Below are 70,305 nucleotides of genomic sequence, written 5' to 3'. Positions count from 1 at the left end.
CTATATTTGACTGTGTTTCTCAGGTTGTAAGATGCTTCTTCCACTATGAATAGTAGTTATCACCCACTGGGCTTCTTCGTTTATAAATATTCATATATTTTTATTGTGCAACTAGTTTTCTTTGCAAGGACTGGAGTCAATTTGCAGTAGAGGAACACAAAGAAGATTCCCAGAGCAATCCTATGCATGTTTGCTCAGAAGTGGTTCCTACTGTGTCCATTGGGACGTATTCCCAGGAAGTGCACACAAATTTGAACCAAAGGCATGCATCCTATGCACAGTTATGAGAGTAAGTCCTACTGGCAAGAGTAGGACATTCTTCTGAGTAAACATGCATAGTGTTGTCATGTTTTATAGATTTCATTTATTATAATATTGAACACTATAAAGTAATAGTATGCAATAGAGAAACAAAGAAAAAAGTGCTGCCATAGAACTAAGCACCAAATTAAAATGCCTAGATAAATAAAAAGCTTTTGACAGCGTGCTGGTTAAAATTTTGATATTCCCTATTTAGCACCACAGCTGCATGTTTTTATCTCCCAGGAGTTTTCTATAAGGAGTTTTTTAAAAGGCGTAAAAGCCCTCGAATTGACAACTTAGAAGTAAGACAGGCACTTTAAAAAAATACTTTTTGAACTAGACCAGCAGTTGAATCTATAAGCTATACATAAGTTTTATAAACTATTTTCAAGGCTCTCACCCTCAAAATCTTATTCTGCGTAAGTGCTTATTGCAGCTGTATTTGATACTTTTACTCCATGCTGAGTGCGGCCCTGAAGCCCGAAGAGATTTACCAGCTGATGACCTGTATGTAAATCGCCATGGAACAATTTCCACACCAGGAGCTGGTGAAAGATTAGAGTCATTAGCGGAAAGAAGAGCAGAGCTTTAGCAGCCCAGCTGAATATGGCTCGCATCTGAGGGGAACAGTAGCAAATCCACAGCTATCCAAGGTATGTGCTAATCTTAAACCTTTATATATGCTTCACATCAATAGCCATGCATCCCCTGTTCCTTTCCAGCATGTCATTTCTCAATGGATGCCTATGCAGGTGTGCTACTTTTGAGAAGAGAGTGAAGAAGCACTGAAACGACCTTTAGCTTGTTGGAGCTCACACTGGTTTGTGGCTCATTCCCGTGGTTATTTGCCTGCTACTGTCGTGTGTTTATGCCACTGGTTTGATGGGTATTGGTCTATTCTATCTATCTTTTTAAGCACTTGAGGAAGGTGGCTAATTTCCCATCACTGTTCAAAGATTATTTATCATCAGTAAGGAAAAGACCTTATGAAGGTGCCTTGTCATTTTTACCCTTTCAGGTTGTTATGACTATTAGAGGCACAATCCATCCATAAATCCCTTCTGCTTAAATCAATGGGATGTAAACATGCTTAATTTTCACTGGATTATGTCCTAGGAAAAGATAAGAATTTCGGAGGTATAAATCACATACTACAAAGTACCAGGGGGTATAATTTAACCTCTTGTTTTATTTTATTTTTTATTAGTGCCATATACTTGGCAAGATGTCAAAAGACAGTTCAGTGGCATGTGATTGTGGCACATCCCTTGTATCTGCAATGTTTCAGGTTCAGACACCAGCATATCTAGTTAGAAGAATATTGAATAGGACTAGGAAAGGCTCTTTCCTGAGACTTTGGGGAGTTGCCATGAACTGGAGTCAACAAGATTGGGTCAGACAAACCAAAACTTTGTATATAGCACTTCCTGTACTAAATTCTTTCTAAAAAATACTAATGGTTTGCAAAGGATTGCAAGGTTATTGGTGGATTTATGATATTGCTGGACTTCTGTGGTTGCACAACCTGAGTTGCAAAGTGATTTTGAGCACGCACGCTAAATCCCTACAGTTCTCATTCTGTTGAGGGAAGGAGGACAGCTTCCACCAGCTACAGATGAAGGCTAGCAGACACCTGTTGAGACTAAACAGTGACCTCAGTGGGAGTTCAGTCCGTGGTGATTACGTTAAATCAATTATAAATACATCTGGGCACGGGCTGTGCCAAGACAATGCCACAGTGAAATCCCAAGAGCTGAAATGTCACACCAGGGCATGAGGTGTTGCCCTTCAGAGACTTTTTTTCAGCTTTACCCTATGCCTCATAATTTTAACAACATGTATGAATGAAGTTAAGGTTCTTCTAGCCTTAGGCTTTTTCAAACCTTGTGTTCTAGGGAAGTTTTCTCAGCAGCTTATCACGGGTTCCTCAATGACAACATCAGTAATGCGAATTTCATCTCCCCCTGAAAGATAGTTTGCAAAACACTGCAAATTTTTCCGCTCATTTAGAGAAGCCCTATATCAGGAGGATTAATAGATTTGTCCACTTTAGTAGTAATATGAAATGTTTTTGAAGTAATTGTATGTGTGTGTTTTATGTTTTCCTAGCTTTAAAAAAAACTGATGAAAATGCTAAAACTACCCTGGATGTCATAAAGACCACTAAATAATCTTCTGGATTTGCGTTACTTTGTAAGTTGGACCTCCTGCCCCCCTGGATCTCTCTGGTGTTGCCTATTCTGCTTCCCTGGACCCATCAGGCCTTGAGTCTTTGACCTCCTTGGAATTTGCATCCAAATTTGTCTTTTCAGATTCCCTCGACCTCAGCCCCAGCTCATCAGAGTCTTGGGACTGCTCCAGCGATAGTGCTTCATCCTCCCCAGGCCTCTCTGGTTGTGCCTCCTTGCCTTCTCCAGAGCTCTCGAGTCCCTCCCCTTCATCCTCTCTGGACTTCTCCAGTATTTCCTCATCAGTTTCCGTGGACCTCTCCAGTCCTGCATCCTCTGGTTCATGGGCACGCTCCAGTCTCAGCTCTTCAATTTCATTGGACGTTTCTAGCATTGCCTCTTCCGGCTCTCCACACTTTTCTAGTCTCAGCTCTTCAGTCTCCTTAGACTTCTCCAGTCTTACTTCTTCAGCATCGCTGGACCTTTCTGATCCCACATCACCATCCTCTCTGGAACACTCCGGTCGCACCTTTTCAGACTTGCAGGCTCTCCATTATATAGCCTCTTCACCCCCACTGGATGTTTCTGACCTAGACTCTTCATCCTCCTCTGGTTCATTAGACCTCACAAACGTTAATGCATTAACATTTCAGTATTCCTCTGATTCCTCTTCTTCAAGCTCCTTAGATGTTTCTGATTTTGTATTTCCTTCATTTTTGGACACCTCAAATCTCTCTATTGAAGATGCTCCCTTGTGCACCTCTTCAGCATCCCTGGAGATTTCAAACTTCAATTCTTTAACTGAACAGGAGCAATCAAATCTCCCTTTTCCGGATTTTTTCAACTACACTTCCTCAACAACTTTCAGTCACTGCAATAATCTAACCCTGCCATCACCTCCAATTTAGCCTTTCTAGCCTCTGTAGGATAAAGCTCCATAAATTGTTTTTGTTTTGGAGTTTGTTTATATAACTATTGCTTTTTGTGTCAATGTTTTCTGAACAACTTCAGGAGTATTTATTTGTGCATTTTATCTATAGGGAAACTTGAACTATAACATTTACACTGACATAGGTGTGAAATAATAGCAGGCATGTCAACTTTTTTTCAGGCAAGGCTCCTGTGTCTTTAACAGCCACATTTGCCAGGCAGAAATTCAACATCTGAATTTTAATAGCTGCTGACAAGAGTTCTGCCAGAAGAAAAGTTAGCAAACCAAACAACAAATCTATAAAGGTGCCTTGTTACAGGTACCTTAGGTCATTATAAAACCTATTTATGTTTTGGTAGGCTATTAATTTTTTCTCTCTCAGCCTTTTTATCTTTCACCATTTTAATCAGTGCTACTTGAAAAATGCAATATAATCCTGAGCTATTTCCCTGAAATACCAATATTACTTGGAATTAATTATAGTAGTTTTTCAGTATGATTGTGCTGTATTCAATGACATGTGGTATGTCCCTTGTTACCTCTTACAAGTCTTGTTGTAAAAAAAGAGCTGTGATTTACTGAACACTTGTTAATTCAATGAGTCATAATTCCATTGGACCAACTTCTGAGGCACTGCATCTGAAATCTTGTGTGGGCCAGAAAAATAATTTGTATTTGTATAATACATTTTTCATGTGCTGGAAAATATTGTTCCAATATACCGTATATGCCTCATAAAAAATAAAAATGACAACTTGGCTTTTACTTTATGACTGAAGATTTATAAAGATCCAAGGTTTTATTTAACATTATAAGAATACTAGTGTAAAGCCCATGTCTCCATGAATGCTAGAAGTCTTGCTCCTTCCCTGCTTTTTGCGCCTCAGTCCCCTCACCACAAAGGGGCTCATGAATAATGCCAATGTGGCTCATGCATAGTGAATCCCCCCGCTCTGAAATGTGCATGCAGCCCTGCCCTGCCACCTCCCTCGCACCCCCAACTGCCAACTTTTGTCCCCTTTTCCCCTCCCCACTGGCGGTGACAGCCTAACTGCATGGCTGTATCTGGGGCCAGTCTACACACCACACTGATTGGCCGAGCAGGGCTGTCTGTTATCCTGCTAGCAGAGGGGCTGCCTTGTCTTTTTGGCATGGAGGAAATGAATTGCTATTAAAGCCTGAGCTTTGAACTTTTTCAAACTTTTCTGCATGTCTATATTGTTCAAACTTCGGTTTAAAACAAAAACGAACAAAATTGGTCAGATAGATTTCGAGTAATAAGCCTTAGACTACCGTATTATATAAGAAGATTCATAATTAGATACTGACACAGACTAAGGCTTGGCTCAGGAAGAGATCTCTGTGCTCCCAGATATCTAGAGCTCACTTAGATCCACAGTATGTGCAGCTATCATGATTTGCTGCAGTGCTGTTACAACAGTGTTTGCTAAAATTAACATATAAAATGTGAACGGGAGATGCTTGTCTCTAAACACTTGGGGACATATTCCAGGCACTGCAATCCACTGGCATGCTTGGAGACACATGTATCCCTTTCACATTTCATGTGTTTATTGTTGCAAATATTAAAGGAATTCTTAGTTTAGTCACAATAAACATAATTACCGAACAAAGTGTAAAGCACTCCCCAGGTACTTCTCATTTGGAAGATCGGGCCTGTTTCTGTACCTGTAGAAATACATGCACCTACTTATATCTCGCCTACTCACAGGGGCTTAAGCCTGCACTGGTTCCTGCCAGTCCACAAAACTTACAAGTACTGCTAGGCAACCAGTGTGGGCAATACTCAGCATGGAAAACCCCCAACGTGATTGTTCCCAGGGAATCACCTGCCTTCTCTTTAACCCCTAAATTTGTTTTTGCAGTACAGTCCCAAATCATCCAAGTGGTAACACTTCTAGTTCTTACAAAGGACGAGTCCTTTCAGATCTAGAAGCAGAAGCCTTACAGGCTACCCACAGCTCTCATATTTCTTATGCAGAAAGCACTTGTGTGAAAGAAAAGGTGTAAAACTCAGTAACACGCTTTGTGATATTACAATCACAGGCATTTCACTAGGAGTACACACTGTGGGAGGTCACTGCCAACTGCAGCTATCCAGTGAGTATGTGTCTGTGCAGTGAAATGTGTTTACTAATTTTTCCTACATAGGTTGAAGTGCTTTCTGTACAGGAAACATGCAGTGTGTGAAGTGGCCTGAGATAGGCCTCCTTTGGCAGCAAGTATGATGTGGCAATGGAAAACCCTACAGTAATACTGCTGCAGCCGCCAATCTGCAGAGTGCACCATAGACCCTTCACATACAGTATAGACAAGCACGGTAACAGCACAGACTGAAAATGGGTACAGCCTAGAGAGGTAGCACATGTGGTGTGGTTAGATGCACATCAGAATCCAGATACAGGGGTCTGTACGTTAACCCCTGGACATGTCCTCCCTCAAGCTTTCCTAACAACCATTTGAAAATTCCTCTTGCAAACTAAGCCTGCCACCCTGTGGAGCTGGCAGGACAGGATGAGTCTCTTCCAGGACTAAGGCCTTCTTCAACATGTCTAGAATTGCCACATGCAGTTAACACCACTCTCACCGGGCTCTTGTGCTAATGACAGCTGCGTGGCAGGAAGAAATTCAACAGGTGCAGCTACCACAGGCCTCGCGACAAAACAGTTCCTTGCCACCCAAACACAGAGTTGTATCTAATATTAGTTTAACTTAAGGCCCATCCATTTCAACAGGTCTACTCTGAGTAGGACTAACATTGGATACAACCTACAGGAGCCCTGATTTGGGGTGGGGAAGATAAATTGCGGGACCATCCCCTTTGCCTGCTTGTCTCCCTGCTGAATTTTGCAAGACCCTCCGTTAGCCTCAGGTAACCAGCGTGGAACCAACCCAAGTCAGCGCCCCGCAGCCAATGGGAACGTCCGACGTAACAGCGCCCCGTGCTCTGATTGGTTGCCCTCTTTCGGCAGCGATTGGAGGGAGTCGGCCTGTTTACTGAAGGTGCTTCTGATTGGCAGACGGGCATCGGGCCGCCGTGATTGGTCGGCTTCGCTTCTGTTTCCGGGTCTTGGAGCGCTTCCGGGGTGAGCCCGGCTCGAGCTGTTCGACTGACCGACCTTGCGGCCTGAGCTGAGGGGAGACTGAGTCGTGGTCGTCCAGCCGCTTCGCAGCCATGGTGGCGTATTGGAGACAAGCTGGGCTCAGGTACGGGGGGCTGGAGCGGCCGGGCCTCGGCTTTCCCATCCCTTTGTGGCTCACCCGGGCCCGAGTTCGTATCTGCCCCCCTAAAGGCAGGAGGCTCTCGCCCTCCACTCTCCCTCTTCCAGTTCGGCTGCTCCGGAGAGGGAGCTCCAGCCCTAAGACAGCTGGGCGACTTCGGTGGCAAACCCAGATATTTATTTATTTATTGCATTTCTATACCGCCCAATAGCCGGAGCTCTCTGGGCGGTTCACAAAAATTAAAAACATTCAATGTATGAAACAACAGCATAAAACCGTAATATAAAATGCAATATAAAAGCGCAACCAGATAAAAACAGCAGCAATGCAAAATTACAAATTTAAAACACCAAGTTAAAATTTATTTATAGACTGTTAAAATGCTGGGAGAATAAAAAGGTCTTCACCTGGCGTCTAAAGGCATTTAATGTAAGTGCCAAGTGAACCTCCTTAGAGAGCTCATTCCACAGCCGGGGTGCCACAGCAGAGAAGGCCCTCCACCTGGTAGCCACCTGCCTCCCTTCCTTTGGCAGGGGCTCTTGAAGAATCATAGAATAGCAGAGCTGGAAGGGGCCTACAAGGCCATCGAGTCCAACCCCCTGCTCAATGCAGGAATCCACCCTAAAGCATCCCTGACAGATGGTTGTCCAGCTGCCTCTTGAAGGTCTCTAGTGTGGGAGAGCCCACAACCTCCCTAGGTAACTGATTCCATCGTCGTACTGCTCTAACAGTCAGGAAGTGTTTCCTGATGTCCAGCTGGAATCTGGCTTCCTTTAACTTGAGCCCGTTATTCCGTGTTCTGCACTCTGGGAGGATCGAGAAGAGATCCTGGCCCTCCTCTGAGTGACACCCTTTTAAGTATTTGAAGAGTGCTATCATGTCTCCCCTCAATCTTCTCTTCTCCAGGCTAAACATGCCCAGTTCTTTCAGTCTCTCTTCATAGAGCTTTGTTTCCAGACCCCTGAGGATGACCTTAGGGTCCAGGTAGGTACATAGATAGTGCCCTTCCCCGCAGGAAAGGAAAGGACGATGTGTGTGGGAGGCTTGTGTTCTTTTGTACAGCAGGAATTTCCCAGGGGATTGTGTTTTGTTTGCTTTAGTTGTAACCCCAACGCCTCCTGAACAAACACCATTAAGGGCACAATTATATGCATGCTTAGACAGAGAAGAAGAAAAAAGCCCTCTGCTGGGAGTTGGAGGGCTTTTTTCCTGTCTAAAAATGCACAGGATTGCACCCTTAATGGTGTTTGACACAAAGGAGAAAGAAACACTTTTTCAGGATGCAGAATATTTTACTCACAACAAGCCTGATGCGTTTTGGCTTGTCTCTTATTCTGAGGCCTTCTTCAGGGGGCTGCAACATTAAAAAATAAAACACATCTGATAAAATAGATTTTAAAAATAGATTAAACAAACACATTGCCACAGGGGCTTATGTCTGTATATTAATGTTTAAAAAAACAACAACTTGTGATTCTGATTCAGTGCTATCAGGGCCTCTGCATATGTATTAATATTAGATATCTTATAAATCTGGCATATTGTAGAGGCTTAACAAGCAAATTCCTTATTACTAGTAAGAAGTGCCTGCAGGGTTTCTTCTAGCAAAGACAGTGTCTCCTGTATTCGGCTACTGGTGACTAGAAAGTGTGCTTTTCAGAATCATTCTCATATTGTTAATCTATTTTTCTTTTCTTTTCTGGGTTCTGCCAGATGTTCCCACATGATTTGTAACTGTGTTGTCACTGCATTGTGTTTGGATCAGGTAGAATAAAGGTCAGGTAGAGCTGTTCCCTGTGGCTTGGCCTTAACTACAGCCTCCATATTTTTTAAGTCTGTAAAGAAGGCAAACTCCATGTTGGGCATTATAAGAAAAGGAATTGAGAATTAAACGGCCAGTATCATACCATCTTTATACAAATCTATGGTGCAACCATACTTAGAATACTGTGTACAGTTCTGGTCACCACACCTAAAAAAGAATATTATGGAGTTGGAAAAAGTGCAGAAAAGGGCAACTAAAATGATTTAACAGGCTGGAGCATCTCCCCTATGAGCGAAGGTTACATCAACTGGGATTGTTTAGCTTGGGGAAAAAAGAGGCTGTGGGGAGACATGATAGAGGTGTACAAAATTATGCATGGTATGGAGAGTGGGGATAGGGAGACATTTCTCTCCCTCTCTCAAAATACTAGAACCCAGGGTCATCCCAAGAAGCTGATTGGTGGGAGATCCTGGACAAATAAAAGAAAGTACTTCTTCACAGAGCGCATAGTTAAATTATGGAATTCACTACCACAGGATGTAGTGATGGCTTTAAAAGGGGTTTGGATAAATTCCTGGAGCCAAAGGCTATCAGTGGCTACTAGCCCTGATGGTTGTGTGCTATCTCCAGTATTCGAGGCAGTAAGCCTGTGTGCATCAGTTGCTGGTGAACATGGGTGGGAGGGTGCTGTTGCACCATCTCCTGCCTTGTTCATCCCCAGCCGATGGCTGGTTGGCCACTGTGTGAACAGAGTGCTGGACTCGATGGACCCTTGGTCTGATCCAGTATGGCTCTTCTTATGTTCTTAAGTCCTGCTTTCAAAAGGGTTGAAGTGCTATAGCCTAGGCACAGCTTTACCAACTCAGCAGGAACTATGTTTACTCCCTTGTGGTATATTACAGCTGAGACTTTCTATCAGGTGCATCAGAGCATTCTGTGCTTGCCTGAGTTTATTCAGGAAGAGAAGTGAGTGGTTCATGGGATATAATAAATGCACCTCCTCCTTATTTTTGACAAGTGCCTTTTCTCTTCCCTCTTACTTCTGTTAACTTGGCTAGTTCTTTTAAGAGAACCGCAACTACTTGCTTTATGGGTATCCATTTCTAAAAGTGGATAATAAAATAGAAAATCCTTGTAAATAAGATGACGATGACTGATTCACCAGAAACTTTACTTAGACCATTTACTGAAACATATTTCTGTGTTAGCTATTTGTCACACATCAGTGAGAGAACTCTATTTCACAAAAACATGCTTTGCATGTTGACCTGTAGTCAATTCTAACTTACAACAGCTGACCAAGTGAGAAGTTATCGACAGTCATATAGTAGACTGTCACAAGATGTGATGATGGCCTTCAGGTTTGATGGCTTTTATATCTAAGGCAAATTCACAGAGATTGGAACTATCAATGGCTAGTTGTCATGGTGGTGATATGTTATCTCAAGTATCAGAGGCAGTATGCCTCTTAACACCAGTCTCCAAGGACCAACAAGCCTCTGATTGGCCACTGTGGAAAACAGGATGCTAGACCTTTGATCTAATCAAGCAAGACTGTTCTTTATATTCTTACATTAGAATATGTGAACATGTCCACTTCTTGTAAGTGCCTTCATGCCGCTTGTTAGGATAGAGACAGAATTAGGTTTGCTGGTGTCTATAGAAATGGTGTTCATACCTGTTGCACACATGCTTAAAGCTTTAGAACTTCTCAGTATTGCAGATAAGGAAAGAGTTCTCTACTGCTTCTGTGGGCCTGTTCAGACAGCAGGCTAAGCCATGGTTAGGCCACTAACCCTTTTACAGCAAATGTTTAAACCGTGTTTATGTAGCCACCATGGTTATGTATGGTTCACACGACACACTAAGCCATATGGTTTAGCATGTTGTCTGAACACAGCATCCATGGGTTGTGATCCTAGATTGGTTTCAGAAGATTGTAGGGACTAATAGTGAGGGGAAGATTGGAATAGAATGGGAAGAAACGGCTATGTTGAGTAGGACTTCTAGAAGCCAGCCATAGCTTTCCTAAATTAGCCAGCAAAGCAGCTAATAACAACAAGCAGTCAGATAACATACATGTATGCAGAACAGCTGATGAAACAGACCTCTAGGCTTTTCCTCCCTGTGTTGAATTGTTTCTCAGTAGCCTAGGGCTAGGGTTGGACTAATAATTAAGTTTAATAATGATCTTTACTTCTCTTTTCCTCCTTTTTTTAAGCTACATCCGGTATTCCCAGATCTGCGCCAAGGCAGTAAGAGAAGCACTAAAACCGCAATTTAAAGCAGAGGCAGAAAAAACAGCTGGAGCCAATATAAAAATACTGAAACCCAAAAAGGAGTGACATGCAAGTAGGTGAGAAAATCCATGGGATTTTTTTAAAAAAAATTCTTTTGGCAACAAAGCTACACACAATTTAACAGCATCAACATTTGTAGTATCTTGTTCAATTTTCTGTTAAGTGCTGGAGATTGCTAATACAATCTTCAAAAACAGAAATTCAGGGTTTAATGAGAAATTGCAGCGTCCTCTCAGAACTGGATTGTACAAGGTTAGAAAATAGTTTAGCCCATTTTACTAGGCTAATGAGATTTTGTATAAACACATGCAAGAGTTGTGGTTATGGCAACATTAGGGGCTGGGTGTGTGTGTTCAGTTCTATGGATAAGAGTCAAGTGTGCGGGTACAGTTCTGTTTCTTCTCCAGCAGTTGGAGAGATTAGAGACTTAAGGCACAATCCGATGCACGTTTAGATAAAAAAAAAAGTCCTACAGTTCTCAGCATGCCTTAGCCAGCTAGCTGGGAAATGCTCAGAGTTGGACTTTTTTCTGTCTAAACGTGCATCGGATTGCATCTTTAGTTTTAAGAGTGGATTACTACTTCTGCAGTGGGAACTTCTGTAGCAAATTCAGTAAACAAAGGATGTGCATGTTTTCCTGCTCACGCTCCTCCTTTGTATTGTGGTCATTCTCTGCACTTATCTAATGTCAGAATTGAATATGTGAAACATAGGAAGTTGCCTTATACAGTTCAGACCATTGATCCATCTTCTGCTATCTGCCAGTAGCTCTCCTAGATCTTAGAGGTCCTTCTCGGGCTTGCTCCCAAGAGCCTTTTTTACTGCAAGACCTTATTTATTTATTTATTGCATTTATATACCGCCCCATAACCGAAGCTCTCTGGGCGGTTTACAAAAGTTAAAAACAATGAACATTAAAAACAGATATACAGATATACCACCAAAAGTTTAAAAAACAACAATATCCAATTAAAACAACTTTTTTAGTACTGCATTTCCTCTTTTTTGATGATTTATAAGTGGCCAACCTAAGGGTCACTGCAGAAGCCAGAGCCAGAAAAAGAGCTGGCAGGAGGACCTTGTGATGTTGACCCTTTTATTTGTTTTCATACCAGTGCCTTGCTGGAAATTTCTTTTCTGGCTGTTTAACAAGAAGCCAGTTTTTGTAGTGTCACATACTTACAGCATGGCTGAAACAAGGCTAGATAGGTCCTTGGATTACTGTGGAACATGGGTGGAAACTGAGTTAGAATTTTTAGCTTTTCTAGTTTGGCACGGCCATTTGCTGACTCATTGGAATAATTCACTGGATTTGCTGTAGACCTCAAAAATATGAGGAATATTTACTGAAATTAGTCCTTGGGCTGTCCATTTTGATCCACATTCTGTGTTTTAACATTTATTTCATATCTTAATTGTCTTACAGGGTCTGATCTGTAATGGGCAAAATGACGACTTTGGGGCATGCTTGTACACAACGTAACTGCTTCTTCCTCAGTAAAAATTCTCTGCGTTTGTGTAAATCAGCATCAATAAATGGAACTTCATGAAAATACGGTTAATGAATCTTCTTTTATTGAGCAAGAGTAATGCAATATTTTGGGGGATTATACAGTAAAACGGGTTTTATAAGCTTGTGTCTTATCTATCTAGTTCTATAACAATAAAAGAGGATGTGTGTCTGTTGGCGCCACAGTCTCAGGTTTGTGAAACTAGAAACCTGAAATTTGGCATGCATAGCAAGAGGATCCTAGAGGTTATTTGGTTTTTAAAAAGCCACCTTAATTTGTTCTAATTTGTTATTTAAATGTGCCGGTGTGTTTGAAGCTTGCAGTACCATCCTTAGTCACCAGGTGTCAGACATCCCAACCAGTGCTCAGCTTTGCAGTGGAGAGTTTAAAACCATGTGGGGAGGGGGAGAACTCTGAGGGATAGAGTCACAGTGCTGCCCCCCTTCTGCTATGGGGCAGCTTCCCCTCAGAGAAATGGAGTGGACAGACCCATCCCTCTGGGGGCTATAAGAGTGTGTTATGGCAGAGGCTGTCCCTTGCAGTGCCAGGCTTCACTTAGGCCAAGCAGACACAGTGTGTCCACAGGTCAGCTGCATAACATTTCTTGAAGGCTTTGCTGTATCAAATCAAAGGCCATTCCAGCCTGTGCAAAACAGTATCCATTCAGTGGTTTCCATGAGTATAATAAATCCTTCCTTTTTGTTTCAAATAACCTAATGTGATCACAAGTATTCTAGGTTCTTTTTTTTCTTTTTTCAGTCTAACAAAAAATACACTTGAGAATATAATTAAAGTGATATCTAAATATAACTCAACAGACAATGTCCATATTAAGAGAATGTAAATTAGAACTTGTTTCATCACTGATAGTGCAATCCTATGCTTGTTTACTTGGAAGTAACTCCAATTGTGGGCATTACTTTCAGGTAAGTGGGTAAAAGATTGCACTCTTGTTCACCTAGTTAGCTTCAAATGTTTATAAGGCTTTGGTTCTGCAAAGAATGAGTCTTTATGGCTTGTGGGGGGGAAAAGCATTGAGGTTGAATCCAATGTCATATGAGCAAGCATCTGCTCATGCAGTAATACATCCCCATCCTCTCCTCCCGCTGCAGCCAACCACGTGTGCCCCAAATCTGCTCTGGAGGGTCCTCCAATCCTCCCAAGCAGACTGGGGGGTGTGGGGGGGTGTTGTAGGGGTAGGTAGAAAATCGGTTATACAAGCAGTTTCTCTTCCTCTGGCAGAACATTACCATTGGATCCAGCCCATAGTTAGGAAGTCTTTTTCTAAAGTGTAATGTTTTCTGAACGTCTTAAGTATCTAAAACTTGGAGTATACCCAATTCACTCCAGAAGATGCTATCTTCGCATTGGCAAGTCTGGGCATAATTCAAACCAAGCACTTTTTAATAACTCCATCAATTTCAATAGGAGAATTCAGCATGTATTAAAGCCTTTTCCATTGGAACTGGTAATATTTAAAAGTGCTTGACATTGGCTAGATTGTGTCCCTTATTAAGGAAAGGTTCCCTACATTCTGACCTTCTGTGACACAACCGTTGTCTTCCCCTGGCCTAAAGAAGCACAACAAGAAATTGGGGGAGTGTGCTGTTAATTGTGGTCCTTGTGAGGGGGTTTGAGGATGAGTGGAAGTGGCCAAGCATGTTCAGGGTTGCATTTCTTTCCACTTTTTCTCTTGTTGCAGTAGTATAAGTGAATAATTCAATGAAGATATATCCAGTCCTATGTCATGTTGCATAGCTTTGAGAGCCTGTTTAAGCCCCGCACAGGAAACTATTGTAAAATAATTTGATTACTACTTTTCGAGGTTAAGGATACATGAGCATTAGAGAATTAATTTCCCCCTTTAATTCATAGAAAGGTTTAGGAATGGATAAAATTCACCAAGTTTCATCTCACTTTTTATTAAGTATTATATTGCATTCACAGTGAAAGACAGCTTAAATATATATAGTCAGAATTATAGAGTAAGTATGATAAATGGCAGTTGAGATAAATACTTGTTCTCTATTACAGAGCAAGGTAATGCTGATGGTTTTGTCTTTTCCCTGCAAAATCAGTTTTACAATAACGGAAACAGTAATAAATATTTCGCATAAGCATTCAAGAGAAACTTGCACCAGAAAACTAAAAATAATGCTTTAAATACACCCAAACTTTGAATTAAAAAGCAAAGACTGTGCTGCATGAAAGGTCCTTCATAATGTGGACTGAAAATAAAGGTATGTTAATAGCTGGCGCCCTTTGTATTGTCTGCTGGGGGTGAAGAGTGTGCGTCATGGCAAAGCTTCATTTAGTGCTGTTTTGTCGTAGCAATGCAGGTTCACTACTAGAAAGCATTCTTGAAGAGTAGTTGTCTTAAGTCTTCATTAGTGAAAGCAGCACAGTCCTATGGCACCTTTAAGACTAACAGATTTATTATAGGATTAGCTGTTGTCCGTGTACATAAAATCATTGTCCTGTAAGTGTCAATACTGTCCATACTAAGGTCATGCTGACTGACTTATACACATTTGTTCTTTGCATATAGATGTGATAATCTACTGCTACCCTTCGCATTTCTTCGCTCACACTATTTGAAACACCCTCTTACACAGGTGTATGTACATTTGACAACCTGCAGCATGACCCCTAGACATTTTTACTCAGAAGTAAATTGCAATGTGTTCAGTAGGGCTTATGCCCATGTAAGAACGAGAGATGTAAAATTTCTCGAAATTTCGAAGCCATGGGGAAAAAAAGTTTTTTTCCAGGTGGGGTGGGGTCCAGAAAAAAAGGATTTTTTTTGGAAAAATTTAAATAATATTACCACTTTTTACAGATTGAAAGTCACTTTGTTACTTTAGGAACATAAAATGTAATTATGTCCAAGTTGGTTTGGCATAAAATTATTACATTTGGTATATTAAAAGTACAGTGTATTCAAACAATTATTACAAATTGAATTTTTTACTTTTTTAAAAAAAAATTGGTAACAAATGGAGCTACAAGCTCCTGAACTGTTAGGAACACCTGAACTGTAAGGAACCTCTTTGGTTTTGCCAGTTTATGAGGAGCAGGCAAAAAACAATAAAAAAAACAGCAGTAGAAACCATCAGCATTAGTAACAAAGAAAGTTATGTCTCCGCTAGTCCTCCATAGTATCAAGCAGACATAAAGCACCCATTCCCATAAAAAGAACTGAGAGAAAAAAGTGGGGACCAAGATTCAATGAATATGCATGAAATTTCATCAGACTCATTTTCTGAACTATAGCTGTCACTCAGTTTCAGTCTCTGCTTCAATGGCAGTGCCCCCTAGAGGCAGAAATGCATCTTGCTCTTGCATTTGAGAGTTATAGTCTCAGTTTGGAACCTAGGACTTTGCTTGTCCTTGGTGCACAGAAGTTGTAATAATATGATACTGTACATAGTTTTTAGAAAATATTTGGAGAAGTAAATATCTGAACACCTTGCCTTAAACATTTTATTCATCATGCTAAAATAAAACATCCCATAATCCATTTTTTCTTCATTTTTTTCAATTTTTCAGGGGAAAAAAAGGCTTTGGAAAAACCAGAAAAAACGGGTTTATTCCTAATTTTTCTGGGTTTTTTCCGGGCCTTCACATCTCTAGTAAGAACTGCATAGGATTGCTTTCAGATACCGTTTCATGCATCTGCTGTGCTCTACACCCCAATTAAAAAGTTTATTCTTTAAGGTATAATGGGATTCTCAACTGGTTTTATTTAAAAGTAAGGCTGCATTTAAAAATAAGCATTAAATTACTATTAAAATATATGCAGACAAACAGTGATTCTCAAACTATGCTACTATGCTGCTAATTTTTTTTTTTTGGAATCCAGTACCATCCTGCAATTATGCTCCAGTTGTGTTCAGTTAGTTCCTTAGTCACTTGGCTGCTTATCAGAAAACTCCCAACTGCGTAGCAATGTTATGCCAAAGCTAACTGGTGTAGGAAAACCATAGAGGTTAAAGCACAATGAGAACAACGTATATAGATTTGAATTAACTTCTTTGGCGATTAACCTTCTATGGCCAATGTATCTAAGAGTATGTTTGGACAAGAAAGGTAATAAGTTTTCTTGCCTAGGTACAGTCACCCTGATGCAGCAAGGAGCTGTTCATGTTGAACATTCACATCCTCTTGTCCTGGCTGGATACATCGCATGATGTAGGTAGAGATGTGCAACTCCAACCTGATAGTTGCATATGATTAAAGCTGAAAAGGAACATTTATGCTTTGCTTCTGTCAGCCCTCACACCATCTCATGTAATCTCTTGGATTTGCCTTTTCAATCCAGCAGGCTGATACGTTCATAACTTCTTCTGATTTGAAATACCTTTATTAATAGTTAAAAGCACTAATTCAGAAGAAAGGCTGACTGTTTTGTTCAGTTGAAGACACTAAACTTAAGCAAAGCTGTAAATAGGGGGATTTGTTCTGGTATATACATCCTTGTAGTCAATAATGTGGTTGGTTTAATGCTCAAAAAATGTTGTTTCTGTATTCAGTATAATAAGATTACACGTTCCTTCAGAAATGTAGGTGAGTCCAGCCACCTTATTAGTGATAATCAGTTTGCATTTGGGGGCAAAGTTCAATCAGTGGTTTCATTTTCTTTTTGACTGTCTTCTGCTTCTACCTCCACATATTCTTCCACATCTGCTGTGGCATCTTGATACTGCTGATATTCGGACACTAAGTCATTAGTGTTACCTTCTGCTTCAGAAAATTCCATCTCATCCATCCCTTCACCAGTATACCAGTGGAGAAATGCTTTCCTCCTGAACATTGCTGAGAACTGCTCAGAGATCCTGCTGAAGAGCTGTTGTATGGCTGTGTTGTTCCCTATGAAGGTGGCAGACATCTTTAGCCCACGGGGTGGAATATCACACACGGCCACTTTGACGTTGTTGGGGATCCACTCCACAAAGTGGCTACTGTGCTTGGTCTGCACAGACAACAGCTCTTCATCCACCTCCCTGGTAGACATCTGGCCTCTGAAGATGCAAGCTACGGTCAAATACCGCCCATGACGCGGGTCGCAGGCTGCCATCATGTTCCGTGCATCAAACATCTGTTGGGTGAGCTCTGGAACAGAGAGTGCTCTGTACTGCTGACTTCCCCGAGAAGTTAGAGGAGCAAAGCCCGGCATGAAGAAGTGGAGTCGGGGGAAAGGCACCATGTTGACCGCCAACTTCCTCAGATCGGCATTGAGCTGGCCAGGAAAGCGTAGCGAGGTGGTGACGCCACTCATGGTGAGGGACACCAAGTGGTTTAGGTCTCCGTAGGTTGGCGTGCGGAGCTTCAGCGTTCGAAAACAGATGTCGTACAAAGCTTCGTTATCAATGCAGAAGGTTTCGTCTGTGTTCTCGATCAGCTGGTGCATAGATAAGATGGCGTTGTACGGCTCAACGACAGTGTCCGAGACCTTCGGTGACGGCACCACGCTGAAGGTGTTCATGATCCTGTCGGGGTATTCTTCTTTGATCTTGTTGATCAGGAGAGTGCCCATGCCAGACCCTGTTCCGCCGCCAAGGGAGTGGGTGAGCTGAAAGCCCTGAAGGCAGTCACAGCCCTCGCACTCATTCCTCACGATATCCATCACATTTTCAATCAACTCGGCCCCTTCGGTGTAATGACCTTTTGCCCAGTTGTTGCCAGCGCCTGAATTTCCTGAAAGCACAGTTAGAGGGGAAAGTGGCTAAATGTAAGGGAGACATCTGCATCACTAATCAAAGGAGTAATTCAACAAACTTATCTTAAAAAGTGAACCATCTGTCAGGTATGCTTTAGGGTGGATTCCTGCATTGAGCAGGGGGTTGGGCTCGATGGCCTTATAGGCCCCTTCCAACTCTACTATTCTATGATTCTATGAACATAACTATGCCCAGATGCATAAAGAAATGAGGTCTAAAACAAGACAGGTACTGAAGTAGTTCCCATTAGATCAGCCTTCCATAACCTGTGGTCTTCCAGATGTGTTGGACTGCAACTCCTGTAATTCCCAGCCAGCATGGCCATGATGGAGGTTGCAGTCCTAACACATCTAGGGAGCATCAGGTTGGGAAAGGCAAACAAGTATCCTCTTAAGAGGATTGGTGACAGCAGGAAGGCATGCACTGAATAGGTGGTGCAAGATGGGTTCTGTTTAAGGTGCACACTTACTTGGGCCCTTTCTACACCTAAGGATTATTCCAGGAAAATGGAGGGATCCCCTGTGTGTCATTTGGATGCACAGGGATGATCCTGGAATAAAAGGCAGGTGTAGAAATGGCCTTGGTCTCAAACTCAGTTGGACTTACTTCTGAGTAAATATGCATAGGCCTGCATTGTTAGTAAATATATATCATATTTTAAAAAAGATCGTCCAATTTAGCATGTAAGAAATATTCAGCAAGCTGAGTTCTAGGTTTGTCTGCCTTTACTGGCCTCCTTTCTATCAAGACCTGGAAAATGTAGGCTAAACAGTTACAAACTGTACAACCCCAAAACCCTGATTTTCTGATTGGAACCAGGTTTAGAATTCTTGTGGAAACAACTGGAGTAGAGGTCAGAAGATGTATATGTTGGAATGAGATGGGTTGTAGCAGGGACTTGGACTCAATGGCCTTATAGGCCCCTTCCAACTCTACTATGCTATGATTCTATGATATAAGAGATAAAGAAAGAGAGTTGTGGTTTATGGAGACATTCCACCTGTGTTTAATACAAGTTCTTAATAACTCTTCTGCCTTCAAATATTTTAACAAAACATTCTCAGACCATGTTTTCTCCATAACCATGAGGACTAGAAACATTTTTTTAAAAAAGCAAGTTCTAAATGTTCTGAAATAACTAATGAAGAGCCACCACTTTATACACATCAGCCGTGCTGCTTTTGTAAATATTTCTCTACTAAAGTCTATTCATCACACATACCATGAATAAAGTTATCCGGGCGAAAAAGTGGACCTATTTTGCTGGATCGCACACTGTCCATAGTTCCAGGCTCCAGATCTACTAGGACAGCACGAGGAACATATTTATGGGCTGCAGCAGAAGGAAAACAATTCAGTTTTGATTAGTGCGAGAAATATTAAATACAAGCTTTCCCTAAGCAATGTATTTCCTCAGTCTACAGACTTCATTTAGAACACTAGCAGAAGTCACGCGGACAATGGAACAAATGTTGATGGATTAATTAGAACGTTAACTAGAAGATAAGGCTTGCAGTTTAAGAGGGCCTATATGGCTCAGTTTTGGGGCTTAGACATGCAACAGCTTAGGGATTTTATTATATTAAGTGGTATATAAGTATTAATAAAAAACCAGCTGCAATCAAAAGTTCCATGGGACTTGGATACTCACAGAGGTCTGAGCTAGGAGATGGTGACCCCGTCCTCTGTTGGGTAAGGCTCAGTCCTATTGGCACCCCAAGGTGTTGCCAGTCAGGGCTAGCACCAGTTTTGAGGATGGCCTGGGCAGGACGCCTTCCAGTGCTGCCCAACATCCCCTGAGTTTACCTCTATCAGCCCAGGCTATGAGTTTACTGAGGGGTGAGGGGTGGTGCCACAGTGGGCAGCCATGGGAGCAACCAGTACTGAGCAGCCTGGTGCTGATAAGGAAAATGTGAGATTACTTACTTTTTGCATTTTTATACCACCCTATAGCCGAAGCTCTCTGGGTGGTTTACAAAAATTAAAACCATAAAAACCATTCAAAATATAAGACAAACAGTATAAAAGCATAATACAAAATACAGTGTAAAAATACAACCAGGATAAAATCGAGCACTAACGCAGAAATTAATACAAATTTAAAATATAAATTAAGACAGCAAAGTTCAAATTAAATTGCTAGACTATTAAAATGCTTAGAAAATAAAAAGGCCTTAACCTGGCATCTGAAAGAATATAATGCAGGTGCCAGGCGAAACTCTTTAGGGAGCTCATTCCACAGCCAGGGTGCCACAGCAGAGAAAGCCCTCCTCATGGTAGATACCTGCCTCACTTCCTTTGGCAGGGGCTCGCGGAGAAGGACCTGTGAGGATGACCTTAGGGTCCAGGCAGGTACATATGGGAGGAGGCGTTCCTTCAGATAGACTGGCCCAAGCCATTTAGGACTTTGAATGTTAATACCAGCACTTTGAATCAGGCCCGGACCTGGACTGGCAGCCAATGAAGCTGGAAAAGGATTGGTGTGATGTGGTCTCGTTGGCCACTCTGCCACCATCTTAATTTCCCCAGAATGCGTCTGAGCTTGACATGTTCCTGTAGACCAGCCTGTGTTGGACTACAAGTACTATCATTCCCAGCCAACATAGCCTGGTTGGGGGTGATGGAAGTTACAGTTCAAGACATCTGGAGGGCACCAAGCTGGGGAAAGCTGCCATCTCTTTCCTAACCATTCTGGGTTTCTTAGCTATCGATTTGTTAACCAAAGATGTGGCTGGCCCAGCGTGGACACTGACCATTAGGGAATGCGAAGCAGTCAATCGGGTTACTGAACTGTCTTTTGTCCAACCCCTGTCCTCTTCTGCCAGCAGTTTTGTTTCTGTGTTTCACCTCCCTCCACTTTTTTGTTTTTTCCCCATGAAAACAGCAACATGGTGAGTGCTGATTTCAACGGAATTGGCTTCATCATATCCCGGAGGACTGAGCGCTGCTCCTATTCTTGCCTATGAGTTGGAAAAGCACCACAAATACACAGGAATCTCTTTCCATACATAGCAAAAGAAAAACACCAGATGCTTATGCAGTTGCCCTCCACCTCCACTAGATGATTGTCAGTATATTTAAAATGTGTAAATTTTATAGATGGGAGAAATACACAATTATTACACACATACATAAATTGACCCTTTTTTCTTGTTTTTCCTTTTGTTTTTGCTGTCTTGGGACTTTTATCTCTGAAAGTCCTTCTGGGTTGTTGTTATTCTTTAAATATAGCATCTTAATGAAGAATGTTCAGTTTAACTAGGGTGCCCAGATACAAAAGAGGGCAGGGCTCTTGCTGCTTTAACTGTTGTAATGAAGAGGGAATTTCACCAGGTGCTACATGCACACATATGACACCTGCTGAAATTCCCTTTTCTATGCGACTGTTAAGGATACAGGAGTCCTGTCCACCTTTTCATATGGTGTGGTGCAGATGTTTTGGACTACAACTCCCATAATCCCTGTCCTATGCCCATGCTGGCTGGGGCTGATGGGAGCTGTAGTCCAAAACATCTGGAGTGCACCAGGTTGCCTACCTCTGGGGCTGAGAAAGTGTCTGAGATTCCAAATGGTTTGGGTTATAAATTTTCAATGAAGCAGCTGTAGTGTTGGAATAGCAAATGTTCAGCTCGCAAAGAAATCTGCTGTTCAGAAAAGTTCTGCTTAACTTGATTGCTTGCTCTGCATATAGTGCAATCCCTAATAAATGTGTTTATTATTGCAGCCGCAATGGAAGAGAAGTATCAAATGCAGTGCTATCCTACAGATGTGTCTACTCAGAAATAAGCCCCGTTATGCTCAATGGGATTTACTCCCAGACAAGTGAGCCCTAGGTTCTTTTGCAATTCGTCTGTCTCTGAAGCTGACGCTACAATCCGCTGAACAATCCTTATAAACAGTTATGAATGTGTACAGAGTTCCTGACCATAGAAGATGACAAGTGTTTTTCTATTTTTGTCCTCTGCTATTGCAGTTGTAAGCTAATCCCCCTGCCCAATTACCAACAACTTACAGTAGGCTTCATTGAAATACACATTAATTCTTTCCTGCTGGAGAGGTGAATCACCATGGTAGTTTCCTGTGCTATCGATTCCGTGTTCATCACTTATGACTTCCCAGAACTGAAAGAGAAAAACAGAACTTGAGAATAATAGCATGCTACTTCTGATCTTTGTGGGAGGCAGGGAACTTTTATGATTGGAATGAAAACACGCCTTTCTTCCATGGAAGTTAACTGTGTCCTTCCCCACCCCCCACCCTGGTATTGCTAGGCCTGGACCCATGGAATCCTCACCGGAATCGATTTCAAAGGGTCTGAGATGTATTCTCTAGGTGCCAACAGAAGCGTTTCTCCCGCTTACTTTAATTGCCATGCTGGGGGGGCAATTTTCCAGAGGGATTGCAGCTGGGGATGGAAGGTTTAACGCATCATATATAGCAGAGACCCCCTTGAAAGTTGTCCCCTGCATGGCAATTAAGGTCAGGGGATATATTTCTTCCCTTACATGGCAATTAACCTTGCAGGAGGGGAGAGGTGCTGTTTCTGCTGGTTTGAGATGATCTATTTATTTTATTTTGAGATTATTGGGATGAGAAATAAATTGGCTTTGCCTCCATTGCAATTTAAATACATCCTTGAATTTATTTCTAAACTTGCATATATAGATATAAAATACCATATGCAGATTTAATGCAGGTTTGTGTCCTAATGGTATGAATCATGAATGCCTAGCCACAACCCTGTAAATTCCCCCCTCCCTGCAAATAAGTTTGCTCGAAAAGAACACTTGGGAAGGGGGAAATCAGGCATGGATTTGTGCATGAAATAATAGTTATTATTATTATTATTATTATTATTATTATTATTATTATTATTATATGTATACCTCCCCATAGCCGAGGCTCTCTGTGCAGTTTACATAGGATAAAAACACTTAAAACAATATACAAATACTTTAAACCACAAAAACATACACTTTTAAATCACAAAAACATAGAAAAACAAACCCAGGCTAATATGGAAGGATTTGGGAGCTTGGTTCTGGTACCTATTACAAATCCCTGGTCTCAGCATGTGCTCAGAGGTACTGTATTTATTAATTCTGCCCACCTGCGCCACTGTTTTTCACTTGGCTCTGGTTGCTGCACTTCAGGGTTCGAGAAAAAAAAGTAGGTCCTGCAAGCCTGAAGTCTGAGCATCCCTTCTGTAAGTGGTGGGACACAGAACAGGTCCTCTGATGACAACTGCAAATGGCAGGCAGAGTTATTGACCAGACCCAGCCCTGCTTAGCTTCAACAGTGTAGTGTAGTGACTAAAGTGTCAGACTAGGAGTTGGGAGATCCAGGTTCTAGTCCCCACTCAGCAATGAAAACCCACTGGGTGACTTTGGGCCAGACGCATACTCTCAGCCCAACCCACCTCACAGGGTTGTTGTGAGGATAAAACGGAGAGGAGGAAGGTTATGTATGCCGCCTTGGGTTCCTTGTAAGAAAAAAGGTGGGATATAAATGCAATAATAAATAAATAAACAATGTAGCCGCATCTTAAGCCTTCAGATATCGATTAGATACATTTATGGAGGAGAAGGTTATCAATGGCTACTAGTCCTGATGGCTATATGCTACCTGAAGTACCAGAGGCACTATGCTTATTTACACCCGTTGCTGGGGAACATGGGTGGGAGGGTGCTGTTGCACATGTGTCCTACTTGTGGGTTTCCCGTGGGCAGCTGGATGGCCACTGTGAGAACAGAATGACAGACTAAATAGACCTTGGTCTGATCCAGCATGGCTTTTCTTATGTTCTTAAGTGCCGTGGAATTTTTGCAGGCTCTTTGCTCTCAAATGTAGTATGAATGGTATCCATTGGGGTTAGGGTTAGGGTTCTAATAACAATTGTTATTAGACCCTAACAATTGTTAGGGTCTAATAACAACCCTAACAATTGTTATTAGAAACCATCCAAATGGCGCTGTAACCTCCACAGCACTTTCCAAATCTACTGTGTGTCTTCACAACCCTGCAAAGTGGGTCAATATTCCTGTTTTACAGATGCACATCTGAGGCTGCAAGCTAGTGACTTGTCCAAGCCTAGGCAGTAAGTTCACAGCTGAGCAGAGGAACCACTGAACCCAGATCTCCAGGTCTTGTCCTGGAACCAATTATGAAAGGCTATAAAATAGAATGACACACAACAACTCCTAATGCACCCAGAAATCGACAGCTGGCTACCTCCACATATCGTTGAAGCCACATGTTGGTCAATTGGCACAATTATCAGCCTTCTTCCTCCTCAACACACAAATTGGTTCTCGGTTGCTTTTGTATGGAATCGCTGCATCGTATCCATGGAACGGCTGTTTGCTCAGCCCAGTTGAATATAACGGAACAAGGTCTGATCTGATGCCTGCTCTCTATGCAGTCGTGTTTTCAGCATGTTTGGGTTAAGAAGAGGGTAACAAATCCAGACTACTTTTGGCCCACAGTCTTTTTTTAACAATCTCAGATATGCAGATGACACCACTTTGATGGCTGAAAACGAGGAGGAGTTGAGGAGCCTTATGACAAAGGTGAAAGAAGAAAGTGCAAAAGCTGGGTTGCAGTTAAACCTCAAAAAAACCAAGATTATGGCAACCAGCTTCATTGATAACTGGCAAATAGAGGGAGAAAACGTGGAGGCAGTGACAGACTTTGTATTTCTGGGCGCAAAGATTACTGCAGACGCTGACTGCAGCCAGGAAATCAGAAGACGTTTACTTCTTGGGAGGAGAGCAATGACAAATCTTGATAAAATAGTGAAGAGCAGAGACACCACACTGACAACAAAGGTCCGCATAGGTAAAGCAATGGTATTCCCCGTAGTAACCTATGGCTGCGAGAGCTGGACCATAAGGAAAGCTGAGCGAAGGAAGATAGATGCTTTTGAATTGTGGTGTTGGAGGAAAATTCTGAGAGTGCCGTGGACTGCAAGAAGATCAAACCAGTCCATACTCCAGGAAATAAAGCCAGACTGCTCACTTGAGGGAATGGTATTAAAGGCAAAACTGAAGTACTTTGGCCACATAATGAGAAGACAGGATACCCTGGAGAAGAGGCTGATGCTAGGGAAAGTGGAAGGCAAAAGGAAGAGGGGCCGACCAAGGGCAAGATGGATGGATGATATTCTGGAGGTGACAGACTTGACCTTGGGGGAGCTAGAGGTGGCGACAGCCGACAGAAAGCTCTGGCATGGGCTGGTCCATGAAGTCACGAAGAGTCGGAAACGACTGAACGAATAAACAACAAAAAAAGGAGACAGACAGGAGTGTTGTTGTTTTGCAGAGAACCGAAAGTGTTTTTTCTGCTTGCTGTTTGTGGTGTGTACCACACTCATGCCACATTCATCTCTGGTAAACAAATTCTGCTAGTTTTTGTACTGTTTCAAAAACTTGTCTACATGGGCGCTGCTAGGCCTGGGCCCGTGGGCTCACAACCCCGAATCTATTCCCCAGAGCCCTGTGTGTCCATTAATGTCAATTGGCTTAATTGTCATGCAGGAGACAATTTTCAAGGGGGATTCCAGCTGGGGAAGAAAGGTTTAGCTTTCCCTTCCCTGCATGCTGGAATCCCCCTCCCCAAAATCCTCTCAGAGCATAGCAATTAAGCTTGGCTGGGGTAGGGGAGCTTCCATTGGTGTTAATGGAAGCTTTTCTGTAATGTTTCATTGCACGAGGCGGGGCAGTTTTCCCACAGGAGGTAAAGAGAGAAAAATTAGGGGCGAGGGAGTGGAGGAAAGGGCGGGGGGGGGATCTACACATTGGCGCGAAGGCGCTTCATTTAGGTACGTCTTTTTAAAAGGCGCACGGAAGCGCCTCTTTCTTCACTGTGTGTACTGGAAAATGAGCGTTGGAGCCGTTGGTGGGGGCTGGGGAGTTGAGGCGGAGCGTTTTCCAGTACACACAGTGAAGAAAGAGGCGCTTCCGTGCGCCTTTTTAAAAGACGTACCTAAATGAAGCGCCTTCGCGCCAACGTGTAGATCCCCCCAGGGAGACTGTAAATTCATTAGAATCGAAGCGGACTACTGATCTGGGATGACCTGGGTTTGGGTTCAAATAGAGAAGACAGTGGAAGCTGGTGGCTCCGATATCAGTGGGGCGATAAATCCTTGCTGGTTTTCAGTCAAACCAGTCAGAAGACTAAAGGAGCGATCCAAGATGGTGACCCAGTTAGGGATTCACTGTCAATGAATCCACCCGGAGCGAATTCACTGCCCCACGGACATCGAAGCCATCAGTGTCCACTGCTTGAAGGATTTTTTATTTGAGGTGATTTGCATGAGAAATTAATTGGACGGCTTATATGCAAAATGTATGTAGTTTGTGTCCTTTGCACCTGGGTCCCAAATATTTCAAATGCCTAGCAGCAGCTCTGCTTTTTTGGTTACGAGGAACAAAATTAGTGGGTTGAATCCAGAATTGCACAGAACAGAACTCAGGAAATGGGATGATCCTGTGGGCAGAAGGTGATTAGTCCCAATTCCTCCTTGCAGCACCTGACACATCCGAAAATCTGCTCTTGAGAGTTGGGAGGAACTCCAGGACAGTGTGTCAGATGGCACTGGGTGGGGGTGGGGGGTGTAGAGAGAAGGAGGAAGTGACAGACATGCTGCCCCATCCTTCTATCCAGCAGGGAAGCTGCAGCAGCTCCTGGTTTCCTCTGCCAATTGAAGGAGCCCTTCCCTTCACAGGGAGTCAGCTCTGAATCTAATGTGCCAGTGGAGGCTGGTGGTTCTGATTTTGATGGGGCTATGAATCCTTTCTGGGGTTTAGTCAGAACTAACCAGAAAGTTTGCACCCTACCCCACACCAAAAGTGCACAAGGGTGCACTTTCCCTCCCCCAATATAGAATCACTGAATCATGAAATAGTAGAGTTGGAAGGGGCCTATGAGGCCATCAAGTCCAACCACCTGCTCAATGCAGGAATCCACCTTAAAGCATCCCTGACAGATGGTTGTCCAGCTGCCTCTTGAATGCCTCTAGTGTGGGAGAGCCCACAACCTCCCTAGGTAACTACTTCCACTGTTGTACTGCTCTAACAGCTATTTGTGTGTGAGAGAGATTTATGGCTGAAACATGAATAATAATGAAACAAGCTGCCTAAGACAACAGTAGGTGTGGAATAGGTTCTGAGTGAGCAAAATCCCATCCCCACAGGGAAAGCTACCTGCCTTTTAAATGGCTCACCACTTGCCCTTCTGGTTGTGCCACTATGGGCCCCCAAACATATTTTCCCTAGACAGGTGTAAGAACATAAGAAGAGCCCTGCTGGATCAGACCAAGGGTTCCCACCCAGTAAAACTGACACTGGCCTGACCTTCCTGGATGGTAGTATATCCTGGTTTCTTTTCTTTTTAGTGTACACCTTTACAGGGGAACGCATGATATGTGAACCCGCGCTGCAACCCAGACTCAGGAGACATTTGAGAACTACATACTCAATCACAGCTTTTAAAACTCAGCTAAAAACTTTTCTTTTCCCTATAGCTTTTAAATATTAAGTTTGTTCTGACCCTATACTGTCAGCTTCACCCTACCCGGTGCCTGTTTACACTCCCCTGTGCCTGCTTGCATTCTCTTTCCCTCCTTATTGTTTACTACAACTTTATTAGATTGTAAGCCTATGCGGCAGGGTCTTGCTATTTACTGTGTAATCTGTACAGCACCATGTACATTGATGGTGCTATATAAATAAATAAATAATAATAATAATAATAATAATAATAATAATAATAATAATAATAATAATTAGTGTGGCAGCAGCAAGGCAGAAGTTTCACTGAAAACAAGTAGTGGTGTGAACTGCCTATCTCGCCTCCACACTCTGACATCCAGGCCCACTGCCTCTTTATCTGCGACTGCAGGCGCACGAAGGCAGGCGCACCCTCCTGCTGCAACCATCTGTGTTTTAAATGCCTCTGGTCTTTAGTTCACAATCCATGCAAGCATAAAATGTTTCCATTTTTACATGTAGTCAGCCCCCAATCCGTAACTTAAGACTGTAAGAAATGCTCTTGCTGCATCACACTGAAGTCTCCAACATCAGCTACCTTTATTTCTTTGGGAGCCAGGCATGAAGCTTTTGGGCTTCTCCATGGTTTGTCCCTGGTGTCCAGGACTCCAAGGTTTACTGCCTCAAAATGGGGAAGTTCCACTTAGTTGCTATGGCCACTGACTGATCAAGCCATCCTCCACTGCTTACTCCCCCCATTAAAAATACTTAGGACAGTCTGCAGCTTCAGCATGAAATTCAGCAGTGCCGTTTTCCATCAGCCATATTTAGAGAAACATTCGTCAGGATATCCTGTGTTCAAAGATGTCCTGAGCCCCCACTTTGGGCTGTTTCTCTTGCTGACTTCTTCTTGCCCAAGGTGGCCTATTACCAGGTGAAATGGTTTGCGAACAAGAAGCTTTTTCACACCAATTTCTTTCACAAAGGCTGCAATCCTAAAACACACTTACTAGGGAGGGAGTAAGCACATAAGAAGTGCCCTGATGCTGGATCAGACCAGGGGTCCATCGAGTCCAGCACTCTGTTCACACAGTGGCCAACTAGCCATTGGCCAGGGATGAACAAGCAGGACATGGTGCAGCAGCACCCTCCCAGTACCATTGAAGACAGTGAGGCTCATAGCTGTCTGAGTAAACATGAGTAGGAATGTCCTGTAAATCCTGGTTTCTTCTTTGAACCCATTCAGAAACAGATTTTGGAGGGCCTTTGGGCGAGACACACTCAGTGAGTCTATCTCCTCACTGCCCTTGTACTGGTTGCTATTGGTCCTCATCCTCTTTTCACCATTGCTACCACTTGCTTGCATGACAGGTAGGCAGAGAGCCAGTGAGCAGGTAGGCCGTGGCATCTACTGCTCCTCCTTCTCATCACTGCTGTGGTGTGATCCAAAGCAAGAGGCAGATGAACAAGCAATGGTGAAGAAAGGAGAAACTCAAGGGGGCTCTTGTCTGTGGGCCCTCAGCAGGTGCCTGATCATGCCTACCCTTGACCCTGATGAGACTATGGGTTCATCCAGACGAAGCACTAACAATGAGAAGGCTCTGTGCAACAATTCCAACATTTCTTTCTTAACAAATTAACCAAGGAAAGAGAAGAGATGGAAGAAGCCTTGGGAAAACCCAGGAAGGTTAAGAGTTAAATATGACGATGCTTGGATCCTCCAGAAAATTCCATGAATGAAGCCCTGTGATGCCACCATAAAAGCTTCATCTGAAAGCACACTATTTTGGGGGTGGGGTGGGGTGGAAAGAACTGAGACTTCTTATCCAATGTTCAGAAGCCCCCATCAACATCAGTGGGAATACTACAGCAGACTTCACTGTCAATCAGAATATCACTTGTGAGCCTGTTAATAAATTCCATCATGGCAATTATCTGTGTTTGTTTATTGTCTGCATGTGATCCAGTGATCTTAAGAAATAATGAGTTGTTCTCATTTGCAGAAAACATTCCACTTTGACTGAATGTTACTATATACATTAGCGGCTATGCTTCAGCCGTCTTAACTTTCAATGAATATTCTCCTTGCTCTTGCCTTAAGCCATTTCTTTCTACTCTTTATTTCCTATTCATTGTGCTACAAGATGGGATTCGCCAAATTAATGGAGGGGGGAAAATCTATCCATGGCTACTAGTCATTATGGTTTTATGCACACACCCCAAATTCTAGAGGCAGGACATTCGGAATACCAGTTGCTGGGCAACAGCTCTCATGTCCTGCTTGTGCGCTTTCTAGAGGCACCTAGTTGGCATCTGTAGAAAAGAGAATGCTGGGCTAGATGGATGGACTCTTGATGCAATCCAAGAGGTCTCTTCTTTAATTTTTATGTACTTTAAGCTTGAGGTTTTTAAAAATTGATTTTGACCCTGGAACCAACTTCAGCGGTATCTTGATCCCGTGCTGTCCAAATTCCCATCAAATTCAGTTGTTAAGAATGGCATCCCAATGTCTTTTAGAAGGATTATTAAAAGCAACCTCCTACCTTAGCTCCAATTTGGTTTCCACACTGGCCAATCTGAACGTGCACAATTTCACGCATTTTGCACAGGGCTCAGCAGCGAGAGTTGACTCCAGTTTTTCCAGATGTCCTTTCTGGAACGCCTGAGCACACTTGCAATGTCAGCTATAGCCACTCTTATCATCTGCAAGATGTGGCTTGCATAGTAAATGCCAAAGTCACTTAGAAGCAGCAACCGAACAGCAAAGGGAGTTTCTGGCACCTCCCATCTGCTGACTGAGCTCTGAGCCCATATCTGAGCTCTGATATGGCATTTACAAAGAACGTCAAATGGGAAAACTGTTCCAAGACTTTAAAGTTGCCTTTTAAAGAGTCACACCCCTGTTAATCTAGACAGATGGGATCCCATGCCCATCTTAAGTATCCTGAACACCCAATAAAGAGACAGAAGACAATGGAATAGCATAGAAACTACTCCATTGTTATCTGTTCTGAACTGCAATGGCCAATCACATTTCTGTTCTTTCTGCAATGTTTGGGGTGCAACAAGAAGACTAAGCAGTTATATTTCATTCTACTCCAATGAGCTCAAGTAACAGGACGACATTGACATGAATGGGTTTTCGTCCAATGAGGTCTGTTCACTCCTGAATGGACCATGTGGCTCCCAACCACCAGCACTTGTTGATAACATACAAGGAGCCCTGCTGGATAAGACCAAAGGTCCATCTAGTCCAGCACTCTCTGTGCCCAATGGCGGTCATCCAGATGACTTTGGGATCTTACAAGCAAGGCATGAAGAGAATAAGTTCCCCCTGCTTTTGGTATACAGTCTCTGAACATGTAGAGTCCATGTAGCTAGCATGGTACTGCCAGAGTACCCATCTCTTCTCGGCTGACCCTGGGAAAGAGCATCTTTTATCAACAGAGGTTTATGCAGCAGCTCTGCTATTCCCTAGCAGATCCTGTTCCACATATAGTTCTGGGCCCAATCTACACCAAGCAGGATATAACACTTTAAAAACATTAGGAAAATGGTATATGTAATGTGTCATAGGCCTGAACAGTTGTCATAACCATTATAAACCGTTATAAGCAGTAGTGTAGACCCTGGTTAGGGTCACATTTGAGAGGAATATCATCATATACAATGGTGCAATATATAGGAAGGTCAGTTCCTGGGATTGAAACTCTGATGCTGTCTTCATATAATTCCTTATCGAGTTAAAATAGCAGGTTAAAAACACTCCATGGGGGGAGACTTTACTCAGGGCTCAAAAATAGGAAGGCCAGGACAGTCCTGTATTTGTCCTCTATTTAAAGTCCTGTCCAGTTTAAGGATAAAGAACCATCACCATGGAAAGCAGAGGCCTTGAAATTTCCCATCACCAGCACCACCTAGACAGCTGACCAGGCCCGAAGCCAGCCTAAAAGTGCTCAGGGGCGGCACCCAAAAAGTAGGGGGGTGGCAGTTCATCTGGTTTGCAGGTCTTTGAAAGACAAACTTGTAAACTGTTTTTTCATCAATTGTTTGTAAAAAAAAAGGGGGGGCAGAGAAAATTTAGGGGGCAGGGGGCCCCTAGCCTGCCCCTGGCTTTGCTCCCCTGAATGCACTTCTGAAAGCAAAGCCTCATGGCCCCTGGACACTGCATCCCAACCCCTGTGGAAGCCACAGCAAAATATGTCTCATTCTGATACGAGGGAGGTTTCGCTATCTCCCCGGCAGCCTTTGCCTGGAGGATGCGCAGATGACGCCTCTGCACAATAGCCCCATTTGACTGCATAGTGTAGGGTGACCATATTTGGGAAACCAAAAAAGAGGACTCCTAGTGTGTGTGTGTGGGGAAGCAGCTTTCTGAGTCCTGCAGAAAGTACGTTATTCCCCCGCCACCTTAAAAAACCCGATTGGAGTGGAGGAGGGGAAAGGATTTCATTCTGCATCACCACCATCCACTCCAATGGGGGCCTTTTCTATAATGTCCATGAATGACCCACTTTCCCCTTTAAGACCTCAATTGGAGCTCGGGGTGGGGGAATGATGTGCCTCAAGAAAGCATGTCACTCCCTCCTGCCACGCTAATGGCAGCCTTAAAGGGGAAGGTATGTCATTCCAGGACATTATTGAAAATTATAGAAAATCCCCCCTGACACCATGGAAAGAACAAAAACCAGGACAAATCCGGGGAAATCCTGACAGTTGGTCACCCTAGCATAGTGATGCGACATTTGTGCATGCTGCCGCCGCCCCCCCCCCGCCCCCCCCAGCTCAGTAATATGAAGGAGAACTAAGACAGAGAAGTTAAGCACTTACTTGATATTGGAATTGTGGCCAAACATATTCTGATACGAAGAGTATTGGAGGCACCGTCACAATGGATCAGGCCATGGCTGGAGGTAGGGTGGCCGCTTGTGCATCGCCTCCCAAAGAGAAAATGTGTCATCCAAAAAAGAGGACAAAACAAACCACTGATCTGCATAAAATTTGCATGTGCTAATTTATATGTCCAGATACAAACACCAAAATAATTACTTTCTCGTTATAATGGGAAGGCTATGACTGATTGATGATCTGCTCTTAAAATGCATGGCTTTCGTGCAATTCAATGTTGAGTATATCGAGGTGTGTGCCTTCAAACCTGGTTAAGAAACTTTCCCCCAACATTGATGGGACCAACATGTGATTTTTTGGGGTGATTTTAAAGTTTTAAACGGGATTGTATGGTTTTAGTTGTAAACGGGGCATATAATCATAATCATAATCAGGTATTTCTCACCACCACCACTACTATCACCATCTGAAATGGTATTTGTGTTTGAAGGAGTCCTTCCCCACAATACCTTTGCTTCTTTCTTTGTTGGGATCCAGATTTAGCTGAACTCAACTCCCTTAACTTCTACAGTGGCCACCCACATGCCTCTTGGAAGCCCCAAAGCAGGGCATGAAGGCAGTAATCCACCATAATTTGTTTGTCCTCCAGCAGATGGCCTTTTGCGGCATCCCCCTGCCATCCTGCCTGGAGTAAATTCAACTGTGGGTCAAATCACGCAATGCTTGTTCTTTGTGAGCCTCCCTAGGGCACATCTACACCGTACTCCGGACTTAAGCTGATTTCACAGCCATTCCCTTTCCTCAGAGAACCCTGGGGACAAGTTCAGCAGTGAAAGCAAGTGGCTCCAATATCCACACCAGGTTTCAGTCAGAACCCTAAAGCAGCAATCCAAGGTGCAATATTGGCACCTTCCTGTTTCAATATCTACTCAAAATAGCCTCCCAGTGAACCAGCCATCTGCATTTTTTTGGTCCAAGACTCCATTGGTGATTTCTTATTTATTTATTAACTTTCTTTAATGTCTCATACAAAATAGGCCGGTTGAGACATCACACTAAACCATGGTTAGGTTGCTAATCTTTTTGCAGTAAATGGTTAGTGGGCATGTTTAAACTGTGGTTATGTAGCCACCATGGTTAGGAATGGTTCACATGACACACTTAGCTACAACTCAAAATGCTTAACCATCATGGCTTAGCATGTCATCCGAACAGGGTCAATGACTCTCTAGATGTTGTATAGATTAAAATGCAATGAAATACAATAAAATCCACAAACTTAAAAAAACAACAGATTTTTTTAAAAAATCCTACAATTATGTAAGAACCTAAGAAGTGCCCTGCTGGATCAGACTGAGGGTCCATCTAGTCCAGCACTCTGTTCACAAAGGCCCCAACCAAGGACCAACAAAGCAGGGCATGGTGCAACAGCACCCTCCCACCCATGTTCCCCAGCAACTGGTGCACATAGGCTTACTGCCTCAGATACTGGAGGTAGCATATAGCCATCAGGGCTAGTAGTAGCCATTGATTGCCTCTGCCTCCAGGAATTTATCCACACACACCCTTTTAAAGCCCTCGAAATTGGTGGCCATCACCACATCTTGTGGTAGCGAATTCCATAATTTAACCATGCCCTGTGTGAAGAAGTCCTTCCTTTTATTTGTCCTGGATCTCCCACCAATCAGCTTCATGGGATGACCCCAGGTTCTAGTATTTTGAGAGAGGGAGAAAAATGCCTCCCTGTCCACATTCTCCATACCATGCATAATTTTGTACACCTCTATCATGTCTCTCCTCGGCCTCCTCTTCTCCAAGCTAAACAATCCCAACTGATGTAACCTTCCCTCATAGGGGAGATGCTCCAGCCCCTGAATCATTTTAGTTGCCCTTTTCTGCACTTTTTCCAGCTCTATAATATCTTTTTTTTTAGGTGTGTTAACCAGAACTGTACACAGTATTCTAAATGTGGTTGCACCATAGATTTGTAAAAAGGCAGTATGATACTAGCCGTTTTCTTCTCAATTCCTTTTCTTATAATGCCTAACATGGAGTTTGCCTTCTTTACAGCGGCCGCACACTGGGTGGACATTTTCATCGAGCTGTCCACCACAACCCCAAGATCTGTTTCTTGTTCAGTCACTGCCAGCTCAGATCCCATCAGGTTATACTTGAAGTTGGGTGGATTTTTTTGCCCCAATGTTTATCACTTTACACTTGCTTACATTGAACTGCATCTGCTATTTGGATGCCCACTCTCCCAGCATAACATCATAAAATACACCACAGATCATAGAATCACAGAATTGTAGAACAGTAGAGTTGGAAGGGGCCTAAAAGGCCATTGAGTCCAACCCCCTGCTCAATGCAGGAATCCACCATAAAGCATCCCCAATAGATGGTTGTCCAGCTGCCTCCTGAATGCCTCTAGTGTGGGAGAGCCCACGACCTCCCTAGGTCACTGGTTCCATTGTCGTACTGCTCTAACAGTCAGGAAGTTTACAAAAGCTGAAACAGACAACAGCAACAGCAGTCTAAACCAAACCATAATGACTAAAAATGCAGTTCTCATAAAACTGGGTGAACAGAAAGATCTTGGCCTGGTACAGAAAATACAGGCACCATGTTATCTTCCCTACGAAGAATGTTCTAAAGCTAGGGGCCACCACCGAGAAAACCCCCTCTCAATCATATCAACCCTCCAAATGTCTTACTGAAGGGACATATGGAGAAGGGCTTCAAAAGATGATCTAGGGCAGGGATGCCAAATCTGCCCCCACTTCTCCTGGCCCCACCCACTTCCCCAGACCACCACTGGAATGTAGTGGGGGCTGGTGACTCCGATTTCGCTGGGGCTGGGAATCCATTCTGGGTAAGCAAACTCTAGGAGTGTCTCTGAAATAGAATTTGGCCCTTGGGCTGAAAGAGGTTCTGTCCTCCTGATCTGGGACATGGAAGGAATTGTGTGCAGTCCTTCCCTCAACTTTGGGAAGTTTCCCCCTCTGTATTATTTAGTATCAATGTTTGTGTTTGTGAGTGCTATATGGAAGTTCAGCTGATACACAGAGGCTTGTTTCTACCACAGTCTTCCCCAACCTGGTGCCCTCCAGATGTGCTCGATGACAACTCCCAGCATCCCCAGCCAGCATGACTGGCTGGGGAATGCTGGGAGTTGTCGTCCAACACATCTGGAGGGCACCAGGTTGGGCAAGGCTGCTTCAGTAGAAGTCCATGTAAATGAGATGTTGCTTGGGGCAACTATTTTCTTGAAGGCAACACAAATACATTTTCAGTCTCTGTTTAATATTTATACACAAAACCCATTCTTTAAAAAAAAAATCCCTATCATTTCCAAGCCATAATGGCCTTTGAATAACGCTAACTTAATTTTCCATCCACAGACTTCCATGTGTTGCCAGTTGATAAGAAACAAGGGACTTCATACTTTTTACCAGTTTGCTTAAGGATATGGTTGAAGAAGTAGTTTTGCTATAATTATATTTCCTTTAAAAATGACTATGTCATCTGGGCAGTGACTTCCAAAGAGAGAGAGGGAGAAAGAAAGACAGCTAGGGAGGGATCTGGTAGAAGTTTGCAAAATTCTGAGCAGTGCAGAGAGTAGATAAGAGAAAGCTTATCAGAGCCACTGGTGACAGATTCTGTACAGACAAAAACAGCACGCATAATTCACTTGTGGAAGTCTACTGCAAAATGCGGTGAAGGCCACTAGCAGTGCCAACTCCATGGGGCCGGCCCTCTCATGAAGCAGGGTGACGTGTCCACATCAGGCAGTGGAGCGGGAGGAGCTGCAAATTGCAATGCTCCTCAGCCTCTGTTGCCACTGCCCCACATACTCTAGATTGCCCCATCAGCTGCTCTTCTGCCATGGGCATTTGCTGCAGTGAGACAGTGGGGCTTTCTGGAGCAGTCCCCATCCCCTTCTGCTTCCCTTGTCAAGAGCCACGTACCTGGAAGAAGTGGATGCAGCCGGGCTCATGGAGACCCGAGAGGCAGCTTCTTTCAGCCACGTGGCTATAAAGGTAAGACAGGGAAAGGGGGTGCAACACAGCTGTGGTAAGAAGGGAAGGCGGGTAGGGTGCAAGGGGGTGGCAGCAGGGGGTGGGAAAGGCGTGATGCAGTGGTACATGATGAGGCGGCACGTGTTCTTCCCCCCTTCAGGAGGCAAGAGAGCTGGTGCTGCAGCTCCAGGTTTTCGAGGGCCCTTGGGCAGGACACGCTCAATGGGCTCCTTCCCTCAGTGAGTCTGCCTTCCCTCTACTGTTGTCACCTCCTCCTCCTCCTCCTCCTCCTCCTCCTCCTCCTCCTCTTTCTCATCATTGCTGCCACTTGCTTGCTTGTCAGGGAGCACAAAGGCAATGGCAGCCTCTGCTCCTCCTTCTCAGCCACCCCCACTTTTGTCTAGGCCAGAATGAGAGAGATCGCAAGGCTGGGAGGAGAGAGAGAAAGAGAGAGAGAGAGAACGCAAGGGGGAAAGGTCTGTGTGAATGGGAGAATATTGGGCGGGCCAGGAAGCAATGCTTCCTCCCATCCCCTAGCTTTGCTATTTCTCCTCCCGCCCTCTCCTCTTGACAAGCCAGGCCCTCACAGCAGCCATTAGGTGACTAGCCACATCCTCCATGGGAGCCATTTTGCAGTGGTGGCCACAGCAATTTCTCAAACTCCCAAATGTGCTCACAGGTCCATTCTGATGGTGCTTTATCTTTATATAGGGCAGCCCTTGAAATAGAGGGTGCCTTCAAAATAAAGGAGTCCTCTGGCTGCCTTTCCAAGAGAAAATAGTCAAAGAAGACTCGTCCAGGGCTGCCTGCTTCTCTGCTTCACCCATTCCTCGTACGATTCCTTTAGAAACTGTAGGCACAGAGTGAGCACTGGGCACTGCATCAGCCACAGTTGCTGCCTGGACCACTGACATTGATCAACGCTGCCTAGGGCGAGCCTTACTGTTAAATACAGTGAGAGAGGTGAGGTATTGGAAGACAGAGCTGTGGGTACCATGCAGCCTGTCTGTGCCCCCTAAGCCAGCTTGCTGTCATCAGGAGGAGGATGCACCCTCCCTAGTGTTGAAATGAGCGTCAACTGCCAGTCCAGCTGTACATGAAAGCTGGAACTGGGTACCATCTTGCCCAGTGCCTCAGGCAGCAAAATGCCTTGGGCTGGACCTACTTCTGCCTCTCTCGTTACCTTTGTGTGCATCCCATGTGTGTCCATCTTTGTGATGGAAAGTGAGAAGGAAAGTGGTGAGACCACCACCCTTCCAAGGAAAGCAAAAGAGAAACCAGGAAAACATAAATGAAAAGCCAACCCTATACAGAAATATAGTGAGAAGTGGGGGAAAGAACAGCCCATTTCATGGGTGTTTGTTTAAAAATAAGCAGGGGGAGGGGGATTTTGCCCATTGCAAAGGATGTGACTGTCAGTTGAGATAGCAAATCAGTTCAGATTGAAAAGTTGAGATTAAAAGGCACATGCAATATTGTTCAGAAGATCAAGCCACCAATCTCGGGTTAGATAAGACTTTAATAGAAATCTCCTGCTCAGACTGCTAATTGTGGATGGGCATCATCAAAGCCCCATTCTCCCTTCTTTATCTTTAAACTGGACTTGGACTGGGCCACTCTTCAAAAGGAGGACACCTTCAAATAGAGGAATGTCCTTTCACTGCTCTTCAAATAAAGGACTATCCTCTGTTAACTATGTTTGGCCAGTAACCACCCTGGGTAAACTCAAGCTAGCTGCATTTAACATACTGACTACCCAGAACCAGAACAAAACATAGTATTTGCACTCCCCACTCACCTCCCATGCTGTCAGCTCATAACATCATGTATTCAAGTGCATCAAATACCAAGATAATAAATGTGCTATATAACTTAATAGGGTGACTTTATCACAACAGTTAAAGCTTCTAAAGTATAGCTAGAGTGACCAGATATAAAAGAGGACAGGGCCCCTGTATTTCACCAGGTGCTGCATGCATACAATGACACCTGCTGAAATTCCCCCCTTTCAATACAACTGTTAAAGATAGAGGACGCCTGACCTCCTTTTCATATGGTCATCCTAAGCATGCCACATTTAATTGTGATAAATTTATTAATAACCGTGGCTGTGTGGGGACTAGAATCCAGTCTGACACTCTAACTGTTACACCACACTGGCTAGACCATGCTATGAATGCCAATTCCCTAGAAAGGCAACCCATTTGCCTATCTAGTAGATTGGTTTTCATGGTTATAAATTAAGGGCGCAATCCTATGCATGTTTAGAAGGGGGGGAGTCCTACAACTCCCAGCATTCCCCAGCCAATCATAGTGCAGAATACTGGGAGCTGTAGGACTTCTTTCTTTCTAAACGTCCATCGGATTGCGCCCTTATCTACTTTACCCAACTACTTTAATGGAAGCAAAAGTTATATCTTCTAAGAAAAAATCATAGTATTACAAAATTACAAAATATCATTCTTTTTAACAATAAGAGCAGAAATTATCAAATATTTACATAATTCAAACAAAGAAGTCTGTTGTTACCATAATTAATGAATAGTCTAATATTTAAAGAGGTAGCTGGCTTGAATGAGTTGGATCTAAAGCAGGAGTGGGCAACTTGTCGTCCTCCTGATCTTTTGGGCTACAACTCCCATGATCCTGGTTCAAGCTGATGGGAATCATAGGCCCCAAACATCTGGAGGGGCAGGAAATTGCCCGCCCCTGCTCCAAGGACTTGAAACAAACTTCAAAGTGATCTTGATAGGCTGGAGTACTGGGCTGAAAACAACAGAATGAAATTTAATAGGGATAAATGCCAAGTTCTACATCTAGGAAAAAGAAACCAAATGATGGGGGACACTTGGCTCAGCAATACTACAAACGAGAAGGATCTTGGAATTGTTGTAGATCACAAGCTGAATATGAGCCAACAGTGCGATATGGCTGCAAGAAAGGCAAATGCTATTCTGGGCTGTGTTAATAGAAGTATAGCTTCGAAATCACGTGAGGTACTGGTTCCTCTCTATTCAGCCCTGGTTAGGCCTCATCTAGAGTATTGCGTCCAGTTCTGGGCTCCACAATTCAAGAAGGATGCAGACAAGCTGCAGTGTGTTCAGAGGCAGGCAGGGGTCTGGCAACAAAGCCCTATGAAGAGAGTCTGAAAGAACTGGGCATGTTAAGCCTGAAGAAGAGAAGACTGAGGGGAGACATGACAGCACTCTTCAAATACTTGAAAGGTTGTCACACAGAGGAGGGCCAGGATCTCTTCTCGATCATCCAAGAGTGTAGGACACAGAATAATGGGTTCAAGTTACAGGAAGCCAGATTCCGTCAGGACATCAGGAAAAACTTCCTGACTGTTAGCGCTGTACAACAATGGAACCCATGACCTAGGTAGGTCATGGGTTCTCCCTGTTGGGATATGATGGTCTAATATTTACAACCTTATTTTAGTTATTGCCAGACTGGGCTTCTGGCCAATAACCTTATAACAGAGTTTTGCAGCAGTTTCCAGCAAAGTCAGCACAGACACAGATTAAGACTGAGACTTTCAGTAGGTTTAAACAAACCTTTACTGGCATATAAAAATATAATTTAGTTATGGCAATCACAAATACAAATACTTACATACGGTCAGTCAATACAGCCCTGATACATAGATGGAGTGAGTGAGTTACATGTACATGGGAATACAATCCTTTTTATAGGCTAACTGTACAGTGATGCAACTGCTTGCAATCCCTTAATTGAAACAATCAAGTCACCAATTATTCAATCATGACATCAATGTCCAGGTGCAACGTTGACCTTTAAGTTTTCTGCTGAGTCTTCTGATTCCTCCAGCTCCTCAGCAATTAGTAAATCCCTGGAAACATAACCAGGATCCATTCCAGGATCCAACACTCCCACCCTACAGGCATTCAAGAGGCAGCTAGACAACCATCTGTCAGGGATGCTTTAAGGTGGATTCCTGCATTGAGGGGGGGTTGGACTTGATGGCCTTATAGGCCTCTTCCAACTCTACTATTCTATAATTCTATGATTCTAAATGCAGGTAATTATCCAGTGAAGCTTTTTATGAAACGGAAAGAAACTTTATCACTTGCTAAGTGCTACAGATGAAGCCAAAATTAAAAGCAAAATTGCAGTGTCCAAGTTGAGAATCAGCCAACCTAGGGACCATGTAGGACCCCACAAGGGGATACATTCAGCACAGGGAACAGCAAGTGAAGCCTCTATATGAGGCAGTTTCCAGCTGTGGTTATAAGCACACCTTCTAGCCTAGCATCCTGGATTGTACCACACACAGCCTATCCCCATCATACAGAACAATTTCAGAATCAATTTGTTAGTCCTTAAGGTACCTCAAGAGTCTTCACTGTCATGGGTGGTTATTTACAAGTATGAATGAGACCAATGTTGCCAGTTGCAAAGCATGCATCTAATCAGTTCAGATGGCAGTTTAGATGGTAAAGCCGAGATAGGAAAGCATGTGCCAGCAAAGGAAGCACATGCACGCAGGGCGGGAAGCATATAAAAAGGCCACTGAAATAATCCAGCAACCAGTCTTATTAGATAGAGGGCTTCAGTGAGTGAGCTGAGGAGCAGGCAGAAGAAGGTGAAATCTAACCTGTTGCGTTGAACAATCGTGAATGCAAAGTAAGTATATGGACGGATTGCTGAAGGCAAGAAAGTAGGTGCACTTTTCTGTTTCATTGGATTGTTATCTTGATACATTTGTCCTTAAAAGAACCTTGAAATTCACGAAATATTTTTCTTGACTTTTGCCAGGCAACTGTCACAAGAGGGAGTAACCCAGCATCTGCCATAACATCATGCCCCTGCGTTGCCGCCGGCCAGCCCTCATCCTGGTGCCGTTGCTCTGGGCTTGTGTCTCCATCACTAATGTCTTCACTGCCGGCCTCCACTTCAGGGGCAGCTGCTACAAGCCGCCGTTGCGCAAGCTTGCTGAGGTCAGGTAAGGCAGCGATCCCTCCACCCCGTCCCCACAGCCTGGTGGATTGGAGTGGGGCCGCCCAAGGTTCAGGATGCCAGGTAGGGTGACCAGAGACAAAAGAGGACAGGGCTCCTGCCCTATTAGGAGTTGTGCAGAACAGGGAATTTCAGCAGGTGTCACTTACCTTGCAAGCCATATCTGCTGAAATTCCCTCTTCTATGCCATAAGTAAGGATACCGAAGCCCTGTACTCTCTGGTCATGCAAGTAGCCATTTATTACTATTTATTTTTTAAACCATTAAAACCAGCGGGCACACAACTATTAAAGGTGTAGTCTTGTTCAGGTAGATGACACCAGCTGAAATCCCCTGCTTTACACAACTTTTAGGGTTCTGGGTTCAGGCTAGCCAGTTACGCATAGCTGAAAAAGGAGAGATTCACACAAACACAAATACATATAACTGATTTACAACATTGTTGTAAACCGCCCAGAGAGCTTCAGCTGTGGGGCGGTATATAAATGTAATTAAATAAATAAATAAATAAATAAATAAACATATAAAACTAATGCATTATTAAAAGGCATCTTAAATTCAGCTGGGTAGGCCTGCCGGAAGAGATCAGTCTTTATGGCTTTCTTAAATTCCAGAAGAATGTTAAGTTGACGAATCTCTCCCAGCAGGCCAGTCCACAGTCTATAATTTAAATAGAAATACATCTCACCACAATACATATGGGCCTGCTGCTCAGTCTGCTGTCCAAGTCCAACCTGTCAATGAGCAGTGTCAAGGATTCCGTTCTCTATCTTTAAACTGGACTTGAACCAGTCAGACCTTCAAATAGAGGCCTGTCCTTTGGCCACCTTAGAAATAGAGGACCCTCCTCTTCAAAGTAGGACATCAGCCTGCCCCCTCTTGTCCTGCAACCTTTATCTACTGAAAGTCCCGCTTCTTCACAGCTGTTAAAGCTGTGGGGAGCAAAGGCCTCTTTCAGCATCAGACCACCTTACTCAGGACAATACCCAAATATGTGGGAAACTCCTGCCTTGGTAGAGCCTTGGATTTTTATTTTAAAGCACATCAAGGTGACAAAATGAAAAGTTGCAGATTTGACAGGAGCAAGTTAATCAGCTGCCCCTCGCTTCAAAAGAAGTGAAATTACTATTCTGAGAGGCAAAAGGTTGCACACATGTGTGTGTTTGTGTGCCCCCCACCCCAATGCATGCAATATAACTCCATATCAGGGATGGGGGAACGTGTGGACAATACAGATGTTGCAGTGGCCAGGACTGATGGGAGTTGCACTTCTTCAACATCTGGGGGGACGTACATTTTCCACTCTTTCTCAATGTGCAAGGGAGCCAACAAAATAGTGTCCCCGTGTATAGTGCTTAATCCTCACACACACACACCTGCCATGAATGAATGGAGCCACCCTAGAAAAGGAGAATTTGGATGGCTTTAAAAGGGGGTTGGATAAATTCCTGGAGGCAAAGGCTATCAATGGCTACTAGCCCTGATGATTGTGTGCTATCTCCAGTATTTGAGGCAGTAACCCTGTATACACTACTTGCTGGGGAACATGGGTGGGAGGGTGCTGTTGCACCTGTGTCCTGCTTGTGGGTCCCTGGTCGACATTTGGTTGGCCACTGTGTGACCAGAGTGCTGGACTAGATGGACCCTTGGTCTGATCCAGCAGGGCATTATGTTCTTATGTTCTTAACTCTCCCTTCCACCCCCATTCGCTGTTGGCCTGTTTGTTTATTTCATGCACCGATGTCTTGATAAATGTTGGAATTCAGGCACTCATCCTGACGGTCCCCATAGGCAAGTCTCCAAGGAGAGTCTGAAAATTCACGTATTGGTGTTGATCCAGATCAACAAACCAGTTCTAGCAGTTTTCATCCCCAATAGGAGCAGTCCTTTTGGTAAAGCAAATGGGTCTCCATTAGGGTGACCATATGGCTCCTGTGTCTTTAACAGTTGTATTGAAAAGGGAATTTCAGCCGGTGTCGTTCGTATGCATGCAGCACTTGGTGAAATTCCCTCTTCATCACAACAGTTAAAGCTTCAGGAGTATAGCTAGAGTGACCAGGAGGGAATCTACACAGCGTACTGAAGGTGCACGCAAGCGCCTTCAGTGCGCCCCCAAAACGATTGTGTAGAACCTGCCTGAAGAGACGCAGGAAGAGGCGGAGGAGGAGGAGGCTGGGGAATCCGGCCACGTCCTTGCCGCCGCCCACCTCCCCGCCAGCCTCCTGCTGCCCCCAGCCAAAGCCCCCTGAAGCACAGCAAGGAGACCCGGGCCGGGCCGCCTCCCTCCCTCCCTCCACCTAGCAGCAGCGGCAGCAGCTCTGCTGGTCCGGTCCACACCAAGCAGCCCCTTCTCCGCCGCCGCCGCAGCTCTGCTTACCTTACTTACCAGCAGAAGGCCGGCGGGGAGGTGGGCGGCGGCGGCGGCAAGGACGCAGCCGGATTCCCCAGCCTCCTCTTCCTCTGCCTCTTCCTGCGTCTCTTCAGGCAGGTTCTACACAATCGTTTTGGGGGCGCAATGAAGGCGCTTGCGTGCGCCTTCAGTACGCTGTGTAGATTCCCTCTGTATCCACCAACCTCGGGTTAGTTAAGACTTTAATGGAGAAACCCTCAAAATGAATGGCCAAAATAAATACCAGGTCACCTGTGCACCTGCTCAGTCTGCTGTCCAGCCGCTAACTGTGGATCATCAAGGCCCCGATCTCCCTTCTTTATCTTTAAACTGGACTTGAACTGGGCCACTCTTCAAAGAGAGGACACCTTCAAATAAAGGACTGTCTTTTTACAGCTTTTCATATAAAGGACCATCCTTTGTAAACTAGGATATCAGGCCAGTAGCAACCCTGGGTGAACTCCAGCTAGCTGCCTTTAGCGTACTGGCTGGCAAAGACCAGAGCCACACAAAATACTTTGCACTACAACAGACATAGCTCACAGCTATATAGTATCACCAAGAAAATTACCTCCCCCCCGCCCCGGTTCTATTACATACACACACACACACACACACACACACACACAATCACACAGAGCTTGCAGCTAAACTCAGTGAAAACAGTTAAGTCTGGGGGGCAGGGGAGCTGCAGATGTTGGCGGTGTCCCTGCTAATAAAGAAGCGTTTGGACTGCTGGGACGGCATTCCTGTGAGCCCTGGTTCTACACCACTGATTTCATTTACATGTCGCCTTTCCTCTAAGGAGCTCGGAAGAGTGTATATGGTTCAATACCCTCCCCTTTTGTGGCTCCAATGTCAGTGTGGCAGTGAATCCACTCTGGGTTTCAGTCAGACAGAACTCTAAAGGAGCTATCCAAGCTGACAACCAGTCTGGGGTTCTGACTGAAACCCAGAATGGATTCATCGCCCCACTGACATCGGAGGCACCAGCCTCCACTAGTTCTCACAACAACCATGTGAGGTAGGTAGATTAGGCTTGGAGAAAAAACCCATTAAATGCCTGAGAGGAAAGAAAACTCTTGACTTGGCACCGAAAAGATAACAATGTTGGTGCCAGGCGAGCCTCATCAGGGAGATGGTTCCATAATTGGGGGCCACCACAGAAAAGGCCCTCTCCCTTGTTGCGGCCTTCTGAGCTTCCCTCGGAATAGGCACCCGGAGGAGGACTTTACACCACACTGACTCAGTGAGGTCCTTCTGTCCCAATGTCCTACAACCTGCTTGTCTTTTTTCTCCCAAACAGAACCTACCCTCGCCCTCATGAATATCTGGACATCTCTGCACTGCCCAAGAACTGGGACTGGCGAAATGTCAGTGGAGTCAATTATGCAAGTACTACCCGCCATCAGGGCGTCCCACAGTATTGTGGATCATGTTGGGCTCATGGTAGCACCAGCGCCCTAGCAGGTATGTGGCAGTGGTTAGACAGGTGCTTGTCCTTAACTCCAGTAGAGGCAGACGGTCTCTGAAGATGGAGGTTCCTTTCCTTGCAGCCACCAGTCATCAAGAGGTTTATTCTCAGTGACCCAAATCCAAAGTTGCTCCTTAGGTAGGGAACAGGAATTTCCAACAGCTCCCCTTTCATCAGCAGCCCAATCACCTCTCATAACCTATGCCCTCCCCCAGCCACCAGGAATAGATTTTCAGGAGCCACAGAGGGCTGCAGAGGAAATGGGGGGAGGAAACTCATTGCTCTCTAAACATACCTGGAAGGATCAGTGGAGGCTGGTGGTTCAGATGTCAGTGGGTCAATGAATCCTCTCCGGGATTCAGGAAGAACTAGTCGTTAATCTGAAGGACCTATCACAGGTGTGGAGCTAAATGGTTCTGAATGAAACCATTTCATTGCCCCACTGACATTCCAGCCACCAGCCTCTCCTGGTATAGTGCAGTTTTTAATTTACATGTCGTGTAGGGCGACACATGGAAAGGAGGACAGGGCTCCTGTATCTTTAACAGCTGTATTGAAAAGGGAATTTCAATACGTGTCATTTGTATACATGCAAAACCTGGTGAAATTCTCTCTTCATCACAACTGTTAAAGTCTGCTTTTGTATCTGGTCACTCTAGTATAGCTAGATTGGGGACATTCATGTAGGAGGAGGCATTGACTGGTTCACACAACATGCTAACCCACACTCAGTGGTTGAGTGTGGTTTGTTGTTGAACCATGGTTTGTTGTTGAACTGTGGGTTATCGTGTTGTCTGAACGCAGCACGTTTTCCACAGGTGGCTTGTTAAGCACGCAGTGTGACTTGTTAACTACCCTGAACAAACAACAAGAAACCATGGGTTCCCAAGGTGGCTCTTTCAAAAAAAAATTAGCCATCCTGCAGAAAACATGCTGTGTTCAGACAATAAGATTACCCATGTTACAACAACAAGCCATGCTAAGTGTGTTGTGTGAACCCAGCTACTGTTAGCAGAGATTCCATAAAATCGCAAACTCAGTTCTCCACGTGTGGAGATGGCACAAATTCATGTACGAGATGGAAGCATGCAAAGAAAACTTTAGAAGAAAAACCTTAAATGGAGGGGTGGACTATAAAAAAAAGTCCAATGAAAAGAGAGACTGAATGATGACTAACAGTTTTGGGGGATGTAACTCTGATGCAGAGAGGATGCTACGGAGTGTCTTGGAAGACAGCATGGTTGGCTGGGACCCTGAACAGGAATGCTAGACCTGTGAAATGTTATCTGTGCTGCCTCTTACATCAACTGCTGGTTGTCTTCATTTCTCAGATCGCATCAACATCAAGAGGAAAGGTGCTTGGCCCTCTGCTTTCCTCTCAGTTCAACATGTGGTTGACTGTGCTAGGTCTGGGACATGTGCTTCCGGTGGACATGATATAGGCGTCTGGAAATATGCTCACAAGCACGGCATCCCGGACGAGACCTGCAACAATTACCTAGCTGAAGATCAAAGTGAGGCCTGCCTGTCTGTCTGCCTAACATATATGCCCTGCTCATTAGCCAGGTTTACAGCTAAAGCAAATCAACCATAAGAAGCTTACAGTTTAAATCACATCCACAGAAAGATACAAAATAACTAGGGATGATTTGGTATTTGGGAGGCAGGGACGGGGGGAAGAGCCCCTTGGCAAACACAGTCCAGTTTCCAGATTCTTCTCTCCAGAAGGTGGGCAGAAGAGCCTATAGATAGACATGGGGGCAGGCTGTTCTAGGTAAAACAGTTATTTTATCTTCCATGAAGGATTAGGATCGGCTGTGAAGATTTGACGCCTGGGGTTTTTCTGTTGGGAGGGGATATCCCTGGGAGAAGGGGTGACATTTCTCCAGTTAAGTTTCATTTCTTCAAAGTGGGAACAGTACTTCCTGTTTTGGGGAAAGAGGGGATAAAAGGAGAGAGCCAGCCAGAGAAGAGCAGAGCCAGGGAAGACTAGGCATAAGGAAGGAGCAGAAAGATGCAGCTTAAAGCCATCTAGGTGCAGCTTAGGGTAAAAGAACTTGCTTTTTAATGCCTTTGTATCGCTCAACTCTATTGACTAAATACTTTTTATTGTAATTTGATTGTTTTAATTCACTAGTAAACTGTTGTGTTTAGCCACAAGTGTCTGGAATATCACTCACTCCTAGGGTGACCATACGAAAAGCAGGTCATTGCTCCTATACCTTTAACAGTTGTATAGAACAGGAATTTTAGTAGGTGTCGTTTGTACATATGCAGCACCTGGTGAAATTCCCTCTTCATCACAACAGTTAAAGCTGCAGGAGGCCTGTCCTTTTTTTGTATTTGGTCATGCTAGGCAAGGCGCCTGCAGCTTTAACTGCTGTGATGAAGAGGGAATTTCACCAGGTGCTGCATGCATACAAATGACACCTGCTGAAATTCCCTTTTCTATGCAACTGTTAAAGATATAGGAGTCCTGTCCTTCTTTTCATAGGGTCACCCTACTCACCCCATGTCTACAGCCTAAACCCCACGTTACTGGGCAGGTAGAGGTAAAAAGAAGTAACGTGGGACTCATAAGGAGGCAAGAGATATTTAAGAAGTCACTCAGGGGGTCCAGGTCATAGAAGGACATCTGACACATGCATAGGTATTTAACTTGTCCTATCCTTGGGATTTGGGGCAGTTACACGTATACAGACAACCATAATTTTAAAAATGCAACAGATGTGAGGAAGAGGTTAGGAGAACAACCCACTAGACAAGTGGGGGAAGGGCTATCCACTGGGAACCAATGCCGCCATTTTGGTTCTCAGTCGAAGATGCCTCCTAGGCAGAGGCAGCACTCATGTTCTTTTGTCCTGCTGAGCCCCATGTGTCATGGCCGCAGCTTCATCAGAAGAATGCCTGGAGACTCTTGAGCTACATGTCCCTGAGGAGAAAGTCGCTTCAGGTAATTCTGGGGCTGACCAGCAGAGAGACAAAGCTTTATCAAGACAGGCAAGGCCTGTTAGGATGTATTCCTTAACTGCTCCAGGCCTGGCTTTTGGCTCTTGAGAGGATGCAGAGATGTGGATGGTGCTGGGGACATCCTTTAAGGCTGACGATAGTGGTAGGGCCATGTCCTCTGGAAGGGCACAGGAAAAGGTAATTTCCCAAGGGAAAGCAGGCTGAACCTCATTGTCATCTGAGTCCTCCCCAAAGCACTGAGGGATCCTACATTCAGAGGTCATGTTGCAAAACTGGGGTGGAAAACACTGCCAAAAGTTGAGGTGATTTAGTTTCGGGGTGGCTGCTCAACGGGGCTGGTTCCCTTTTGAGCGGGAGGTTGCTCAGACATCCCTAGGTGAAAAGAAAGAAGGTATAGCAAAAAGTTGATTTTATTCTTTTTAGCCATTGGATGACAGGTAGCTTTCCGTGCCAGTCAAGGTCTCTCTGTTGATTTTCTAGAGTGCAAGAAGTTTAACCAATGCGGAACGTGTGTTACTTTCGGAAAATGCCACACAATAAAGAACTATACTGTGTGGAAAGTTGCCGATTATGGCTACCTCAGTGGACGAGAAAAAATGATGGCAGAAATCTATGCAAACGGACCCATCAGGTAAAGAAACACAATCTTTAAGCAAGCGCCTAGGTAATAACCAGTGGAAGGAAAGGAAAGGAACCTCTCGTGCAAGCACTGAGTCATTACTGACTCTTGGAGGGACGTCAGCGTTCGTTGACGTTTTCTTGGCAGGCCTTATAGCGGGGTGGTTTGCCGTTGCCTTCCCTGGCCGTTATTACCTTTCCCCCAGCTAACTGGGTACTCATTTTACCGACCTCGGGAGGATGGAAGGCTGAGTCGACCCGAGCCGGCTGCCTGAAACCAGCTTCCGCTGGGATCGAACTCAGGCTGTGGGGAGAATTTCGGCTGCTGAAACTGCTGCTTTACCGCTCTGTGCCACATGAGGCTCATTACCTGTGGAAGCCCCCCCCAATAGAAAATTATTCCAAATAACCTACTACATTGATAGAAATGAAAGAAAAGTCCAGCAGCCCTGCTCATGTGGTTTTGGACTCTGGAACGTTACAACTGATTAAAGTCCTGTCATTTGGCAACTGATAGTTATGTGCTACTGCCAGTACCCGATGCAGTAAGCCTGTGTGCACTGGTTGCTGGGGAACATGGGTGGGAGGGTGCTGTTGCACCATGTCCTGCTTTGTTGATCCCTGGTCAACAGCTGATTGGCCACTGTGTGAACAGAGTGCTGGTCTAGATGGGCCCTCAGTCTGATCCAGCGTGGCTCTTCTTATGTTCTTAACTAGGGCTGAGAACTTTGACCCCTACCCAACAGAAGTTTGGGCTGTTCTATTGATTCAATAGGAATAGATATGCCTCAATTTGTGTTGGATATGGGATAATTGAAGAAGTCATGTCCTCCTGCAAGAGACAGTAGGGGATTGGAAGCTGGGACCAGGGAAAGCCTGGATTATCACTTGACTGTTTATGAAACCAGCAGAGGTATGAGAGGAAGCTCAACAAAAGGCTTGGAAGATGCAGTGGAGGCTGGTGGCTCCAATGTCAGTGGGGCGGTGAATTCACTCCAGGTGTCAGTCAGAACCTGTCAGAACTATCCAAGGTGTGAACAGGTTAGGATTTTTACTGAAACCTGAAGCGGATTCACTGCCCCGTTACATCAGAGCCACCAGCCTCCACTGCTTGAAGAATTTATTTTATTTGAGGTGATTTGCATGAGAAATCAATTGGATGGCTTATATGGAACATTTATTTATCTATTTATTTATTTATTGCATCTTTATACTGCCCAGTAGCTGAAGCTCCCTGGGTGGTTCAAATTTATGCAGATTTGTGCCCTTTGTGCCCGAGCCCCAAATATTTTATGTGCCTAGTGGCTGTGCAGTTTGCTTGGTTTTGAGGGACAAAATTAATGGGTTGAATCCAAAATGGCACAGAACAGAACTCAGGAAATGGGATGATCCTGCGGGTAGAAGTGGAGGAAGGTGATTACTCCCAATTCCCCCTTGCAGCACCCAAAAATCTGCTTTGGGGAGTTGTTGGAATATCTTCGCACCTTGGATAGCTCTTTTAGAGTTTTGACTGAAATCCAGAGTGGATTCACCACCCCACTGACATTGGAGCCACCAGACTCCACTGTGAAGATGATAAAATCACAGAGTTGGAAATGACCTAAGAGATTATCTAGTCCAACCCCCTCCTCAATGGAGGCTTTGCACTGGAAGGTGCAGTATTGTATCCCTAACAGAAGACCGTACAGCAGTGGTTCTCAACCTGGGGCACTCCAGATGTGTTGGACTGCATCTCCCAGAATGCCCCAGCCAGCAGAGCTGGCTGGGGCATTCTGGGAGTTGTAGTCCAACACATCTGGAGCGCCCCAGGTTGAGAAAGGCTGCCGTACAGCCTTTGCTTAAATATCTCCATTAAAGGAGAACCCACCAACCTTCACAGGCAATCTATCCTACTGCTAAACAGCTCTCACTGTTAGGAAGTTTCTCTTAATGTTTAGCTGAAATCTGCTTCCCTGCAAATCCACCCCACCCCACCCCATCCCGCGTTTGGTTCTATTTCTGCTCTCAGGAGCAACAGAGAACAAGCCTATTCCAACTTCTGCATGAAGGTCTTTCAGGCACATCAGGACAGATGAACTAACCTTTTCTTCTCCTCTGCAGAGTCCATTTTCTCTGATTGCTGGATGGGGCTCAAAGCCCTGATATCAACAAATTGTAGTGGGTTGGTGTGTGTGTGATGTTATCCAGAGTGGACATTTTCAGCTGCTAGTTCTCAGTAGCATCCTAAAAGTGTTTCTTTCTCTCTCTCTTTTTCCCCCTTTTCTAATTTTTAAACAGCTGTGCAATCATGGCTACCCCAAAGCTGGATGAATACACCGGAGGACTTTTTGCTGAACACCAGCAAGAAATAGATTTAAACCACATCGTCTCCGTTGCTGGCTGGGGGGTTGAAGATGGAACTGAATACTGGATTGTCCGGAATTCTTGGGGCGAGCCGTGGGTAAGCAAGGGGCGAAAGAATGACAAATGAGACTGTGCATTGTTTCCCCAAGATTTTAGCTGGGTGGGTGGATTGATTCCATTGATGGGTTTGAAGGTGGATTTTGTTTGCCCCAGATAGCATATGGAGCAGCCTTCTCCAACCTGGGGCCTTCACAGATGTGTTTGACTACAACTCCCATCACTCCCTTGCGCCCAGTTCTCCAAGCGATGAGAACGCCAGTGGTGCAAGCATTTCCCAGGGTTTTGTTTCCTGGACTGAGGTCAATGGAGGCTTATGATATTTTTGTGCTTTATGGATTATTTATACATGCATACAGGTTGAGCGTAAATGGATGGTCCCTGCTGAAACCCATTCCATCAGCCACTGTTCCCATCAGATTTCTAGCAGAAACACCAAGTGTCATAGAATTCTCATAAAGAGCAATTCAACTCTCAGCGTCTCTCAGTTCTACTCAGAAAACCCCTGAAGACTTGTTCTTCTTACCCAGGCCTAGGGATGAACAGACTCAATGCTGTCCTTTCTTGTTGGTCGCTAGCTGAGCTGCTGGCACCTGCCCCTGCTCACCATGCAAACTGCAGGACTGACCAGTGAGTCTTCCATGAGCGCCTGGTGGCTGCTCCATCCCCTTAGCAAGCCGCCATTTTGTGTAAAAATGGCAGCTCGGGTTTTCCAGAAATGTAATATTGCATAAATGGTGGTCGTAAAGAGGCCATCTACACAAGGGACTATGAATGGACCATTTATGCCTGTAATGTGTAAATGGCAGCTTGGTGAATGGGAGGCCAGGAGAGGGGTGGGGAGAATCCACCGGACTTCACCCCCCTCTTAGACTCCTGTAACATCCCTACTCAGACCCGGCTTACCTGTCCAGCGAGGGGAATAATGGCGAGTGATCTCCGTTCATCCCATATGCTTTCTTGAGCTATCTTAGCTCCTGTTGAGACACATCACGGGGATGGGATGAGCTATCAACAATCCTTCATATCAAGTCTTAAAAGCTATTGATTCAGGGCAACATAACCCTGATAACTCTATCCATAGAAATCTAGAGTCAAGAATTACAGAGTTGTAAGGCATTCCCCAAATCACATAATAGGTTTCTGGAAGATCCCAGCAGCTGGATGACTCACTGTAGTACAAAGTCCATGTGTATAAAGGAGAGCAACATATTTTGCAACTATATAAACCTGGGCACTTATTCAGACATCTGCACCAACTTCTGCATGTGAGGCTCATGACCTGCTGAACACATCAGTGTCACCACCAGCTCTGATACACTAACTGTTCATCTCTGGGTGTGTCCATAGCTGGCACACATACAAAGAGGGAGTGCTTTGGCTCAGTTCCACCAGAGCTGTTAAAAACTTAGCTGTCTGTGTCTATGCAGTGCAGAAGCACTACATGTATTAGAGATCAGAAACTCGCTGACCCTGGGATAATTGCTGTCCTTCAAAGTGTGGGGCCTGGCCCCCAAACTGCCAACAGAGAGGCAAAAGAGGATGTGCACAGAGTTGGTGCTGTAGCAATGGAACTTCCGAGCAAGCCATTTGAGGGAGGGTTGGTGGATCATGAGATGCCAACCCCAGGGGCAGCTCAAGACCTACTGCTGCCTCAGGTGAAGCACAAGATGATGCCCCCTTCTCATTCCATGTACAAAAGCCAACAAGACTGGCCAATGAATCTTGTCTTTAGAACTGATGGTGGGCCATCCTCCTCCATTGCTCCTGAAGGTGGTAGACTAACTTAGGAGGTACAGAGCAGACCGCATGGCACGTCATCTCTCCACCTACACCTTGCTGCCGCCTCCCAGCATCTGGCGGCTGAGGCGATTGCTTCATTCTGCCTAATGGTAGGGCTGGCTCCTCCTTTTTCCCTTTCAATGTGGGTCTCCTGCAAAGCATGGTTGCTGACAAGAAGTTGCATGTATGTCCTTCCATAGCTGGCACCCAGGCTCCCAAACACCCTCCTGCACGCTCAGAGGCACACCCAGGATTAACGGTCTTTTCTTTTTTCAACTTGCACACGATCAGCCCTTGTTGTATGAGCATTTCAGAGCAGTGTCAGAATAAGAAAAAGTAACTTCAGCTTGAGTTCTTATGATATACCAATACCAATGCAAATTAACCTCTTGCAGGGAGAGCGCGGCTGGTTTAGAATTGCGACGAGCACGTATAAAGGAGGAAAAGGGAAAAGCTACAACCTGGGTCTGGAAGAGGCGTGCACTTATGGAGACCCGATAATTCCTTGAGTCTGCAACTGGGTGTTATTTGTCACACATGCTTTTGAAACGAAAGGGATTTTCCAGTGAGATGTTTTTCTTCTTAAGAAAGGGAAGCGTGGCGTTATGGAAACGCATGCAAATGACGCATCATAAGCACAGATAAATTTGTTCATTCTGTAACTTCTTGAATTCTAACCTGCAAATCACATCACCAATGGGGGGCAGCTATAGATTACAGGGGTGGGGGCAGAGGATGTATATGAGTTGCTTCTTTTCTATTGGAAACTTTGATCGATTATGTAGTTAAGGCTTTAGAGTTAAGGTGGATTGAGATCCATATATTCCAGTAGGATTGGTAGGGCCTAATTTAAACATTATCCACAATATTTAAAAACAAACAAAAACCCAGTCACCTTAACTGTTGTAAACCACCCAGAGAGCTTTGGCTATGGAGTGGTATAGAAATGAAATCATTATTATTAATTATTACTATTATCATCTGTGTAGCATCCCTTGCAGCCACTGTCCTGAATAAATCAGTTTCCAGAGGGGTAGCTGTGTTAGCCTGTTGCAGCAAAAACAACAGTCCTGTGGCACCTTAACGATTAACAAATTTATTCTGGCATAAAAGCTGGTGGCAGAACTTTGGAGCTCAGGGTTGGTGCTTCGTGGAAAAGGGGTAGAGCCTATAATTATTGTTGACTTCTCTTAGCTGCAGACTTATTACTCCCTTTCTTATATGCTTTCAAGATATATGTCATTCCAAAATATGGCAAATACTGCCAATTTTTCAATAAACTCATTTGTACGTCCACTGTGCGAACTCCTGTAATAGAGAGGCTGAGGCCATCCCATCCTAAATGAATCCTGCTCCATCCAGGTTTTTATTTAAAAACAAAAACATTTTTTCCATTTTCTTTCTTCTTCTTTTTTCCAGTTCCAGGTCCTTTTTGATTGTGTTGAATTCCTTCCATTACATTCTGTAAATCTTTATCTCCCGTTGTCCTAACCTGAAGCAGATTGACCAGCCAGCCGGCCAGTAAACAAATTAGGGGCAAGCAGTGGCAAAATTACCTTTGACCACCAGCTGGCACCTTTTCTATTTGTGCCTATTCAACGTTGGCTTCACCTTCCAGTTAGAATTCCCAGGGTTTCATTTCCTGTGCATAAGAAAACTTGGAAACGAAGGGTATCGTTGTATTTACAAGAAGGGTGTAATGGGAGCAAACAGGCACTCCAAGATCAAAGACAACATGCCTATGCATACCAGTTGCTGGGGAACATGGGCAGGAAGATGCTGTTGCACACATGTCCTGCTAGTGGGTTCCCCCCACACCAGCAGCTGATTGGCCACTGTGTGAACAGACTGCTGGGGAACATGGACTCTTGGTCTGACCCAGCACGGCTGTTCTTGTGTTCTACATCAGTCATCCAAACAGCTGAACCTGCCACAGTTTTCCAATTCAACAGTGTATACACCCCACCTCAATACACTTCTAGTCCAGCTGGGACTCAAATGTCCCCAGCTCTTTCCTTACTCTACTGCATTCAGATGGGGATCATGGTGACAGCAGGCGCCTTCCTGCCCTCCCTCTGCACAAGTGCAGGCTTTGTGCACGAGAAACGGGTACCCCGAGAACCTACACACGTGCAAGTGGGACTAGGCCCAGATCTTCCGCCGAAGGCACAGAGGTGAGATCGAACACCCTCTTCCCCTCCCCCCTCCCCCTTGAGCATCTAAAAAGGCCTAAGGGTGAGATTCTATGCACGTTTGGACAGGGGAAAGCCCTACAACTCCCAGCAAGCAGTACAGGGCTTTCCCCTGTCTAAACAGGCATAGGTTTGCGCCCTAAATTTCTCTGGGTCCCAAACCGCAGCCATCCATGCCGCTGCTTTGCCTAGGGTGACCCTCTGAAAAGGAGGACAGGGCTCCTGTATCTTTAACAGTTGTATTGAAAAGGGAATTTCAGCAGGTGTCATTTGTATATAATGAGAACCTGGTGAAATTTTCTCTTCATCACACCAGTTAAAGCTTGCAGACGCCCTGCCCTCTTTTAAATCTGGTCACTCTAGTATAGCTCCTGCAGCTTTAACTTTTGTGATGAAGAGAGAATTTCACCAGGTTCTCCATATATATAAATGACATCTGCTGAAATTCCCTTTTCTATGCAACTGTTAAAGCTGCAGGTGCCCTGTCCTCTTTTTCATATGGGAGTAAAAAATAGCCAAAGGCAAGGGTGGAACCAAGTAATCTTCAACAATAATATTAGTAAAAGTTTAATTAAAGTGCCAGGTGCCTATATGTTTCGAACGCGGTTCCGTTCTTCCTCAGGGCTTTATAACGTTCGTGCGTTATAAACCCTACGGGGTTTTCCTTGCTTTTGCACTCTTTTTCATATGGTCACCCTAGCTTTGCCCGTCCCTCTGGAACGAAGGGTGCAGAAAAGAGCGATTCCAGCCATTCGGACACGTCGGAAGGGAGCAACCAGCTTCGCCAGGGCGAGTCACCCTTTCCAGCACACCCAGCCACGCACCCCTTCCTTCTTCATCAGCCTCGGTCCGGGGCTGGGGGCGCGGGCTCCTGATTCATCCCTCATTGCGCTCCAAACTTCTCCTTTAAAAACTGCGGGCGCCGCCAGGGATCGGCAGCCGCAGCGCCCGTCTAGCCTGCAGCGTCTCGCCGTCGCCCTGGTGCGGCTATGCCCGTCGCGCCCTGCTACTCGCCGGCCCTCTTCCTGGTGCTGCTGCTCGGCGCTTGCGTCTCCCAGCCGGTTGCTGCCGCCGCCGGCCTCTACTTCAAAGAAGGGCAAAGCTGCCACCGGCCGCTGCTGCGCCAACCTCCCGGGCTCAGGTAAGGCAGCGCCCCCACGCCACCCCGCTCCAGGTTGCAGAGCCACGCGCGCCCTGCTGGATGAGAACCCGGCAGACCAAGGTTTCGGGCAGGGGAGGGCAGAAAGTCGCGCTCCAGGAGTTTGTGGACTTCCGCTCCCAGCATTCCTGACCATTGGCCATGCTGGCAGGGGCTTCTGGGAGTTGAAGTCCCAAATACCTGGAGCTCTGCCTCTTGCCCACCCCTGGTTTAAATCTTCTGGATTTGTAAAAACGTTGCTGGCTTCCAAGCCGTAACAGGACATGAAACGCACACAGGAGCACCTCAGCGCGCCGCCTGACTCGGGGCTTTACTATATATCCAAGTTTTCACAATGTCTGAGGGCAATGACAAAAGGCATCTGGTGAGAACAGTGTGGGTCAGGGAGTGAGGGAGGGGTGTGTGAGAGAGTTCTCCCTGCGATTGATAGAGCCTTTTAAAAAGTCTCATGAGGAAACTTCCTCAAAATCACAGCCTTGTGGTTTAACAACAACACAGACAAAGAGGAATGAACTACATTGCATTAGATTTCTACTCTCCAAACTCTATCCACAACCATGCTCCCCAGAAGTAAGGTGCTCTGCTTGCTCCTGAGTAAAGGTGCACAGGATTACCCCCCAGCTAACCCTCCGATACTTGTAACCTCTGGTTCTGTGGTAGGAAGAGTGAAGGTGGCTTGGGATCTCCTCTGCAGATATCCAAATGCTTGTAAACGTGGTGCGAAGAGTGTTGGGGAGATGGACTCCTTGTGGCAAATGGCCTTAGTGGTGCGATATCAGACCTCTGGAAGGCTCAGACCTCTGCGAAGAGACACTTCTTTCACAATCCCAGGTGGCCAGGAGGTAGAAGAACTTGCAGATTTTACAGGCGCAAGTTAGCCAACTGCCCCTTGCTTCAGAAGAAGTGAAATTACTATTTTGAGAGGCAGAAATGTGTGTGCATGTGCACAGTGTAACTGTAGATGCTTCGCCATCAGTAGATTAACCTTTTCGAAGGATCCCTCTTGGCAGGGCCTAGGCTATCTCATGTCAAGAGACCCATTATAACAGTGTGCCCAAACACACTGCTTAGTTTGTTTGCTTTCCTTCTAGGAATTAATGGCCACCTCCGTTGAGAAGAGGGACTAAGATTCCTTCCTGGTTTGGTCAACTAGTCTGTGATAAAGAGACATGGCATCCAGGAACTCCCCCTTCTTTTCCCATTTGCTGCTGGGCTGATCATTTATTTATTTCACATCTATCCTGCATTTCTTCCAAGGAACTCAAGACAGCATATTGGTTCTATCTCCTCCCTCTTTAACCTCACAACAACCCTGTGAGGTAGGTTAGGTTGAGAGAAGTTATTTATTTATTTATTTATTTATTTATTGCATTTCTATACCACCCAATAGCCAAAGCTCTCTGGGTGATTCCCAAAAATCAAAAGCATAAAGTACAATTTAAAATATAAAACTTAAACAACCATGTAAAAGCACAATGTAAAAACACAATATTGAAGTACAATATCAAATACCACCAGAATAAAAGGGAGCAGCAATACAAAGATTTAAAATTCAGATATAAAGCAGGAAAGTTAAAAGGCTAAGATGATAACATGTTAAAATACTGGGGAAATAAAAAGGTCTTCAACTGGTGTTGAAAAGAGTGTAATGTAGGTGCCAGGTGAACCTCTCTGGGGAGCTCGTTCCACAGCCAAGTTGACTGGCCCAAGAGCTTCATGGCTGAATGGGGTCTCCCCAGGCCTAATTGGACACTCTAACCACTACACTACATTGGCTCTGTTAGGTCTTAATGTACATTCTAGAACAGGCCTGCCCAGCTTGTAACCTGCCAAACCAAAAGCAGTTTGCCAGCTGTGCATGATGGCCCCAAAACAGAAGAAGAGCCCTGCTAGATCAATGCAGAAGTCCACCTTCTTTAGCATCCTGCATACCACGGGGCAAGTGATATGTGGAGCCCACATCCAGGGCTGTAGCCCTCTGCAGCTGTTACTTGTCAGCATCTGAAAGTCAGAACCATATGACTAATAATAATAATAATAATAATAATAATAATAATAATAATAAATTTATTTCTTACCCGCCTCTCCCTTTAGATCGAGGCGGGGAACAACATTAGAACAGGAATCAATACATCTTAAAAAATCATGATTTGACATTGATCTGGATAGGCCTGCCGGAAAAGGCTAGTCTTTAAAGCTGCCTTAAAATCACACATAGAGTTAATTTTACAAATCTCCTCCGGCAGGCCGTTCCACAATCTGGGGGCGACAGAAGAAAAGGTCCTCTGGGAAACTGATGTCAGCCTAGTTTTAGCTGACTGAAGTAAGTTCACCCCAGAGGACCTGAGTGTGCAGGGCGGACTGTATGGGAGAAGGCGATCCCGCAGGATCGTAGTAGCCCTTGACAGCCTTATCCATCCCCCATAAATTTACCTAATCCCATTATACCATGACCCCTAATCCTACAAAAAAAACCCAGAAGGCTGTCAAGTGCCTGGCAGCCTGGAATATTCAACTGTTTCTTTCAGTTTGGTGGGTTACAGGTTAAGAGGATCTCCTTCAGAGCCATATCCATATCCAGTGGAAATCCTGCAACAACATTGAGACCTGAAAGAGGCCTGTAAATTCCACACTGGACCTCCCCTCAAGGGTCTTCTTTTTATAGGATGCTCCTCAAGGGAGGAGGTGAGCAGCCATTATTCCTGGCATGCCTGTTTCGGAAGGAAGTCCGAAGTCCTAGGAGGCTGCCTTATATCGAGTCAGACCATGGGTCCATCTAGTCCAGTATTGTTGACACTGACTAGCCGCAGCTCCAGGGTTGCAGGCAGGGTTATTTCCTAGCCCTACCTGGAGAAGCTGGAGATCGAACCTGGGTCCTTCCACATGCAAAGGATGCCGTGTCCCCTCCTAGCTCATTGCTAGGAACTCATGTGATTGCCAATCAAGCAGAAAATTTGAGAAACCGTGGAAAATATTATTTCCTCTTCTGAGACGATGGGGAAAATATTAACTTGCTCTCCTTCCTGCCCTTTCTGCCCACTGCAACAGAACCTACCCTCGTCCGCATGAATATTTGGACATCTCTGCACTGCCCAAGAGCTGGGATTGGCGAAATGTCAATGGAGTCAATTATGTGAGCGCCACGCGCAACCAGCACATCCCAAAGTATTGTGGGTCGTGTTGGGCTTATGGTAGCACCAGCGCCCTAGCAGGTAAGTGGACCTGCCATCCAGGAAACATTCACTGTCTCTAAATGTGTGTGTGTGTGTGTGTGTGTGAGAGAGAGAGAGAGAGAGAGATTCCTAGTGATTGCAGCTAACAATCATTAATAGCTCTGTTCTTAATGGCTGGTATCCAGTGGAGGCTGGTGACTCTGCTGTCAGTGGGGCGGTGAATCCACTCCGGGTTTCAGTCAGAAGCATCTTGGATAGCTCCTTTAGAGATCTGATTGGTGTTGAATGAAACCTGGAGTGGATTCACCACCCCACTGTCATCGGAGCCACCATCCTCTGCAGTTTGGATCTCAAATTTCTGGATGGGGTTGCAGTCCCTCTGAAATATCAGGTTTACAGTTTGGGGGTACTCTTAGATCCATCTCTGTTGCTGGAGCCCCAAGTGGCTGCAGCGACTCAGCATACCTTTACTAGCTTTGCCTGGTTCGCCAGCTATGGCCTCTCCTGGACAGGGATAGCTTGGCCACGGTGGTACAGACATTAGTAACCTCAAGGCTGGATTACTACAACGTGCTCTATGTGGGGCTGCCCTTGAAGCTGCTCCGGAAGCTGGAGCTAGTGCAGAATGCAGCATCTTGGCTGTTGTCAGGAGCTGCCCCTTTCCAGCATGTAACTCCTTTGCTGAGGGAACTGCACTGGCTGCCTATTCGCTACCAGGCCAGGTTTAAGGTTCTAGTAGTAGTGAACAAAGCCCTAAACAACTTGGGACCAGGATACCTGAGAGAACGCCTTCTCCCTTACCAACCTGCCCTGTCACTGAGGTCATGCTCCTGGTGGTTCCACATAAACCCATCCTCTGATTGGAGTCCACCAAGGGAAGAGCCTTCAGCATGGTCCCCCCCCCCCCCGTGGAATTCCCTGCCTCTGGAGGTCAGGCAGGCGCCAACTTTGTATTCCTTCCGGCACCATCTGAAAACGTTGTTATTCCAGGAAGCCATCCCTTAATGACCAGCCACGATTTTATTTGCACTTTGTTTCTTTAAAAACAAAGTGAAAATAATTTGTTTTCATTCTGTTTTTTTATTCTTTTGTTGTATTTATTCCCACTTCTCCATAAATAAATAAATAAATAAATAAATAAAAAACAAATGCTCCTCTGTTCATTCACATAAGGGCCAGTGGTGTAATGGCCTGCCAGGATGCAGCACCCACACTTTTTTTTTTATTAACAGGGGGGCTGATATCACCTGCCCCAGCCTTCCCTTTACAAAAAGCCTGTTCCTGGTGGAGATTAAAACTGCTAGAACTGATTGCCTGAATATTTAGACGCTCTTTGGAGGCAGGGCCATGGTGACTGTCACATGTCACAATGAGCTCCTATACACACTTCAGAATTTAACATTACACCACTAGCAAGGGCCCTCCGATTTTTACCAACTGCCTCCTTCACCAGCAGCCCCATTGTACAATATAACACACAATTCCCAATATTCCCCAACCCACAGGAACAGATTTTCTAGAATCCCAGAGGGGGGCTACAGAAGGAAGGGTGGAGGAGGGAAAACCCTATTCTGTGCATATTCATTCTGTTTCCTGCATGGTTGGTTGGTTGGCTGCCGCCCTTCACGAGAGCACTCCATGCTACAGGATTTTGTTCCAGATCACATTTGTTCTATTAGAACTATCATCTTTGGGAAAAAGTTTTCTGAGCTGCAGGATGCTGAAAGTCCCAGTCTACATCTTACACCTAATTGTTGGTTCTCTTCATTTCTCAGATCGCATCAACATCAAGAGGAAAGGAGCTTGGCCCTCTGCTTACCTCTCAGTTCAGCATGTGATTGACTGTGCTGAGGCTGGGACCTGCCATGGTGGAGACCACACAGGCGTATGGGAGTATGCCCATCACCACGGCATCCCAGATGAGACCTGCAACAATTACCAAGCTAAAGATCAAAGTGAGATGATGGGGGAAAGTATTGCCTGCATATCTCTTTATCTATCCATCTTCTAGCTATCCTTCTAGCTAAATCTCCCTCTATATTTGGCTACCTACGTACCTACTATATTTATACCCTGCATACGAACATAAGAAGAGCCCTGCTGGATCTGACCAAGGGTCCATCTTGTCCAGCACACTGTTCACACAGTGGCCAACAGCTGTAGACCAGCTGCACGTCAGCCCGATTGGATTCCAAAGAGACTTCTAATTAAAAGCCAAACAAACATGCAATATAGCTAGGGCTTTATTGACATGGTGGGGAACTTCTTCTGAACCCTGGTTGATACAGCCCAGGTTCCAGACTCCTCTGTAGAACAGGGGTGGGCAACTCATGGGCCATGCCCAGCATGCAGCCCCTCCTCCGCCACCTCCCTGTGTGACACCCGACTTTTTTTAAACTGGTAAAGATTTTTGATTTGCAGTTTGTCACAGAAAGAAATTCAGTGGCAAAGTGCTATGGAGGTTTAGAATGGAACGATTTAGCTTGAAAACAATCTAAATTTGTCCTTTCTAAGCCCTGGTAGTGGCTCCAAAGGCTAAGAATGGACAAATTTAGCTTGTTTTCAAGCTATATTTCTCCATTCTATGCCTCTGTAGTGATTTGCCACTGAATTTTTACAACAAACTGTTACTTTAGAAAAAAACAGTTTTGGAGGCTGGAGTGCGGCCTAAGACAGGGGCAAAATTGTTTCCTGGACTGTCCAAAGTTGCCCACTTCTGCTCTGAAAGGAGGGGCAGGATTGAGATAACACTATTTTAAAATTTATATATGCATAAATATATCTATTTGAACCCATCTATGGGACTTAGGTCAGTTGCAGATATATAAAAGTCTACATCCTAATTTGTTCAGTTTCCTGCTACAGCAGCCATTTCACAGAAAGTAAACTGATGATGTCATAGATAAGTATCTGCAAATGTGTGTAATGATTATGAAGTATTCTCAGAATCACTGTCATGGAGAATAGCGGTTTTGGAGGGATTAGAATAGATCCAAACATTCCATTTCTTCCTTTCTCCCCCCTAATATTGTGTAACCTTGCATATCCTTTGGATGAAACTAGACGTATTGCAAGAAATAGAGGAAGTCTAGAATAGCCCGGCCTGATTTCTACAAGCAGAATCCAGGGTGGGTAGCACTGCTTCCCTCGAAGGTTTTTGATGTTCAGGGGCCTGCTGACTGGGTCTGAGTCATTTTCAGGCTGTGTATGAAGTTACACAGCCATCCCTAAATGAAACAGAACCTCGATTGAATAAATCCGAAAGGACACTATTGCAAAATCTCATGTCATTGTTTTTAGCCGTTGGATAAAAGACAACTTTCTGAGTCAATCAAGTATTTCCACTGGTTTTGCAGAATGCAAGAAGTTTAACCAGTGCGGAACGTGCGTCACTTTCGAACAGTGTCATGTGATAAAGAACTACACCCTTTGGAAAGTTGCCGATTATGGCTACCTCAGCGGGCGAGAAAAAATGATGGCAGAAATCTATGCAAATGGACCCATCAGGTAAAGAAATGCAATCACCGGCACGTGCGTGGGGGTAACAACAAATAGAATAAATAGTTATTTCAAACAAACAACCTAAGTGATACAAACAAAAGGAAAGATCAGCAACTCTGCTCATGTGGTTTTAAACTTTGGAATGTTCCAGTTGATTAAGTCAGTATTATCTGGGAACGAGTTGGAGAACTTTGACCCTTACCCAACAACAGAGAATTTGAGCTCTTAAATCCATTCATTCAATAGCGATAGGCATGTCTCAACTTGTGTTGTGAATAGGAAGGCAGGTGACTAGCTCATGTCCTCATAGGAACTCATGTCCTCTTGCAGGAGATGGTAGATGATTAGGACCAGGGAGAGTCTGGCCCATCTTTTGTGTGTATCTGGCGGTGGTGGGGTTTGCGGACAATGGGTTTTAACATATAATCATAGAATAGCAGAGTTGGAAGGAGCCTACAAGGCCATCGAGTCCAAACCCTGCTCAATGCAGGAATCCACCCTAAAGCATCCCCGACAGATGCTTGTCCAGCTGCCTCTTGAAGGCCTCTAGTGTGGGAGAGCCCACAACCTCCCTAGGTAAGAATACATTACTGTATTCTCTGTAAGAATACATTACTGTAAGTGATAAATGTTACTCATAGGCATGTGCAGCACATTTTGTGAACCGCCCAGAGCGCTTCGGCTATTGGGCGGTATAGAAATGTAATAAATAAAATAAATAAATAAAATAAATAAATTTCATTAGGCTGTGCATCCAGGGATATATTTTTTAAAAGGTGAACATATATAGAATACTCAGTCATAAAGGGCATTATTTTTATTTATTTATTAAACACTGTAGACACTGATGCCCTACTCTGTGTTCAGCTTGCCTGACTATTGCAGGTGGGGTTGGGGGTGGGGGATGAGGAGACGCTCCTCAAGCCCCAGGCTTTGTGTTGACACTGGTCAGAGGAAGGGTTGATGAGGCGATATTAGCCTTCGGGGACCTTCTTCCTGGCCTCCTTGAAGTGTGGGTCCCAGCAGAGAGGCTCCTAGCGGAGAGATTCCTCTTCACTCCTGCTAACACAGCCTTTCTCAACCTGGGGCGCTCCAGATGTGTTGGACTGCATCTCCCAGAATGCCCCAGCCAGCAGAGCTGGCTGGGGCATTCTGGGAGTTGTAGTCCAACACATCTGGAGCGCCTCAGGTTGAGAAAGGCTGTGCTAACAGGAGCAATGATGCTCTTTTGGAGGCAGTGGTTCTTCGGCACGGGGGAAGAGCAGCCAGAAGGCAGCCAGAGGACCATTAACATTGCAGCTGGATCCCCCTCTGGATCCCTACTCAGTGGCCCCCTCAATTCAGCACTTATTGCTTGAGACATTAGGGTGTGCCTGGGCATACCCGGCACAACCCTTGAGCACACCTACTTATTACTAGAGACGAACCAGACCAATTTTGCTCATTTATTTTTTTAAAAAAAAACCTGAAGCTTGAGCAGTGTAGACGTGCAGAAAATTCTGAAACTTTGAAAAAGTTCTGCGCCAAACAGCACCTGATCTGACATCACGTTTTCAACCTGAAACTTATCAATGATCTTTTAAAAAAGAATGTGCCACACAGCACCTGATCTGACATCATGTGTTTTCAACCTCAAACTTCAAGAAATGCCAAATGATCTTTTTAAAAAGAATATCTATTTTTGTTTCGTTTTCACCTTTGACAGTTTATTTGTGTACCAGGTTTTGTTCATTTTTGTTTTTGTTTCCACATTTGAAAAAAAAAACACAGGATGCAGTGTTGCTTTTGTGTATCAGACCAATTAAGCGAATTTTTATTTATTTTTCTCAGACTATTAGCCCCATGGTGACACGGGGTTTACACTAGTTACCTACGAATGCTGTTTATGGAACTAGCTGAGGGAAAGAGGCCTTGGATAGCTGAATGAGCAAGTTGAAATAATCTTTGTCCCAACCTACTGAAGCGATTTTCTTTGATTGCTCACCAGGGCTTAAAGCGTTGTCATGGGATTGTGGCCTATGATTTTATGACTGTATTCAGAATAGACATTCAGAGTTGCTAGTTTCCAGTTGCATACTAAAAGTGTTCTGTTACTGTTTTTAATTCTTAAACAGTTGTGGGATCAGTGCCACTCCAAAACTGGATGAATATACTGGAGGACTTTATGCTGAATATTCCCCAGAGGCTATAATAAACCACATCGTCTCCGTTGCTGGCTGGGGGGTAGAAAATGGAACTGAATACTGGATTGTCCGGAATTCTTGGGGCGAGCCGTGGGTAAGAAGGGCAGAGTAACTGCAAACAAGATTTGTGTGTGTGTACCATGTATGTTTTAGGGATTTAGCTTAATTGGGACTAGGAGATTCCATTGAAGTGAATGAAGGTGGAGTTGGTTTCTCCACAAAATTTAGAGGAAGAGGAAAGATAGAAAAAGAATTTGGGTGTGACTTATACTTTCACGAGAGGTCTTGGTGTACAAAATTATGCATGGCGTGGAGAATGTGGATAGGGAGACATTTTTCTTCCTCTCTCAAAATATTAGAACCTGGGGACATCCCATGGAGCTGTTTGGTGGGAGATCCAGGACAAATAAGAGGAAGTACTTCTTCACACAGCGCATAGTTAAATTATGGAACTCACTACCACAAGATGTAGTGATGGCCATCACTCTGGATGGCTTCAAAAGGGGGTTGGATAAATTCCTGGAAGCGAAGGCTATCAATGGCTACTAGCCCTGGTGGTTGTGTGCTATCTCCAGTATTCGAGGCAGTAAGCCTGTGTTCACCAGTTGCTGGGGAACATGGGTGGGAGGGTGCTGTTGCACCACGTCCTGCTTTTTTGGTCCCTGGCTGAAGGCTGGTTGGCCACTGTGTGAACAGAGTGCTGGACTAGATGGACCCTTGGTCTGATCCAGCATCAGGGCTCTTCTTATGTTCTTTTGTTTTTGGCAAAATTTCATAATTGCAGGAGCAGATAGCAATGCAGGCAAATTCTAGGGGTTGAAAGTTTACAGAAGCAGTGATCTGTGTTTTAGCACACAAGGTGTGTTTACAGTGCTGTACACAAGGCACATGGAATTTGGGACCATGAGGCCACACTGCCCTCCCACAAGTGTATTGTAGCTGCCAAGTCTGGGAGGTAGACAAAAGCAGGGAGCAAAATAGGGATATGTATCAAGCCCTTGCTGAGCTACGGGGCTCAGCATTTGGCTTGATGGTCACCACTTGGGCTGCTCTGCTCTAGCCTGTAACATGACCCATGTCCCATTCTTGGAAGCTCAACTGCTGTGGATGGTGCACCCATGTTAACAGTGGCATAAAGAGAATGGAAGCCTCCCCTCCCACTACAGCAGCTGTTGAAAAAGAGTAGACACTTGACTCTAATAATCTGTCCAGAAAATGTTTGTTATTGGGAAGATTAAAAACATAATAAATAAATCAGGAACAGAAAGGAGATCATCCCAACACACTTGGAAAATCCCAGATGCTGGATGACTCGTTGTAGGTACAAACCCCACATGTGCAAAAAGAGCAACACAGTCTTTGCATCTATAAAAACTTGGTTCCTGATCCAGGAATCCGCACAACTTCTACATGTTGTGCGTAGAACATGTTCTACGCACTGCTGAACACATCAATATCATTGTCAGCTCTTACACATTGACTGCTTAAGAACATCAGGAGAGCCATGCTAGAGGAGACCAAGGATCCATCTACTCCAGCATTCTGTTCACACTGTGACCAACCAGCTATCATCACCAGACCCACAAGTAGGACATGAGTTTAACAGCACTCTCCAGCCCATGTTCCCCAGCACCTGGTATTCATAGGCATGCCGCCTTTGATACTGAAGGTAGCATATAGCCATCAGGACTAGTAACCATGGATAGGCTTCTCCTCCAGGAATTGTGTGTGTGCGCAAGTGTATAGGTGTGCACATGTATAAAGTGGAAGTACTTTGGTTCAGTCCCATCAGAGTTGATTAAAAAACTCAGCTGGTAAAAACACACACATACATCATGCAGTGCAGAAGCATTATATACATTCGAGATCAGTAACTCGCTGCCCCTGATCTTGTAAGGAGTGGTGCTTGGCCCCCACAGTGACCCTATGGAAAGGAGGACAGGGCCCCTGTATCTTTAACAGTTGCATAGAAAGGGGAATTTCAGCAGGTGTCACTTGTATGCATGCACCACCTGGTGAAATTCCCTCTTCATCACAGCAGTTAAAGCTGCAGGAGCCCTGTCCTCTTTTGTATCTGGTCACACTAGTATAGCTCCTGCAGCTTTTAACTGTTTTGATGAAGAGGGAATTTCACCAGGTGCTGTATGCATACAAATGACCCCTGCTGAAATTCCTTTTTAATACAACTCTTAAACATACAGGAGCCCTGTCCTCCTTTCCATTCACCCTACCAAACTGACAACAGAGAGTGTGTAGGGAGTTGGCGCAGTAGCAATGGAAGTGGCCAGCAAACCATTTTAGTGGGTTGATGGTGGCTCATTACCCTACCTCCTCCTTACTCCCTTTCCATCATGGCTCTCCAGCAAAAATAAAATGTTGCTGATCAGGAGTTGCATGTATGTCCTTCCATAGCCTACTCCCAAATAATTCACACTACACCTTCCTGCATGCTTGGGGGCAGACCCAGAAGAATTGCCTTTGCTTTTTTTTCAACTTGCACATAATCAGCCATTGATGCATCAGCATTTTCAGGGTGGTGCCATAATAAGGAAAAGTAATTTCAACTTGTGCTCCTGATACCAATACCAATGCAAATTAACCTCTTTCAGGGAGAGCGCGGCTGGCTGAGAATTGTGACAAGCGCATATAAAGGAGGAAAAGGCGGAGACTACAACCTGGCTCTAGAAGAGAACTGTGCTTATGGAGACGCAGTACTCCCTTGAGTCTGCTGCTGGGGGCTTTTTTGTTGTTGTTGTTCTTCTGCTTTTGAAATGAAAGGGATTTGGAAAATACTTCCCCCCCCCTTCTTCTTAAAAAAGGGAAGGATCACTTTTCAGCAGTAACCTTTTGAGTGCAAAGCTGAAAATTACATTCCCATTGAGGGACACTATTGATTACAGAGAGAGAGACAGAGAGACAGAGATATTAATTATGCACTTGTTTATTTTCTGCTTGGAAGTTTTTGCTTTCATCAGTTATGATAGTGATAAGGAAATCTGAAAATGCCCCTGATGAAGCCCCTCAATTTGAGGTGAATAAATTGCTCAAACACACTCCTGACACTTTAGCCCCCACTTTCGTGCCTTTAAAAGCAACAAGATACAGAAAGCCCCAAGGCTGTCTTGATCTCTTGGAACACAGACTTGGAGACGGGCATCTAATCTAATTACCATCGAAATTACCATCTAATCGAAATTACCATGTAATCTAATCTAATTACCATCGAAAGCCCTCTGACTAGGTATTTCTGAAGGGTCAGAGCATACTCTAGAATTCCTATCTCTCCTTGAGGTGCTAATCAAAGAACAGAATGCAACATTTTGTACCAGTCACAGGCTGCCAAAATATGGCATTGTTTATGTAAGAATGGGTTTCTGTTTATGGAACATGTATGGGACTTGTGATCAGTCGGAGGAGGGAAAAGTATGACTTCATCAGAGCAACTTGGATGAAGTATAAAAGTATGCTGATGAGGATGATAGTTTTCGCCATCGGTTTGTACGGGGTGAGGGCTTTCTCTTATGCACATAGTTAATAAAGAACCTGTGTCTGGACCGGTTGTGAAGTCATTCCTTCCCTATCAAGTTAGGGGAATTTCCCTAACAATAGGATGTAAAATAATGGCTTTCCAGTTTACATGGATGTATGGACCCCAACTCAGATAAAGTTGGTTGGGTCAGATTAAACATGATTCTGAAAAACCCAGGAACAGCTTAACGGTGTGGCATTCCATGCAGCCTAGGATCTCCATCACACCAGCAATTTATCGCACTCTCGCCATGCCTGGTATGTGCTTTTGCAGGACGGTACTCACATGACGTCGTCCCTGGCCTGCGCTCATCTCGCCTCTTCTCCCTTTTCCACCTTATTTTGGAGCGGGGATAGTCCATTCTCCCCCTCTCTGAGCACAATAAAGCCACTCCTCTGTCCCATATATTGCTGTCCTTGCACTATATCAGACCATCCTGCTTTTTGTTGTGTGTGTAAGGGTGGTCTTGCTGACAAAAGAGGAGGGCGGGGTGGTTCTCCACTCAACTGCTCAACCGTGAATGGGGAGGGAGAGAGGGCACCTGAACACCCCACAGAGAAGGCAAGCGAGTCCACTGCCGCCCGGTCCTGGTCAACGCTATGGTTCTTACTCCTGAGTAGGCATGCCTAGGTTTCCTGACCAGAACAATGTCGGCTTCCCGTTATCATGCCAACAATGAACACAAACATACTTTCTCTTCACTTATATTGTTTAATATGAGCTTAGAGGAAAGCGTAGTGTGTTGCTTTACTGTAATTGCACAGTTTCAGGCTGCTGTACTATTGTATTTGCACAGAAATATATATAAAATTAACGGCAGGGGGAAGGAGAATGTAGGGGGCAGGACGGAAGATTTCACCGGTAAAATAGCAATTCAGGTGAAAAGATACATGAGCTGCAACAACGCACAGATGTGAAAGTGCCCAGTGCTCGATTCACTAAGGAAACCGAGGGGGAAACCATGGACTCAAAGCGGGGGGGGGGGGGATAGGTGTGATGGTGTCTCATTTAAATGCAGTTGCCTCAAATTCTGGCAGCAGAGCTGAGTTGCTCAAGGGGGCAGGGCAGAGTGTTCCTTGTTGACTTGCCTTCAGTGCAGGCATATTGGGATGGAGTCACATGTTTTGCACACATGACATGGAACCAAAACCTATGGTCTTGTTCCTCTGCCCTTTATTTGTGTGGTATATGTGTGGAGAGATATTGGGCCTGTTCAGACAACACTTCAGGCTCTGCGGTTAGCAAAATTGTGGTTTTCTTGGGTTAGCACTAATCACAAGCCGTGGTGTTGCACACAACACTTTAAGCCACAGTTAGAGCCGCTAACCCTGCTGCAGACAGTCCGACAGTGGTTAGTGAGTGAGCAGGGTTTAGCAAAATGCATCGCACAAGACACCAATGAGTGAACATCATTACGGTTGCAAAAATACTCTTGAAAATCAGCAATTTGTACCAGATGTTTAGGAAAGAATTTTCTGCACCAAGCAAAACCTATTTCACAGCCACCCCAGCTGCTTGTAAAAAAAGGTTTTGGGTTTGTTTGGGTTTGCAGAAGGGGTTAGGGCACCTTGGAAGGTGCCAAAAAATGTGCACAGGGCGCATCGGTGCCCGTAGATTAGAGAAACCCTGCTGCAGGCCAGTGTTTGGAGCCCATCCTAG

The 70,305-nt window shown here is 44.7% G+C and overlaps 4 protein-coding genes across 6 annotated transcripts; 3 read left to right on the top strand and 1 right to left on the bottom strand.

Annotated features, from left to right (window-relative positions):
* The first annotated feature begins 6,490 nt into the window (after positions 1-6,490).
* On the top strand, positions 6,491-12,263 carry ATP5F1E (ATP synthase F1 subunit epsilon). Of its 2 annotated transcripts, none has more exons than XM_063120671.1 (3): positions 6,491-6,630; positions 10,632-10,762; positions 12,137-12,263. In XM_063120671.1, the coding sequence occupies exons 1-2, from the start codon at positions 6,599-6,601 to the stop codon at positions 10,753-10,755; spliced, it is 156 nt and encodes a 51-aa protein (XP_062976741.1). In that variant the 5' UTR covers positions 6,491-6,598; the 3' UTR covers positions 10,756-10,762; positions 12,137-12,263. The 2 variants fall into 2 exon arrangements, with proteins under 2 accessions (XP_062976741.1, XP_062976733.1); XM_063120663.1 differs by having other exon boundaries at positions 10,632-10,766.
* Positions 12,264-14,127: 1,864 nt separating this feature from the next.
* TUBB1 (tubulin beta 1 class VI) lies at positions 14,128-30,220 on the bottom strand. The gene is made up of 4 exons (XM_063146615.1): positions 29,973-30,220; positions 21,954-22,062; positions 19,164-19,274; positions 14,128-17,918 (listed from the first exon to the last, which is right to left on the bottom strand). Exons 1-4 carry the CDS (start codon positions 30,027-30,029, stop codon positions 16,840-16,842), a joined length of 1,356 nt encoding a protein of 451 aa, XP_063002685.1. The 5' UTR covers positions 30,030-30,220; the 3' UTR covers positions 14,128-16,839.
* Positions 30,221-36,004: 5,784 nt separating this feature from the next.
* LOC134394861 (cathepsin Z-like) lies at positions 36,005-54,205 on the top strand. Of its 2 annotated transcripts, none has more exons than XM_063120649.1 (7): positions 36,005-36,317; positions 41,076-41,262; positions 44,972-45,135; positions 46,471-46,653; positions 48,590-48,740; positions 51,005-51,167; positions 53,305-54,205. In XM_063120649.1, the coding sequence occupies exons 2-7, from the start codon at positions 41,120-41,122 to the stop codon at positions 53,416-53,418; spliced, it is 918 nt and encodes a 305-aa protein (XP_062976719.1). In that variant the 5' UTR covers positions 36,005-36,317; positions 41,076-41,119; the 3' UTR covers positions 53,419-54,205. The 2 variants fall into 2 exon arrangements, with proteins under 2 accessions (XP_062976719.1, XP_062976708.1); XM_063120638.1 differs by lacking the exon at positions 36,005-36,317 and adding an exon at positions 40,866-40,943.
* Positions 54,206-56,074: 1,869 nt separating this feature from the next.
* On the top strand, positions 56,075-68,616 carry LOC134394853 (cathepsin Z-like). The gene is made up of 6 exons (XM_063120625.1): positions 56,075-56,242; positions 59,309-59,472; positions 61,209-61,388; positions 62,790-62,940; positions 65,049-65,211; positions 67,727-68,616. The coding sequence occupies exons 1-6, from the start codon at positions 56,091-56,093 to the stop codon at positions 67,838-67,840; spliced, it is 924 nt and encodes a 307-aa protein (XP_062976695.1). The 5' UTR covers positions 56,075-56,090; the 3' UTR covers positions 67,841-68,616.
* The last annotated feature ends 1,689 nt before the right edge of the window (positions 68,617-70,305 follow it).

Source organism: Elgaria multicarinata, chromosome 1 (assembly GCF_023053635.1).
Source record: "Elgaria multicarinata webbii isolate HBS135686 ecotype San Diego chromosome 1, rElgMul1.1.pri, whole genome shotgun sequence".
NCBI lineage: Eukaryota > Metazoa > Chordata > Lepidosauria > Squamata > Anguidae > Elgaria > Elgaria multicarinata.
The sequence above is the reverse complement of the archived record's forward strand: the minus strand, read 5'-3'. Positions and strand labels throughout refer to the sequence as shown.

What these genes read in the sequence shown, in the direction of transcription:
- ATP5F1E (XM_063120671.1), top strand. Translation starts at nt 6,599, where the DNA reads ATGGTGGCGTATTGGAGACAAGCTGGGCTCAG. An exon ending in TGGAGACAAGCTGGGCTCAG is followed by an intron (nt 6,631 to 10,631) that starts GTACGGGGGGCT and finishes CCTTTTTTTAAG; the next exon opens with CTACATCCGGTATTCCCAGA.
- TUBB1 (XM_063146615.1), bottom strand. Translation starts at nt 30,029, where the DNA reads ATGCGTGAAATTGTGCACGTTCAGATTGGCCAGTGTGGAAACCAAATT. An exon ending in GAAACCAAATTGGAGCTAAG is followed by an intron (nt 22,063 to 29,972) that starts GTAGGAGGTTGC and finishes TTTCTCTTTCAG; the next exon opens with TTCTGGGAAGTCATAAGTGA. An exon ending in CCCGGATAACTTTATTCATG is followed by an intron (nt 17,919 to 19,163) that starts GTATGTGTGATG and finishes CTGTGCTTTCAG; the next exon opens with GAAATTCAGGCGCTGGCAAC.
- LOC134394861 (XM_063120649.1), top strand. Translation starts at nt 41,120, where the DNA reads ATGCCCCTGCGTTGCCGCCGGCCAGCCCTCATCCTGGTGCCGTTGCTC. An exon ending in CGCAAGCTTGCTGAGGTCAG is followed by an intron (nt 41,263 to 44,971) that starts GTAAGGCAGCGA and finishes TCTCCCAAACAG; the next exon opens with AACCTACCCTCGCCCTCATG. An exon ending in TATGCAAACGGACCCATCAG is followed by an intron (nt 48,741 to 51,004) that starts GTAAAGAAACAC and finishes ATTTTTAAACAG; the next exon opens with CTGTGCAATCATGGCTACCC.
- LOC134394853 (XM_063120625.1), top strand. Translation starts at nt 56,091, where the DNA reads ATGCCCGTCGCGCCCTGCTACTCGCCGGCCCTCTTCCTGGTGCTGCTG. An exon ending in TTACCAAGCTAAAGATCAAA is followed by an intron (nt 61,389 to 62,789) that starts GTGAGATGATGG and finishes CTGGTTTTGCAG; the next exon opens with AATGCAAGAAGTTTAACCAG. An exon ending in TATGCAAATGGACCCATCAG is followed by an intron (nt 62,941 to 65,048) that starts GTAAAGAAATGC and finishes ATTCTTAAACAG; the next exon opens with TTGTGGGATCAGTGCCACTC.